Source organism: Prionailurus bengalensis, chromosome B1 (assembly GCF_016509475.1).
Source record: "Prionailurus bengalensis isolate Pbe53 chromosome B1, Fcat_Pben_1.1_paternal_pri, whole genome shotgun sequence".
In the NCBI taxonomy this organism is placed as follows: domain Eukaryota; kingdom Metazoa; phylum Chordata; class Mammalia; order Carnivora; family Felidae; genus Prionailurus; species Prionailurus bengalensis.
The window spans coordinates 54,130,778-54,202,866 of NC_057344.1; the positions used below are offsets into that span (position 1 = coordinate 54,130,778).

Below are 72,089 nucleotides of genomic sequence, written 5' to 3' on the forward strand. Positions count from 1 at the left end.
GGTAGTCACCCCAGTGTAATAAGGGAAGACATGTTTCTTGTCTCATTTGCATGCCCTGGAGAGAACCATGCATAGTCTGAGTTTTAGGGGGCCTCATTCTCTCCTCTCTGACTAGTTAAGACATAGTCTTCACACAGTTTTGGCCGAGAAGACCCAGTCTGGATAAGACTGGAAACTTGCGAAAACATCTTTCTGTCAGCTCTTATTTAATCTGCAGAGCGGACAAAGGCCACCTAGGAACGGCTACAACAGTTTGTGGTCCTATTTTGTGGCCTGGATCTCAGGGGTTTTGTGTGTGTGTGTGTGTGTGTGTGTGTGTGTGTTTATGTTTTAGGTCCAGAGGTTACCTTGGGGAAGGGGAAATTGTTGTGACAAGCTTCAGGACTTTGGGGAAAAAGAAAAATTGGTTCCATTGTACCCAGGGCATGTCACATAATGCCCAGCACTACTGAGGGGAGGCCATTCCCCAAGTACTGCAAAGGAACCGTGTACCCTAATGTCCAGAATTTGATTTGTTGGTGTCACTTGTGATGAGACTACAGGGGCCAGACTGAAACACTGCGTGTGATTAGTAGGGTCTAGAGAAGACTGCACCACTCTAGACAGAATGTGCCTCTTCTGAAAGTTGTTCAAGGGACGACGGCTGTATGAGATGAATGTGTATACCTCAGACCTGGGTTTTTCCTGAAGCTGAGGTCATTGTCAGAGCAAATAAGGGTTTGTTTGCTCCTGTAGCCTCTGGATGGTTCACCTCAAAGCCATAGTTGCACAATCAAGAAAGTGAAAATAGAGAAAAGGGAAAAATCCCATAGTCTGGTGATGTGACTTTTATCACTCAGCTAGAGATTTCGTTGGCTCAGACAGAAACGATCTTTTTTTTAAAAAAAATATTTTTATTGAAAAAAACATTTTTGGAACGTTTATTTCTTTTGGAGAGAGGCAGAGCATGAAACGGGGAGGGGCAGAGAGAGAGGGAGACACAGAATCCGAAGCAGGCTCCAGGCTCCGAGCTGTCAACACAGAGCCCATCAGATAGAAATGACCTTTATTGCTTACCAACAGTGCCTGCCACTTAGAAGAGAGCTGTCCTTCCCAAGGCACACAAAAAAAGAGATGGTCACATATGAAGAGAGCTGCCAGACGTTCTGGTTTCTGAAAAAGAAGAGATCTAAACTTTTATGGAAACATTTTTTCAAGTTTTATTGAAGTATAACTGGCATGCCATAACCTCACAAATTTTAAAGTGTAAAATTGGGTTACCTTTGACATACATAAAGACCCATAAAACCACCTTAATCATGCTAATGAACCTGCCCATTACCCTTGTATTTGCCTTGTACTTCTTTCCAATCTCTCCCTGCCCTCACCAGCCCTCCAGGCAATGACTGATTTACTTTCCTTGACAATAAATTCGTTTGCATTTTCTAGAATTTCAGATGATCAGAACCATGAAGTGTTTGCTTTTTGTTTCATTCTGGTTTCTTTCATGCCACATAATTAAGATTCATACATGTTCCTTAAGTAATTCATTATTTTTATTGCTCAATAGTGTCCTGTTGTATGGATATACATACATGTGCATCCATTAGCCTGTTAACGGATGTTTGGGCTGTTTCCACTTTGGGGCTATTATTACAAATAAAGCTGCTTATTTAAAGTGGACAGTTTGATCTTTTGATACGTGCTAAAACACTACAACCGAAAGTTTCTTCTTGCCATTTTATTTATTTATTTATTTTTCATTTTAGAGAGAGAGACAGCATGAGCTGAGGAGAGAGGCAGAGAGAGAATCCATGCTGAGCACGGAGCCTGACATGGGGCTCATTTTCACGACACTGGGATCATGACCTGAGCTGAAATCAAGAGTCAGGTGCTCAACCCACTGAGGCATCCAGACGCCCCGCTTCTTGCCCTTTTATTTTTTTAATGTTTTTTTTTAATGTTTTTATTTATTTTTGAGACAGAGAGAGGCAGAGCATGAGCAGGGGAGGGGCAGAAAGAGAGAGAGAGAGAGAGAGAGAGAGACAGAATCCAAAGCAGGCTCCAGGCTCTGCGCTGTCAGCACAGAGCCCGACACGGGGCTCGAACTCACGGACTGTGAGATCATGACCGGAGCCGAAGCCGGACGCTTAACCGACTGAGCCACCCAGGTGCCCCCCTTGCCCTTTTAAATCTATCCTTTGTGACATATGAAATTGAAGACATATCGTACCTTTTGGAACGGATATTTTTGTGTGTGTAGACGAATGGAGGCAAATGCCTTATGAAGCTCCCCGAAGTCTTCCCCACTTTTCCAACATTATCTGTCAACTCGTGGCCACTCTCATTGCATCTGTCTCCACCACGTTACTGGATTATTTTACCTATAATCCCAGACATCGTGTTAATTCATGCATAACTTCTTGAGAACGCATTTCTAGAAGGTAACTTCAGAACTTTAGGAACTATCACACAAAATAAAAATATTTCAAATATGACAAAACTTGGATTAGGCAAATGGGTAAACAATACACAGACTAAAAATAATTTTTAAAAAAGCCTAAACATGTTCCAAACATATATGAAAGATATCAAATCTCACCAGCAACAAAGATTTACAAACCCAAATAAACACAACTCTTGAATTTTGTTTGCCCACATCTGGTAAAGATTTGAGAGTATAATAGCATTCGATGGTTCGCAGGGAAATGGTCTCTCTCATACCGGTTGGTGGAAATATACACTGGCATCACAGCTCTCAGATTAATCTGGCATAGCCTTTTAATTTAGAAATTTCACTCTTAGGAACTTAACCGATGGAAATAACTGAAAAAGTAAACACAAAGGAAAATGCGAATAACGTTAATGCCAACTACAAGACAGTAGAAAATTAAAATAAATTTTGCCGTATTTCTTTCACAGAGGAATATTTTATCATTGAAAACAATGCTATGAGGGCTCCTGGGTGGCTCAGTCGGTTGAGCATCTAACTTTGGCTCAGGTCACAATCTCACAGTTTCTGGATTCGGGCCCACGTCAGGCTTTGCACTGATAGCCTGGAGCCTGCTTCAGATTCTGTTTCTCTCTCTCTCTCTCTCTCTCTCTCTCTCTTAAATAAATAAATAAATAAATAAATAAACATTTTAAAAATTAGGGTGCCTGGGTGGCTCAGTCAGTTAAGTATCCAACTTTGGCTCAGGTCATGATCTCACAGATCATGAGTTCAAGCCCCACATCGGGCTCTGTGCTGACAGGTCAGAGCCTGGAGCCTGCTTCGGATTCTGTCTCCCTCTCTCTCTGCCCCTCCCCTGCTCGTGCTCTGTATCTCTCTCTCTCTTTCAAAAAATAAATAAACATTTAAAAAATTAAAATAAAATAATGCTGTTAATAGGATAGCAAATGCCTTCCAATTCATGTGCCAAATTTTACAAATTCTATAAATAACTTTACTTGCTATGGACAAAAATGATAAAATGAGTAATATATGTATATTTTATTATGGATCAGATCATTATGTAAATAAATTAAGATTAATTATTTACATGTTTAAATGTGAACAATTTATTTCATGTTATTAGCAAAGTCATGCACATGTAGGCAATATTTTGTCAATGGCAGCATAATTCAATCAATATTCAGTCATCCTCTTTGTGGACCACATGAACTTAACAGAACAGAAAGACATTGTAAATATATGTTTAGAAAAACATGATCAAAAAATAAATTACAAATGTATATGTACCAAAACATATATAAAACCATATTGATCAGAATTATAGCAACAACAACAATGAAGATCATGTAGTATTTGTGACATAGAGCAACAGGAAAGCATTTTCTGGCATTATTCTGCAACTGATCTATTATACTTTAGCCTTGTTGAATTTTAATTACGATGGTTGTACTGTGCTTATGTAGGAGAATGTCTTTACTTGTTGGCTCCATCCCCAAATATGGGATGACGGGGGCATCACGTTGACGACTCTCAAATGGTTCTAGGGGAAAAAATCCTTGTACTATATCTTGGACATTTCTCTAAGTTTGAAATTATTTCAAAATAAAATGTAATTTTGAAAGCTTACCAAGGGAACTCATTTATAAATCGCATGAGTAACATTCTAGCTCACTAGAACAATTGACAGATTATACCTTTGTACATAGTTTTATTTATAACAGATTGAAATATCTTATTTAACTCCACATATTGTCATTATGTTTTCACTTTCAAAGAATGAACAAACTGGTATTTCATAGGGTCACATACTGTTTTGCCAGATACAAATATAACTGTATATTCATTACAAATAGATTTATTCTATCTTATACTCTCCAAAGGCAAATTTGGAATTTGTTAGTTTATTTTTAAAAAATTTATATTTTATTTACTAAAAACACTTATGTTTGTCATTTATTTTATGCACTTTACTTGGAATGCAAATTTCTAAAAAAAAGGAAAAAAAAAAGATTGGGGGTCTGGGTGGCTCAGTTGGTTAAGCGTCTGACTTTAGCTCAGATCATGATCTCATGGTTCGTGAGTTCGAGCCCCACATCAGGCTCTATGCTGAAGGTCAGAGCCTGGAGCTTGCTTCAGATTCTGTGTCTCCCTCTCTCTTTGCCCCTATTCGTTCTTGCTATGTCTTTCTCTCTTTCTCAAAAATAAATAAATATTTAAAAGAATTTTTAAAAACAAATGGGTTGAGAGAGAATTGCTAATAATGAGAAATGACATTTTACTATTTGCCACATATAAGGTAGTTGTGAATTTTTTGAAACTGAATGGACTTTGTAAAATGTTAACTTGAAAAAGTGAGTTATTAAACCACACTTTTTCCTCATATGCCTTTCTCAAATCTAGAACTATTTTGCTATTTGCCTTTTGGGTCTGGAACATATAGTAGGTTCATTTGGCATAAGAAATTTTTGAGCCGGGCTGGCTCCTAGTAGTAACCATCTTGCCTTACTAAGAGTCCAAAACGAATTGGTTCAATATCCAAGCATCAAATTATGCTGAAGTTGGATGTCAGAGTGATCCCACTACAACTTCTGGAATTTATCTGTGCTAGCCTCTTCCCCAAGCGCAATCCCCCACCCCTCATCTTGACTTGTCTTGAGGAACCATAACCAATGTGCATTTCCGGTCTTCAGGCACCTGTCACATGCTCCTCCATGTTTGTTCACAGTGGCTATTCAATCACAAAAGAAAATGCTCAGACACTGAAGAACATCAGCATTTGGATTACTAATTAACTCACGTTAAAAGTGTTCAGGCTTGGGGCGCCTGGGTGGCGCAGTCGGTTAAGCGTCCGACTTCAGCCAGGTCACGATCTCGCGGTCCCTGAGTTCAAGCCCCGCGTCGGGCTCTGTGCTGATGGCTCGGAGCCTGTTTCAGATTCTGTGTCTCCCTCTCTCTCTGACCCTCCCCCATTCATGCTCTGTCTCTCTCTGTCCCAAAAATAAATAAACGTTGAAAAAAAAAATTAAAAAAAGAAAAAAAAAAGGTTCCAGGCTCTGGGCCGTCAGCTCACAGCCCGATGCAGGGCTTGAACCCACAAACTGTGAGAGCATGACCCAGGCGGAAGTAAGATGCTGAGCGGACTGAGCCACCCAGGCGCCCCCAATGTTGCTTCTTCAGAGGCCTCCTTTCACCACGGGACTCCTCCCCACCCCATGTAACTCTACCCCAGTCCTGTTTTGTTGTGTTTTTGTATCACCCGTCACTACCTGTAATAATTTTTTCTGTGTCCTTCAAGTAAAGGGGAGCTCCGTGAAGGCAGGAATACTGCTGTCACCCTGGGGCTTATTACTGACCCAAGCACACAGTAAATACTAAATAAGCTGTTGAATACAGTGCTAATTTTCGAAGCATTAACTGGCCCAGTACAGACACAACAATCAGAACAGATGCCAGATGTGAACAACTAGAGTCACCCTGCTCCAGTGTGCAGACTGAATGTTAGCCTCAGTGAAATGAGTGAGTGGCTCTAAGCTTAGGTCATCGGTCTACTGGCCAGGAACTTATTACCGTTCTCCCTATTGCCTTCCTTAAAACGCTTTCTGAATTCGTACCCGTTAACAGTGACTATACCTCTCTTAATTGTAAAGCAGAACTTTATTACTGCAAGCCTCACAAATATTTCCAGCAATATTTTATAATGACCGTGGTCATGGGATGGCTCGTATTTTCTCATTTTTTCTATTATCTGGCTTTTGAAAAGACGAATTCTAATTCCAGCCTGTCTTCCTTAGGCCAGTATTAATAGATAGCATACATAAAGTAGAATATAAAGTCTCAGTATACCAATCAGTTCTTCTTTTTGGATTCGAATTCAGCACCACTGTATTTTCCTTTTTTCCATTTCATCTACCTTCAGCAACTCAAAACTGACAATAAAGGAGGTCAAGTATTTTTCACACGCTTTGCTCTTTCCGTTGAAAGTAGAAAAAATACGCGAGGCTCTGTCAGGATTGAGCGAGCCTTCACTCTGTATTGAGTGTTGCCCACCTGCTCTCCTCACATCCACCAGGCAATAAATTGTTTAGGTCAAGACTCATTTCTTCATTTTCTAAAATCTCTTTAAAATCCAACACCCAATATAAGTGGGAGCAGCAACTTTAAGTTAAATTGAGTTGAATTTATCTTCTGATTTATCCAAGCTGGATTTCAGTATGCGCTATATAAAATTAATAATTTCACACTTCTCTTTTTCCTTCTTTCTTGGCCCAAATAATTTCCCTTTTAGAGTCTTGGAGTTGCAATGGTACATATTCTTTCTACTCCCTTGTCCTTGCTCTCAGATCTATTTCTGACATCTCACTGGTTCACAGTAACAATTAAGATCATGTTCACCCATTTATGGTTAAATTTAAATTTCATTTTATTCATTATTCACAATCACTTACATCTCCTAATTCTTTTTCCTGTTGTTCCCATTTAAGAAGTACCAGGGAGCCATTCCAAAGTACCTGGTTTTCAATTGTATCTAATTATTGCCCCCTTCCTCTAAATGTTTTGCAAAAATCCAGTCCCTTGAAATGTATTCCGACTTTGCCAGGAACTCCCCAGGATAAATTAACATCTAATGATGTTCCTAGTACTGTGCTGGATAATTTCACATCCGTCTTATCACTTGACCTGCCTGTTGATATCGTTATACAAACTATCATCCTCATCTCAAATTTTATATAACTGACCTGAAAAAGATTAAGTAACTTGCTTCTGGTTACACAGTTGGTAAAGTATTAAGCAGGGATCGATGTCTACTGCTCTTTGTACTTTGGGTGATTTCCCTTACCACTCTTTCTAAAACTCATCCAGTGGGGCGCCTGGGTGGCTCAGTTGGTTAGGCGGCTGACTTCTGCTCAGGTCATGATCTCGAGGTCCGTGAGTTCGAGCCCCGCGTCGGGCTCTGTGCTGACAGCTCAGAGCCTGGAGCCTGTTTCGGATTCTGTGTCTCCCTCTCTCTGACCCTCCCCCATTCATGCTCTGTCTCTCTCTGTCTCAAAAAAAAAACTCATCCAGAAAGAGCTTGGTACTTAGCACCACCTAACTAGACAGTTACCCAATGTCCAGTGTCTTATTCCTACTATACAGTTCTGAAATTTGCCCAAATGTAACAACAGTGTCTTCTAGAAATATTCATTTCAATGCAAGTCAGAAAAAAATGGTAGTATGTAATGAGCCTCATGAAACTTGGCAGACTTTCAAATGAGCCTGCTTGGGATTCTCTCTCTCTCCCTCTCTCTCTGCCCCTCCCTTTCTCCCTCTCTCTCAAAGTAAACACACATTAAAAAATTAAAATTAGAAAAAAAGAACAATAGAGTGACAAGGCATAGGCTGTGTCACATTGGTCAGTTATGCCATTTCTAATATTTTTAATGGTGTGAAGTCATACAATTTACTAAATATACCGGAATCTCACTTTCCTTTTCTGTAAATCAGAAGAAATAATCATTCCAACCTCACAGCATCATTTCAGGGAAGAAATGAAAGAATGTGTGTAAACCTCTAGGTTTAAGGCCATCACTGAGAAAAGTTAATTTATTAACTTAATGAATGTTAACCACCATCATCATATTCACCGTCATCATCATCATCATCATCATCACTATTTTGGAAACATGCACCAGGAAAAGAATGCACATCTGATCTCACCCAAACTGGTCACTGTAATCCGAAACACAGAAATAAACTCGTCATAGTCTAACGTGAGGTTCTGGGTGATTTTCGGTATCTGTAAATCTTGTTGTTGTTTTCTTTAGGAAGATGGTTATGGAGCACAGAATGTACTCGCTGGATCATTTGATCTAGTTTTCAGATAGGAACCAGTCAATAAGAACCGTGTGACTGAAGAAAAGACACCTTATTGCTTTATTCTGCTCATGCATAACATAAAGGAATTGGGACAAATCATAAACAGCAAAGACTCGATCCGGATCAAGTTTCCGAGATTATCTATTGGCCAGCTCCATCTTATGATAATTAACATCTGGGGTAGCAAAGAATAAATTGCTCTCCAGCTCCAATTCACTAAATTGATTTCTAGCTCTTGGAGAGAATTATTACATCATTTTAACTCCAGAAATAACAAGACACAAAGGCACTTCTCTCTAGTAGAGATTAATAAAGTATTTTATCCACCCACCCTCCAATCAATGCAATGCCAAATAGACATAGTAGTACATTCTTTGGAATAAGTATAGTCACCTGCCATGATCTATTACCTCATTAACTCTTACAAATTCCCTATAAATCACTTAAGCAGTACGTTGCAGAGATATTTTTGTTTTAGGAGAAAAAAATGTATGTAAAATGAGGAATTTGCATATTTTGCCTAAATTGTCCCATAACATTGAGGAGAAATCTGGAAGAAGAAACTGAATTTGGGAGCTTCCATTCCAGTGTCCCTAAGGAAGACGAGACATTGTGAAATAAACAGATGAGAAGTATAGGGAGAGGAGTGATCTTTTTCCTTCCTTTACTCCAGCCTGGACTGCCTCCAAAACCCAGATCAGGCAAATTTCCAAAGTGTCCAATCTTCTAAAAGAAGTTTACTAATAGTGGTATTCTCTCCATACAGTGGAACTGTGCAAAAACTGTATTTTTCTTCACAGTGAGTCACTGGGAAGACAACTGATCTTATCTGACCATGAAGCCAGTCATGTGTATTGCTGCCGTTATTGAGAGCTGCCCTTCCTGAACAGTCACTGTGCTTCACAGGAGACAGACCTTGATTCCCAAGCAAGGGGGTTGAGATGTGCTAATGTTTCCCTCCTTCCCTTTCGTGTACTCCCTCCCTTCTTTCTTCCTTCCCTCCCTCCCTCTCCCCTTCCTTCTTTCCTTCTTTCCTTCTTCCCTCCCACCTTCCTTCCTTCCTCCTTTCTTTCCTTCTTTCCTCTCTTAGTTTTTGTCTCTGTCTCTGTCCTCTCTCTCATACTTTTCTTTCTAAACTAGACTATTCCCCTAATTTCACAGGATACTTAGGCTGCTTGCAATAGTTACGATTAAAACCCAAAGGAGCTATCAGTAGGGACTTTTTCTATAGTTAGCTTGTACTGTTATTTACACAGTGTAATATAAGGTCTCACCTTCTAGCTTCAAAAGGTTGACAGCAATTAGGAAAACTAAATTCCAAAGCAGAGTGAAAGCAAGCTAGCATATTTATACAAAAGTAAAAAATCTTGTAAAGACCTCAGTGTCAGGATTCAGTTAAAAAACTGATAGTTCAAGTTATCTAGATATGTCCAAACATATTTTAAATCAAAATGAAACAAACTGTAACATTTTTTAAAAGGAGTATCTGGGGGCGCCTGGGTGGCTCAGTCAGTTGAGCGTCCGACCTCAGCTCAGGTCATGATCTCATGGTTTGTAGGTTCGAGCCCCGCATCGGGCTCTGCATTGACAGTGTGGATCCTGCTTGGGATTCTCTCTCTCTGACCCTCCCTGACTTGCACTTTCTCTCTCTCAAAATAAATAAATAAACTAAAAAATGTTTAAAAAAAAATAAAAGGAGTATCTGGAAAAATACACTTGTCCTAACTGCCTTGATTATTTGTGCTCTTTTGTGACCCATAGAGAAAACGAAAGGGTGAAGGGCTGCTTTGATCAGGGATAGCTCTAAAAGTTCTAGCATACTCCCTGATCAATGAGAGAATATTCATTAAATGCACTCAATAAGTTATAACACACTTAACTATTGCTACTTGTTATTTTTAGATCTTCTCAAAGAAGTCAGTTCATAAATATAGGACAGTTACAGGTCAATGACAATAACTTAAGTACAATTTTTCTCAATCCAAAAGTTAACCTACTTGTCCCCATTTGAAGTAAATCTGTCTATTCATAGGCTTCCGACATAAAGATGGCCAGTTCAAATTCTATAGTGTAATATATATTATTTGTTGCAGTTTGTGTTATTAAATCCAATATAGCAGAGACCTACACCGTAAATGTCATAGTATTAGCAAATGTTATATCTAGCCTTCATATTGTTTTCTTTCTAAAGATTTTAATTATGTTGTTATACAGCGGCACGGATCTTTCGCAATATTTCAGGGGCAGAGAGCCTGTGATAAATGGAATGAATAGATGTGAACTGTTGCAGCCTGTGGTCTTAGCCCTGTCATCCTCTCTCCTCCTAGCCATGTTGCCTTCTCTCTTTTCCCACATTATCCAGGGTTCAAGAAGCTCTGAGAGTCTGGTCCTGTAAGAATCACCCATAACAATCTCTTCCCTGTCCTATTATCATTCTTTGCTTCCTGTTTGCAAAAATGTCTAAGCCTGACTTAGAAAGAGTATGGGGGGAGAAAGGGAGGAGAAAGACAGAAAAAAGGAGGAAAGAGGCAGGGGATTAGGGAGGCAAGGAGAAGCAGAATCCTTAGAGGAACTCTCCACTTTACCCAAGCTGTGATTTTACAGCTGAGAAACCTGAGCATTTGGTCTGCAAATGCTCACATGTGGCTTATTCACATGGGCCCATACCAGGGCAAATTCTCTTGACTTGCAAGTCACAAATCCTAAAAGTTTCCAAGTCTGGATTTCTATTGTGTATTCTAACTCTTTGTACCAAAAATAGATTCACTGACTGGTTTTTTTGCCCTAATTTATGAAGTTTGTTAAATTTATTACCTTAAAAACCGTAAGGGTTTATGAAACATGGAAAATCACATATTAAAAGAGTCTCTTCAAAGTTTAGGCAATGGGCTTTTGAACATTATCCTTTATTGTGACCAGGACCCGTATTGACATCAGCTCAAAAAATTCCCATCACCAATGGCATATCAGCAACATTCACACATTCTAGACTCTAAATCTTCCCTCTACAGAAGATTTTGGTTGTACATTTGAGTGTATTGAGGCTTAGATCAGTTGTCCTGATACTTTCCGGAAGGCTTCCTGTCTGATAAGGCCTCCTCTCCCCAAAAATGAATGCAGTAGTTCCCGCCCTGATGCCTAGGAGGGTCGGAAAATGATAAAGAATCCCCTTACTTGCAGTAAATTTACATTTCCTTCTACTCACCATACTGGGAAATGCGAAAAGTCTCATCTGATTGCCCTTCTCTGACCAAGACTGTTAAATCGCCAAAGAGACAAACAGGCCCGTCCTAAAAGATTTTCTAGGATGTTACCCAAAACTTCAGCAAGAATAAATAACTTCCCACAGATGAACAGCTCAGCTCAGTACAAAAAAATTGCCTTCCCCAAATTTAAAACCCAAATGTGCAAAGTCCTACTATCCAGAATTATAAATATTTTTTTCACTTTTATAAAGGGTGCTACCAACTCTAAACAGAAAACAAGCCAATGCAAACGTGAATGGGCGATTATCACCAGAGATTTCATTGATGTTTTTCTGTTTGATTCTGTCCTGTGGGGTTGATTCTTGTGGTTGGCATCCTGATGGAGTCTTCAACTCCCTTGCTGTCCTTACCAGTGTTTGAATCCCTTTGTCCTTCCCAAGCCCCTAAATTCTGTAACAGTACAACAGGATAAATACAGTCTTGCCCCTGACTTCAACCCATTCTCCAAGCACAACTAAGCTAATCTTTCAAACGCCCAAATCTGAGAGGTCTCTGGTTTTTAAAACCATCCAGCGACTTCCTATCATCTGAGAGTGAAATCTGAAGCCCGTTTCAGGGCTTAAATGTTCTTTGTGGTCTGGTTCTCGCCTTTTTCTCCAGCTTCACCTTCTGCATTCCTACCCCCCACCTAAGCTCTCGTCTTTCTTCTGACTGTTTGAATACATAGCACTCTCCCTTCCCGTTAGACCCCAGAATCTTCATATCTCCCTGTTTACACCACCCTCTCTCCTGCTCCCTTGAGGAGAGACATCTGTCAGGCTTCAGGAGACCTAGCACCTTCTCAAGGAGACTAGCCTCTCCCCAATCACACCTTACTATGTTACCTCTCTCTGACATGTATGTGCTCCCACACACCTGCCTGTGTCCAAATTATTGTCTGCCTCCCCAGTCAGGTGAGGTTTTAAGCTCCATGGAATAGGGCCCTGTGTTTATTTTAATGCATGTTCTCACATCATGGTGCTGAACATATCTTTGGTGCCTAAGAATAAATCATACAAGTCATATAAACATAACATATTAACTAGACGTTACTTGAGAGCAGTTGTTTACAAATGATGCTGACCAGCATCAGGTACAGCAATTATTCAGATTCTTTTCCCTCAATCCTCAGATCTCCTGCAAGAAAGGAATTTCTTTTTCCTCTCCCTCCTTGTCACAGATTACCAACACATGAGCATTTGGCAGGTATAACCTTGACCATTCTTCTCCCATTATTTTTGCCTCCCAGCCCTTACTATTCACAGGACGTGTCGATTACAAGTCACAAAACTGGCTCAATCCTTAATGCGTGTATAGGGTTCCCCAATGCAGTGTAGTCAATAAGCAGACTTCCAGTTCCAAACTGGAAAACCTATCTACTGTGGGGTGAATTGTGTCCACCACCGACTTCTGCAAATTCATTGGTTGAAGCCCTCGGTACCTCAGAATGTGAGTATATTTGGAAATGAGGTCTTTGAAAAGGTGATTATGTTAAAAAAAAAAAAAAAAAGGAAAAGAAGGCCTTTAGGGTTGTCCCAAATCCAATCTGACTGGTATCCTTCTAAGAAGAGGAAATTTGAGGGGCACCTGGGTGGCTCAGTCGGTTGACTTTGGCTCGGGTCATGATCTCACGGTTCATGGGTTCGAGCCCCGTGTCAGGGTCTGTGCCGACAGCTCAGAGCCTGAGGCCTGCTTCGGATTCTGTGTCTCCCTCTCTCTCTGACCCTCCCATGCTCATGCTCTGTCTGTCTCTGTCTCAAAAATACACAAACATTAAGAAGAGGAAATTTGAATAGGCAGGGAGACACCAGGGGCATGTGCACAGAGGAAAGATCAGGTGAGGCCACAGGGAGAAGGCAGCCATCTGTGAGCCAAGGAGAGAGGTCTCAGGAGAAACCAGACCTTCCAACACCTTGATCTTGGACTTCCAGCTTCCAGAACTGTGAAAAATAAATTTCTGTTGTTTAAGCCACAGTGCCTGTGGTATTTTGTTATGGTGGCCCCAGCAGACGGATACACTGTGAAAGTTTGAAATTAATTACCTGTATTCTGGAGCTGAAAACCTATCCTTCTCATCACGGTTTTTCTATTTTTAACTAAGTCTTTATATCTAAATCCAGGAAGAAATATGAACATTAAGGAAGAACTTAATACTAATAATTCATGGGTCACCAAATATGTGCCAGGCACTGTTCTAGGTGCTCCATGGTATGTCAACCTATTCTCCACTGAACAGCTCAGGAAGCAGGACTACAGAGGTTGAGCGATCAGCTCCAGATGGTACAATTAGCAGAGAGGAAAAGACCGCATTTGAAGGTACACCTGCCTTCGCAGAGTCGTAGAGAGAGCAAAGGCTTTGGAGCTCCATGGCTCGGGTTTGAACCCAGGTTTGCTGCTAAAAGTCAGAGTGCGAACTGTGGGACAGGTCACTTGTCCTCCACGAGCCTCAGTTTCTTCATCTGTAAAACGGCGATAATAACATTTATCTTGTAGGCTTGGCAAAAGGATGAAATGAGAGAACACACAAAAGAACGAGAACATAGTATATATTCAAAGCTCCCTTCTTCTAGCTCGTGCAGGCGGAGCCAAAATGAGAAGCCTTGACCCTAATCTTTGCAGAAACTGCCTTATTTCAGCAGTGCTTTTTGGTTTTAGTAAAGAAAAGAATCTATTTCTATATTGATTTATATGTGAGCATTTAAAAATTAATAAGCTGATACCTATCAGGTGACTGATTTGCCTCTCTCTTTAAGCTGGGCCTGTGACTAGTTGTATCTTGGGATGTCTGTGTTCACCCCAGGCAGGGGATGTAGGAAAATCAAGTTAAGACTGGCTTGTCTTAACAGGTCAGAACTGAACCAACAAAGACTAGTGTGTGTATGAAAAAATATATATATATTTGATTGGGAATTCTGACTTGAATTTAAATCTATTTTTAACTTGTATTTCTTAAATCACGATTTAATCACGGCTAAAACTACTGCTCTGCTGTGATTACCTCGAAATGAAAAGTTTAATTAAAAACCAAAAGGGACGCCTGGGTGGCTCAGTCAGTTAAGCGTCCGACTTTGGCTCAGGTCATGATCTCACAGTTCGTGAGTTCAGGACCTTCGTTGGGCTGTGTGCTGACAGCTCAGCCTGGAGCCTGCTTCAGATTCTGTGCCTCCCTCAATCGTTCTCTGCCCCTCCCCCACTCATGCTCTGTCTCTCTCTCTCTCTCTCTCTCAAGAATAAATAAAACATTAAAAAATGCTTAGAAATAATAAATAAATAAATAGCAAAAAGGAAAAAGAAAAAAGTACCACTCAGTACCACACCTTGACTCAAAAACACTTCCTTCAATTTTCTAGGTAGATGACCTTGGCCAAATTCCCTAATGTCCTTAAACTCATTCTCCTCATCTGTAAAATGGCCACAATGATTCATTATTTGGTCGTAAATGATAAATGCAGTGATACACACACACACACACACACACACACACACACACCGTGTGTGTGTGTGTGTGTGTGTGTGTGTATAGTGCTTCGAGAAAAAGGCATTTTCACAGCATTTGCTATGTGCCAGTCACTGGCCTGACACTTTACCTGAATTTATTTAGCTCAGTTTAGTCTTTACAACAACCTTATGAAGTAGGTATTATTTCATCCTCATTTAACGGATGAAGAAGCTGAGATTCAGAGAGTGAAGAAACTTATTCAAGGTCACAAAGCTAGTACGTAGTACTGAGAAAAGCCACCCCTTTTAATTTGACTGTTATTGAATTTTGCATTTTATCTGTTTTCATTTAAACAGACCTTTGTTCAAAATTACTAAATAAGGGGCACCTGGGTGGCTCAGTCAGTTAAGCATCCGACTTCAGCTCGGGTCATGATCTCGCGGTTCACAAGTTCGAGCCCCACGTCGGGCTCTGCTGCTAGCTCAGAGCCTGGATCCTGCTTCGGATTCTGTGACTCCCTGTCTCTCTCTGCCCCTCCCCTGCTCATGCTCTGTCTCTCTCTGTCTCTCAAAAAATAAATAAATAAACTTAGGGGCTCCTGGGTGGCTCAGTCGGTTAAGCAACCGACTTCGGCTCAGGTCATGATCTCGCGGTCCGTGAGTTCAAGCCCCACGTCGGGCTCTGTGCTGACAGCTCAGAGCCTGGAGCCTGTTTCAGATTCTGTGACTCCCTCTCTCTGACCCTCCCCCGTTCATGCTCTGTCTCTCTCTGTCTCTCAAAAAATAAAACTTAAAAAAGTATTAAATAAAATATAACCTATAAATAAGAATACTTCACAAAATTATGTGATGGTTTGTTTCAGATTTAACTTAGTTTTACCTAGGAATTATTTTTTTAAGTGTACAAACTATATTGATGATAAAATTGTATAGCTAATGCAAATGAAACTAAATACTGCTATCACACAGAAGCTGAGAAATATATATTAGAAACCACAGGGGATGTGCTTCCTGGGTATAGAATATACTATATATAATGTCCTGTAGACATATTTTTTAAAGTTTATTTGTTTATTTTGAAGGGGGGTGGAGAAAGTGAGTGGGGGAAGGGCAGAGAGAAAGGGAGAGAGAGAGAGAGAGAGAGAGAGAGAGAGAGAGAGAGAGAGAACCCCAAGCAGGCTCTGCACTGTCAGCACAGAGTCCGATGCAGGGCTCGAACTCACAAACCATGAGCTCGTGAACCAAGCTGAAATCAAGAGTTGGACACTTAACCAACTGAGCCACCTGGGCACCCCTCCTATAGATAGTTTTAAGTCAAAATGTACATTTAATCTAAAATATCAAAACACTCCGCTTCAAAAATTACCCTACCAATGTACTTTTTTCCATTCTTACGTTTACGTTGTACAAAAAGGTAATCATAATATACAGGAAATCTCACCATCTAGTTCAAATTTTCCATCTTCTCTCAAACACATCTCTCATATTTATCTGTACTTTTCTTCACCCCACATGTGCAAGCACACACTTTGGGTGGCCTTGTGCTGGATGCTGGAGATATCCAGAGAAAAGGACCCTGAGCTGGACACACAGTTGGCAAGCTCATCAGAAGGATATGATTGGTGTTTCCACTGTAGACTTTTCATAGATGAATTGGAAGACAAGAAAAGAAAAGAAAGTGGGTGGGGAAGTATCCTCAGGCAAGCAGACAGAGAATGGCAAAGACCTGGGGCTCGGAAAGTGGAGTAGGTTTGAAATGATTTTGCTTCCTAGACTATAAAGAGGAACTCCAAGAAAGATGTGGGCGTGGAATGCCCCACCTCCTATGCAGTGTCCTAGAGTCTGGATATTTTAAGGACATTAAAAGCGAGAATGTCCAAACGTGACTGGATCGATATTTTAGAACTTTTACTGGGAAGACTGTGGAAACGGAATTGGATTTAAGAAATTTGTGGGCAAAGTAATTCAGGATGTTAACAGCTATTGTGATCACAGGAGAAAGTATAAGAAAAGTATGTGATCACTGAACAAAGACAGTGACAATGGAAACTGAGAAGAAAGGTAGTTAAAGGTGCTAACTTTGCTCTAGATCCCAGTCCTTCCTATGTGCTATAAACAAACAAAAAACTGTTTCTCACATTTTTTTCTATCTCTTGTATATTATTTATTAACAATCCAGAAGTAAATTAGTTAAAGCAGATATTTATTGTATTACTGTGTACCAGGCATTAGGATAGTGCTTTATAAGTAATACCTAATTTAATTTTCACCAAAGTCTTATAGGAACTGCTACTTTACTAAGAAAAAGTCTGAGGCACAGAAGGTAAAGCAACGTGCCCACGGTCACCCTGCTGGTCAGTAGCAGAGGCAAGATCCAAACCCATTTTGCCTGAACCCAAAGCTGACGCTCTTATGTCTCACCCACCCACCTCCAGACTGTTTCCCATTCCTCTTACTCTCATGGACTCCTCGCCTCATAAGCTGAATCAGTCCTCCTGTCCCTCCTTAAAGGACAAACTTATTTTCCCTCTAATCTTTCCAACTACTGTCCAATCTATTTCTTTCCATGTAATGTCTTGAACTCCTGCAATACCTATCTTCTTGCCAGCCATTTTCTCCTTAAATCTCAGCCCTTTGGTTTCTGTGCCTTGTAAATTTACTCACACTAATTATTGTCTTGAAAAATTCAAAGCATTTCTTTATCCTCCTTTTCATTGTGCTCTTTAGGGTACTTTGTATAATTAACTGCTCCTTTCTTCTTGAAGCTCTTTTCCCCCATATGTGCTGGCTCTCCCAACATGGTCCGATGTCACTCTTGCGGTCCCTTCTCTGTTTCTTTTGTCAGTTCTTTTCTGTTGAAGAACTTGTTCTTCTTCTATGCTCTGTGCATGCTACTTGAGGTTTTTATTTCCTTTTTTTTTTTTGTCCTCTGCTGTTCTCTTTCAGTATGATCCCTCAACTTACTCTTCATATTATGACTCTTTTAATTATTGTGATGGAATGTAAGTCTCTCTCTCCCTTAATTTCTCAATATTTTTTGAAGATCTAATTTCAGACTAACTTGGAGGTCTTTCTTCCGTGGCTTACTGATATGTATTTTACACGGCCTCCCCAGCTTCCCTAAACACCTTCACTGCTGACCGGGTCACCTTCCCCCATATCTCCTGTAAGCAGCAAAGTACACAAAGGATTCATTCTGATCTTAGTTTAAAACCTTTTTCCTGACTTTCATCTCCCTGGTGCTTAGATTTCTTTGTTCATAAAGACAAATGCCAACCTGGTATTATGCTTACAGGATTAAAACTGAAGGGGCGCCTGGGTGGCTCAGTCATTAAGTGTCCAACTTCAGCTGAGGTCATGATCTCGCAGTTTGTGGGTTTGAGCCCTGCTTCCGGCTCTGTGCTGACAGCTCAGAGCCTGGAACCTGCTTTGGATTCTGTGTCTCCCTCTCTCTCTGTTCCTCCCTGGCTTGTGCTCTGTCTCTTTTTCTCTCTCTCAAAAATAAATAAACATTACAAAAATAATTTTAAATAAAATTGAAACCTGCAGGTGATAACAAGGGGGGAAAAAGTGACTCGTTCAGAAGAATAGCCATGGCTGAATCCATCTTGGAGACACAGCCGGCACTCAGGCTCCTGAAAGAAAACTTTCTGTCCCATACTTGCAACTCAGAGCCTCCACAGCTAGTATGATTCAACGAGTAAGCATTCCATTGAACCAACAGTTCACCAGGCTAAAAGCGACTCTGGAAGTCCTGGGCAAGTAAATGATTACCATTCTTGTGGAGCCCTCTCAAGATGACACACGGTTGACACTGATCTGAAACAGAAGTGCCAAATCTTAAAGTCCCAGCCTTGAAGTGATATGATTCAGGGGTCTTCGGTCGGAGCGCAGTTCGATTATCTCTAATGTCTGTACAAGACTGTCAACCGCACAACTAAGTAAAAAAAAGAAAGAAAGAAAGAGAGAAAGAGAGAAAGAAAGAAAGAAAGAAAGAAAGAAAGAAAGAAAGAAAACAATGGTGCTACTTACCTCTGCACCCCACCCCCATCCACACCCCAATCGCCATGAGATGGGAATTCAGACATAAACTTGGATTGAGACAAACAGCAACACCCCTAAAATGTCGCTTCGTTTGCTTGTTTTTGCTTCTGATTCGGGGGAGTGGGGGGGGTAGCAGAGAGAGGAGGCCCTGAGGGTTGGAGGGGGACACCAAGCTCCCAAGCCCCTCCCTCCTCCGCTCTCCTTTTATCCGGGGGGGGCGGGGGGGGGGTCTTCGGCGCACTGAATGAAGGTAATCTTTTTTAGAAACAACTTCTCTGTTTTCCCTGTCAGTGCCCTGCCAGCCACTCAGCCACAGGCTGAGGGGAGGCTCTGACCCGGGCAGCGAGTCAGGAAGGCAAAGATCGCGAAGCCTGGCGCCCCGGAGCGCTCAGCGCCAGGTGACACAGCCGTGGGCTCCCCGGCGCGGGCTTGACAGTTTCATCCCCGCCCACTCGCAGGAGAGCGCCCCGCCGGGCTGCACGCGCGCGCGCAGGGGGCCATAAAAGCTGCGGCGGCGCGGAGACGCCGAGCTCGCCCACCGCCCGGAGCAGCGGCCGCGTCATGCATGTGAACGGCAAAGTGGCGCTGGTGACCGGCGCGGCGCAGGGCATTGGCAGGGCCTTTGCGGAGGCGCTCCTGCACAAGGGCGCCAAGGTAAGCGTTGGCGCCCGCCCCCCTCCCCCGGGAAACGTGTGTTCCCACCGGGAGACTCGCCCACCGGTCAGAGGGCTCCCGGCGAGCTCGGGGCGGGAGGGGGGGGGGGCTGCTGCGCCCCAGGTTGCCCACCTTTGCCACTTTCAAAAGCTGCTGAGGCTGACGGTCTGGAGCAGACCTCGAAGGCGGTGGGGAGAGACCCCGAATTTTAATTGCAGAGTTTGAGGTCCAAGAAGGGGCAGCGTCCCGGTGTGTATTTACTGTTCGTCCGGCTGTTTGTTTCACAAGCTGCGCAGAACCTCGATTCCTCTGCTCTTTATAGGTAGCGCTGGTCGACTGGAACCTTGAAGCAGGTGTAAAGTGTAAAGCTGCCCTGGATGAGCAGTTTGAACCGCAGAAGACTCTGTTCATCCAGTGCGATGTGGCTGACCAGGAACAATTGAGAGGTAAGAGAGGGGAATCAGTCCCATCAGCACAGAACATGCCTTGAACAAGCAACAACCTGAAGGCAGCCCGGGCCGGAGCGCCAGCTTGGGTGCAGGCATATGCAAGGCTACCTCCTGGAGAGCAGCTATTTAATAAGCTCCAAGGCTACCTCCTGGAGAGCAGCTATTTAATAAGCTCCGAAAGATAGCTTGGACTGTTATGTTTCCTGCCGACATCCCCATAGCCATGAAAACTAAGAGGGGGAAAACCAAGACTGTTTGAGAAATCTTTTATTTTATTTTTTTTAATTTTGGCAGCGCGTAATGTAATCAAAATTCCTTTGTGTATTCAAAGACCGTGCTGCTACAGGGATTATTAAATGATTGAAATTGCAGATGGAACTTGGAAAGCTGAAGTAGGCTAAGGGACTGTGGCAAACAACTTCTTCCAGAATGCTGGAAGATGCAGAGTTCAATGACAACCAAATGTGGCAATGTTTCCTTTTAAACATACTAGAATGCAAGATCAAGGATCATCATCGCAGACGTGCTAGATGCAATCAACCAAATGTTCTCTCTGGGTTTTCCCCTATGAAATGGTACTTTAAAAATAATAATAGCTCTACTGCAGTGTTAGAATCACAGAAGAAAAGTTTCTATCAGACTTTCCTCAATGCTTTCCTGTTTCCGTCTACTCCCTTAAAATAGACCCATCTACTTGTGAGAGATCAAGGACAGTATTGGCACGGAGACTAAGCAGAATTGGTCATATGGAGGTTTGGTAGATCTGCATGGAAAATATACATTTTTTTTCTGGAAAAAAACCCCAGAAAAATAAAATATACATATTTCACAAAGTTTTATTGGAAGACTGAGTAAATGTGGGGCACATCTTTAATGAAAGGGCCAGAAATTTTCCATAAAAGTCATGCTAGTACTCCTGTTCTTAAAGAACACTGGATATGTGAATTTCTTTGAAAGTGTTGGGCTATTCTGTAGGAGAGTAAAGATGGAGTGGTACATTAGAAGCGGGTTTTCCCCTACTGTTAAAGGAAATTGTTTTATAGGAAATTATGTAATTAAATCTGAAAATGCTAAGACTCACAATATGACTTACAAGCTTGAGTAGAAGAGATCTGTGAACACAGTGCTAGTGGAACATATTTTGCAAGAGGGTAAAGTTTTGTTGATTGTGCATGATATTTTGGATCAAGGATGAAGTCGTGCCAGATCCCAACATCCATGCTGATGAAATAGGAAACAGTATAGATCATCTGAAAGCTATTTCTGCCTGAATTTATGTAGTTTCACATGTGACATTTAACCTTAATTGTTTTGCTTCCCAGTATTTAAAATTAGTATCTTGGCTGTAAACACATTCCTTAAGGATTGTGGAGGAAGAAATTCAGATACAGGAGTGACCAGGAGAAAGCATGTTGATCATGAGAAATCCACACATTGTCTGGACATCAGCATTTATTTGCATTTAAGGAAGACATGGCCTTGACTCTTCCAATTTCAGGATTTAATTCTGTCTACGAGTTTTGAAACTGTTTAGGTGGTGGCCGAGGGAGACTTCATTAAAATCATAAAAATACAGAGGTGAAAACTGTCTTAGAGATGATCTAGACAGAATTCATTTTGCCAATGAAAAAAATAGTGTGGAGAATTTAGGTAAATTACAGAGTGCCTCAGCTTATAAATGTCAGCAAGAGCTTTATCGTAAGCCCCGTGAGCCCCAAATTCAGTGGTAGATCAGAAAGAGAATGATGTATTATATACTGATATGGGCAGAGTGTAAGGTATGCAGTAGAGACCAGGATGAGGGAAGAAAAATTAAAGAAGCAGTTAGACTTACATACTTAACAACCTAAATCCTATAAGATGAATGTGGGGTTTTGAATTTCTTTTCCTAACGTTTATTTATTTTTGAGACAGAGAGAGACAGAGCATGAACGGGGGAGGGTCAGAGAGAGGGAGACACAGAATCTGAAACAGGCTCCAGGCTCTGAGCTGTCAGCACAGAGCCCGACGCGGGGCTCGAACTCACAGACCGCGAGATCATGACCTGAGCCGAAATTGGCCGCCCAACAGACTGAGCCACCCAGGCGCCCCGAATGTGGGATTTTGAACAGTAGAACATGCTTAGGATAGATGCAAAGATAGATAGATAGATAGATAGATAGATAGATAGATAGATAGATAGATAGATATTCCTTAGATGTTTTCTGCTGGAGGACCTTTTCCAGAATCAATTTGACATTTTAAGCAGTTCAAAAATTCCATGAAAAAGTAAACAGCTTTTATTTTGTTCTTTTCTATTCCAGTATGGTAAAGTACTGTAAATAATGGCCTTCGTGATATTTTTGGCAGTTAGCTTGCATGGTGATTTACCCACTTGGGAACTGATGAGCCCGTGTCCCCCTCAGTATGTCTCGCGGTTGTTAGTAATTCTAGATTTCATTTCAATCAAAATAAAGTTTCTGTGACTTTACTTTTTTCAAGGAACTCATATACTGACCTCAAGACCAGAGAAGACATTTCTGTCATGTGGAAGAACAACCCCAATTGTTATCTGTAGTCTCAAGTAATAGAATTAGAACCAATGGTAAAAGGCCCAAGGAAACAGTTTAAATCTATAGAAGTATGTCAAAAACTGCTTTGATGATAAAGCCAAGTGTGAACTGGCTAAGGAGGGTTTGCAAGGACTGGATATGTGGTTTGACAATGCCATGAATGACTTTCATGCCTTAGCATCTATGTGGGCTTTACTCTGGTTGAACATAGCTTTTATACAAACTAGGAATACAAAGCAGCAATAATAGTGAGAAAGAGAAAAGAATGAATGGTACATAATTCAAGTTGCAGTACCCAAATCAACTGAATGAAGTATATACACTTTTACTTCCTGGGCTATTAAAACTCCCTGAAATGGCCATAATGGATCTGAATACACAAGAAGACTTATGTTTAATATTATACTTTATAAAGATAATACGGCTTATTGAGAAAGGATGTTTGTCATAGTCTAAGCCAGAGAGCTTCAATAATGTCTTAAAGACAGACTGATACTGGCTGCCCAGATGGATTTGTAAGAGCTCTTAGTTTAGGATGCTCGGTTGTCTAAAATTTACTTCATTAAATTAAGAACTTCAGTGTACATACAGGTCATCTACAGACCTTATTAAAGTTAAGATTCAGTAGGTCTGTGGTGGTCACAGATTGTGCATTTATAACAAGTTCCCAGGTAATGCTGATTGATGTTCCTGGCTCACAAACCGTACTTCGAGAAGCAAGGCATTAAGTCACTATCTAAGAGTGTAATTTTCATTATAAGAGTGAATACATGAAAATTGATTTCAGGGGACAGGGTAGGACTGAAATGTATACATGGAAAACAAGAACATATCTATATAATGTCTTCTTTTTTGGGGGCGCCTGGGTGGCTCAGTCGGTTGAGCATCTGACTTCAGCTCAGGTCACGATCTCGCGGTCCGTGAGTTCAAGCCCCGCATCGGGCTCTGGGCTGATGGCTCAGAGCCTGGAGCCTGCTTCCGATTCTGTGTCTCCCTCTCTCTCTGCCCCTCCCTCGTTCATGCTCTGTCTCTCTCTGTCTCAAAAATAAATAAATATTAAAAAAATTTATAATGTCTTCTTTTTTTTAATTAGATACTTTCAGAAAAGTTGTAGACCACTTTGGAAGATTGGACATTTTGGTCAATAACGCTGGAGTGAATAATGAGAAAAACTGGGAAAAAACTGTGCAAATTAATTTGGTAAGCTATCTTAGCCATGTTTTTACTGCCTGAACTTATTTTTAAAAAATGATGCTTGGGGGCGCCTGGGTGGCGCAGTCGGTTAAGCATCCGACTTCAGCCAGGTCACGATCTCGCGGTCTGTGAGTTCGAGCCCCGCGTCAGGCTCTGGGCTGATGGCTCGGAGCCTGGAGCCTGTTTCCAATTCTGTGTCTCCCTCTCTCTCTGCCCTTCCCCCGTTCATGCTCTGTCTCTCTCTGTCCCAAAAATAAATAAACGTTGAAAAACAAATTAAAAAAAAAAAAAATGATGCTTTTAAAGGAAAAAAAGGTTCTTACATTCATGAAATCAATACAAAAACCTACAACGTAGAAAAAGGGAAGTTACAGAAAGCTAGGAAAAAAAGCATTTCCTTTTACAAATAGGAAGATATTTGAGATTTCTAATTATGCAGATAAATCTGTCTTAAAATCTTCAAAGGAAATATAAGAAAAAAAACCCCACATAGTTTATTGCGTAACTTAGTAGTTGGCAAACTATGACCCACAGGCTCACCTAGCCTGTCACCCGTTTTTGTATGACCTGCAAGCTAAAAATGAGTCTTATATTTTTTAATGGTTGAAAAAATGTAAAAAGAAGAATATGAAGTACATAAATATACGAAATTCAGATATCAGTATCTATATAGTTTTATTTGAACACAGCTACAGTCATCCATTTGCATATTGTCTGTGGCTACTTTTTGCTACAACAGCAGAGTTGAATAGTGTGACAATGACCTTGTGTTGCACATTGACTAAACTATTTACCATCTGGCCCATTACAGAAAAAAAAATCTGTTAACCATGGCTTAACTTACTTAAAAACTAAATCATTTTTTAAAATGTTTTATGTTTATTTATTTTTTAAAGAGAGAGAGAGAGAGAAAGTGCAAGCGGGGGAGGGGCCCAGAGAGAGGGAGACACAGAATTGGGAGCAGGCTCCAGGCCCTGAGCTGTCAGCACAGAGCTGACGCAGGGCTCGAACCCACAAACTGGGAGACCATGACCTGAGCCGAGGTTGGAGGCCCAACCGACTGAGCCACCAGGGTGCCCCTGAAAACTAAATCTTAATTTAATTCCAGAAATTTAACAGAAAACAAGGCTAAAGGGACTGTGAGACTTTGTAATTATTAAGATTTTTATCTTGAAAGTCAGTATGTGTGTACGTGTGCGTGTAATTTCTACAATGTTTGATGATCGTTTAGGTCTTGCTTAAATTACAAAAATGTCGAATAAAGAAATAAGATTTGTTTTATCCACTGTATTACAAGGCTGTTGGGTATCTCATTTTATAAACACACTTGACATAAGGTATTGGGATTTAGTAAAACTTAAACCTTAGCCAAACAAGTTGTCGGAGCTAAGCTGTAGGGGGGGTCATCCCGCCCTTGGTAAGGCCATTCGAGTAGTTTTGCAAAGCAGGGATGTGTAAAGTACAGAGAGGCCACTAAGTGTGTTTAAACATACAAGGAGTGGCCCCCTCCTTCATGATACCCTCCTGGAAGATGATAAACACCTTAAAAACAGGAACTGAGTTATGTTTTTGCTTTCTCTCTTTCCTTTCCTTCTTTCTTTCTCAGTAATCAACACAATATCTTGAAGATAGTGCTTAGTCAGTAAATGTTTGACTTGAATCTACGTTCCCAGGAGTGATTGCTTAACAGTAGTAACTTGGTGGGAGTAATGAGAATTATACTACCTCACAAAAGAGAGGAATGGGCGAACACTCTGATAAGGATACAGAGTTGCTCCCCAAACTTGACAGATGCCTAAAGTCCTTTAACCAAGAGTGAAAGGTACTGTTTTAAGATACAAACAGGGGTGCCTACGTGGCTCAGTCAGTTGAATGTCAGACTCATGACTTCAGCGTGGGTCATGATCTCATGATCTCAAGATCGAGACCCTCCTCCCCAAGCTGGGTGTGGAGCCTACTTAAGATTCTCTCTCTCTCTCTCTCTCTCTCTCTCTCTCTCTGTCTCTCTCTCTCTCTCTCCCTCTCCCTCCCTGCCCCTCCCCCATACTCTTTCTCTCAATCTCTCTCTCTGCCCCTCCCCCATATACTTTCTCTCAATCTCTGTCTCTCTAAAAAAAGAAAACTAAAGTACAAACACTCTCCTAATTCTTTTTAAAATTTGTTGCAGGTGTTCCTAGATATCATGAGATTTCAAAAGAACTTTAAAATGTTATTTGTCACGTTTCCCCCATATCTTTCTGGGATATATGTGTGTGTTTAGAGAGCTGTCAACTTTTATGTTATATTTGTCTCTTGCTGACAATATACTGTGAGCTCTTATTTTTAAAGCCATATGTGAGCATATCTGCATTGTATATTTGTGAATTTAAGCCACTTTTATTTTTTACCCTTCTTCTGGAACTTATTTCTTACACTTTAGTTCATATTTTAAATTTACTAAGTTTTCTTTTTGTTTTTGATCTTTTTTCATTCCTTTTTTTTTTTTAATTTTTTTTTTCAACATTTGTTTATTTTTGGGACATAGAGAGAGCATGAATGGGGGAGGGACAGAGAGAGAGGGAGACACAGAATCGGAAACAGGCTCCAGGCTCTGAGCCATCAGCCCAGAGCCTGACTCAGGGCTCGAACTCACGGACCGCGAGATCGTGACCTGGCTGAAGTCGGACGCTTAACTGACTGCGCCACCCAGGCGCCCCTCCATTCCTTTCTTAAATTCCACTGGATACCTCTGAATTTTTTTTTTTTTGCTGTTAAGAATATTTTATTAATCTTTGGTGGTTGCCCCTGACTTACTATGAACCATACTTCATTATATACTTTGGTTGCCAGATTTAAAAAAAAAAATGAATGTACAACCATTTGAGAACTGCAGGAATACTTAAGAATACATTTTTATAAACTTGATGGCACTTTCCAAAACCACATAACGTGGCAAGAATTTCTTTGAACTGAGTTCTGCTAGTGAAAAAGCACAAATCCCACAGCCATTTTCTCCCTGAAGCATCACTACTGATATTTTTAATAATTTCATCAGTGCTGTCTACAGATATTTTATAGATAAAGTTCACTAGGGTATAAAATTCCATATTTGTTGTATTCATAACGGACAGCTACTGTGTCTCTCTCTGAGAAATCAGCTGTCAGAAAGCAGTGTGCAATGATTAGAGCCAATATAAAGAACATGAAAATAGTGAAGAGATTATCTTAAATAATAGGATTCAAATTGTCTATCTTCATCTGACTGAGAGGGAATGTTTGCTTTAATGTAGCCTGGGTGAATAAACACTTGCTGCATGCTAGAAAGTTCTTACATTATCTGCAAATAGAAAATTCTGGAAGACCAGGAGAATTTTATTTGGCTCCTTTGTCTACAACTCACTCTCCTGGATCCTTGCTCATTGAAATTATCTGGCGTTTATTTTCCTTTGGCCTCTGCTGACATAGGCCACTCCTTAGTTTAACTCCAGGAACTAATATTTGTTTAATTTTACATGGAGAGAGCAAGATATAACCTTTGTTACCTATATATAACTCGAAAACACGTTACTTCCCTTCCTACCTTCAACACCCATTTCAAGAGTAGATTAGAATCTGACCAATCATTATCCTTCCAACTTGATTATCTCTGTTAGTATAATGCAAATATTTGTGTTTGGTTTACATAACATATATTTTCTTTTAGACTCTGAATGTAATTTGCCTCCTTTTGCAAGATCCTGTGTGTGCTTTTGCATTTTTCTGTGCTCCTGTCCCTGTCAAGAGAAGGACCCCTTAGTTAAAGAACCTTACCACATATCGCTCCCTCTTCTGGAATCTTGTACAACATTATTATACCATTCTTAGAAAGCCTTACAAATTTAAAATTTTCATTAGAATTATTTTTTATACCCATGCACTATATGCCAGTATACTCTGAGCTCTTTCAGGGCACAAAATTTGTGTTTTGTGTACCGAGTAGGTGTTCAGTGAATGCTTATTGGATAAATAAACTGTCATTCAATGATATTTTGCATACAGGGGTATTCATTTTTGTGTTTTAATACACTGTTGGGATTATTTCCTGATATATCAGCGTTGCCAGGCTGTATCATCTGTCCTTCCACTTTTCACTCCTTACCAGACTTACCCCTTCCTTATCCTTAACGCCACAGATCTCACCACTCTCCCCACACAAGAGGTACATTAAACCTCTTCCCAGTCTTTTGTTCCCACAAGGCTAGTCTGTGCCTCCTCCTTCGTCTGGAGCCAACTGTGCTATCTTTATTTCGAACTGCTCAGAGCTAAGAATGTTCAGGAAAGAATGAATCTTTTCATAACTATCAAAGATTACTCTGGCAATTGGGTGGAGGTAGACTTGACTTTGAGAACTGGTAAGGCCATTCTGTGAGGTAATCGTTTTACTCTTTGACCCTTTAATATGCCTGACTAACTTCTTCCCGTTCAGGTGGGATTTCATAACCTCATTTGGACACGTGACTAATGTATGTTGAATCCCTTAGTGTACTCAAATAAAAACTAAACAAAATAGATAGCTTCTTGCTATTGATTATTTTTGTCAGACGTACACGGGTTGACTAAAGATTTGCCCTGGAAAGGTCAGTCAAGCCTGGATTCAGTCAAAACTAGATTCCAGCCCTGAATTTAGAATGTGTGAGCTTTTATTTCATTTCTGTGGTCTTGGGTTTCACGGTTGTAAGAGGATGGGGATAATTTCCTTGCCACGAAGGATGGTTACACTTAAATAAACCAGAACTTGCACGAAGTATCCAGCACAGTGCCTGAACATAGTATTCACTCACTAAATTATATTTCTCTTCCAGATTTGTAAAAACTTACATTGTTTTCATTGGCACAGTCTGATTTCTATATGAGGTTGATTTCTCTGCCCTTCTCTACCTCTAAGGAAAAGTTGAGGAGGTAGATAGAAATGTTGTCGAATGTACTCCCTTTTCTTGGTTCCCAAGGATGTTAATTACGAATTAAATTAGTAACTTCTTTCTGTTATTGCTACTCAATGATATCTAAAGGTCTAGTTGAGCACTAATGGTTAGGCAAAACTTGCTAAATTTTAAGTAGTTCTACAAGGGGAAATATAATATTTACTGCACAAATGAGTAAAAATGGGAAAAGACTGGACACAGAGAAACAAAAGATGAAAAAAGGATTTCAGGAAAAAAAATGGTCATCTGGTTTAGTATTTCTTGAGGATTGGGCTGGTGAAAAGACAAGAAACCTGAAAGGCAATGTTTCATGATTTAGATGACAGAATTTTTTAAATTGGAGGTAGAATGTAGCACAAGAACCATAAACTAAAAGGAACCCCAGATCGGAGGAAGAGAAGGGAAATGATAGATTAGGAAATTTCAGTAGCGAATACACAGGCACACGTGTATTATATGCATGTTATAGAAATATGTAGGTAATACATAATGTTGTATGTTATATATAATACATTATGTATCTATAAACTAAGAAGACATAATGTCTGATAAGAAGAGTTGAACAAGTAAGCTACTACCATTTATCCATTTATCTTTGTTACAGAGGAAATTACGAGTGTTTTTAACTTATAGAGTGCTTTAATCTGTGGAAAAAACTAATTTAAGATCTGGAATACAGTGCAATTATAATTTTGGTTTTACATATAAAAATTGCTTGTGACCAAAAGTATGGAGTCAGCATGTGTTAATTAGGTCATTTGGTCACTAATTGAATTTTTATTCATATTATGTGAAATTAGACACAGGATATACTTTCTTTCTTTCCTTTTTTTTTTTTTTTGAGAGTCAAGTACAAAATGTTTTGAAGGTCAAGTACAAAATTGAGGGTACCTTGGGGCGCCTGGGTGGCTCAGTTGGTTAAGCGTCCAACTTCGGCTCAGGTCACGATATCACATTTTGTGGGTTTGAGCCCCCATCGGGCTCTGTGCTGACAGCTCAGAGCCTGGAACTCACTTCAGATTCTGTGTCTCCCTCTCTCTGCCCCTCCCCTGCTTGTGCTGTCTTTCTCTGTCTCTCAAAAATGAATAAACGTTAAAAAAAAATTTTTTTAAATTGTACCTTTATATAATGGACTGAAATCATACTATAGACTCCAGCTACTTTGTGTTTGTAGCTAGAGCATGTCTGTAGTTTTCATTTTCTTATTTTCCCCTAGATGCTTGGTATTATAATGACCAGATCTATGTGGTATATAAACATTGCCAAGGGACAAGAAAGATACTTAGAATTTAACAAAAACAAAACAAAACAAAACATTTTATTCTGTGGTTTCCTAATATTTCATTTAATATATTGTCTGTATAAGGCAGAGATTGTTATAGGAAAAGAGGTAAAATATCCTATATGCCCCAGCCAGAGCATATCAGACCCTGTTTTGTAGATTTATTCTGAGAACACTTTCATTTGAAAAGTTACTCAGTTTTTAACCTGATACTGGATGGGAAAATAATCCTTTGTCCTCCACCACCAAAGACCTGGAAATAAATCTTCCTTCTTTAAAAAATCAAAGCTTAAATATTCCCAAACTGTCTAACTGGCTGCATCTTGTAGATGTTGAAAACACAAAAGCAGGGTGTCAGCAAAGCTGTAAATACCTGAGAATAAAAGCATAGCGCCAATATGCATAAATAGAAATTCTGTCCAGACATGCTAGAGACTTAGGCAGAAACTACCAGAATCTGACTGACTTCAGTAATTTCAGCCATATACATTTTTTCCTTCTTATATAAACCATCAATGTTTTGGGGTGTTTTTTTTCCTTTTTAAAGGGAATCATGGGGAGATTTTTACTCATTCTCCCTAAGCCTACTTAATATCAAACTGACATGTGGCTTAAGTGAATAGAATCTTCAATTTACTTTTTTGTTCTAGGACTACTGTTAGGTAGAGAGGCAAGAAAGCTTGTTAAGAAAACTCTAAAAGGACTTTAAAGAAAAAAAAAAGGGTAAACACCAATGTATGCCCTCAGTTTCAGGCTCATTACCTATTTCATCATTACCTTTACAGTCTCGTAAAGAATGAAAAAAGTAGGAATAAAGATGTCAAAAGAAAATATCCACCTTCTAAAAGTCTAAGTTGGAAAGGAGAGCAGTTCTGACATCTAAAAGGGAAAATAAGGTTTCAAATATAAGTTTTGTATCACAAGTTACTCTGGGTCGTGGTGAATTCTTAAATGTCAGACTCCTGCAACAGACGAGTTGCCTACGCGTGGAGATAGGTAACAAATCAGAGTGAACTCTCAGAAAGACGGAGCGAGAGTGAGGAGCGAACTTAAGTGACAGACATGACAGAAGATCATCTATGTCCAGCTAACGGAAAAGTTGGGGTGCTGAAATTGGGTAAAAGAGTTATATGATCTCACACTACACAGGCTTCAGGATTGCTTAATACTGCAACACAGTGTTATCAGAACCTAGTTTCTTTTCATCTCTCTGGTCTGTCTTCCTTCGTGGAGGTTTCATCTTCAAGACACTGGTAATATAATGATTTAACCCAGCCATCACACCTTTATGAAATGATGAGAAAGGAAAAATGGAATCATTTCTTTCTGGTTTTCTTAAAAGCAAAAATTTTTTCGGTGACCTCCTCTCCCACCACCCCATCACCTACCTGGACCCCCGCCCCCTTTTAGCTGACTGCTCTTCAGATCTCACCACCTAGAAGTGGGTCACCTACAGGCTCCTAAGCCAGTCACTGGCATAGAGAATGGGCTTTCTGTGACTGAATTAATCAGTATCTACCCTAAACCTGGGGAGATCACCTTCCTCTGCATTACATGGGGGAAGAAGTGGATACAAATGCAAAATAGGCTTTTCATTAGGAAAAAAAAGATGAAAACTGGGTAGGAAATCAAGGGTTTCCACTATTATAGATTCCCAAATCCAAAAGAATTAAACACAGCTGCTGAATATAAACTACCTGTATCTGAAAACCTTACGCTAAGAAGGGTAAATACATTTTGTGTCCAATATTTAGAAAAGAAAAAGAATACTATACACAGTACGGTATACACGAAAGAATGCTGTAAACTGTGTACTGGAAGGTGCTGCAAACTGAGGTCAAGTGACAAAACACCACGGGTATACAACTTTATTCATAAAACATCAGCCGGGGCAGTAAGTGAAGATTTGCAGAGATGTGACGGGCTCCACAACAGTAGGCAAACAAAGGAGAATGCAGTCAACGACTAGCTTTTAAAAAAGGCAAGCAGTCACTTGAAAAAGCTTTCAGGGGTAGTATTTGCGGAAATCTCCCTGGGTATCTGCAATAGCAATAAAAACTTTGCTCTGTGACTGTGCAATGAAGTATAATGAATAGCTTTTCCCATTTATGCCTCTGGATTAGGTTTCTGTTATCAGTGGAACATATCTTGGCTTGGATTACATGAGTAAGCAAAATGGAGGTGAAGGCGGCATCATTATCAATATGTCATCTTTAGCAGGTAAGGACAGTTACTACATTAATAATAATTTCCTATTGGTAATTTGGACCACAAAAGTGAATCTTCAGAGGATATTCATTATCAGTTCAGGTTTGGAATTGAAAATGTGCTTAATAGTTTTGTTGTTACTGGCTCTGTGGGATTTTCTATTGCATAATGTCAGAAGTTTGAAGTAAATGTTTATTTCTTTTAATTAATTAATTAATTAGAGGGTGCAAGTGAGTGAGGAAGGGAGAGATAAAGAGAGGGAAAGAAAATCCCACTAGAGGGAGGGGGAGAGAGAGAGAGAGAGAGTGAGTGAGAAGCGGGACTCACCTGACTCGAGGCTCATGTTATACCCAACATGGGACTCGAACTCACGAACTGTGAGATCATGACCTGAGCCAAAGTCAGATGCTTAACAACTGAGCCACCCAGGCCCCTTATGTCTATGACTTTAAACTGTGACTTTTCAAGTTCCCTTACTGTGGCACTAAGCAGTAAGGCACATGAAAGCATCTTTGACAGAGTCAAAAGTGCTAAAACACCATTAAGGTATCTCTACTCCCCTGTGACTTTAGAAAGAGAATAGAACTTAAAAACACGGCACATACAGTTGTTGGGATCTGTTGTGGGGGAAGCCAGATTTTACTTGTAGTTTCTCAGGGTCTCTGGCTGGGCCTCAGAATTAAATTGACCTAAGACAGATTTGCAGGAAAAAAGCTTGTAGATTTTTATATGTCCATGAGAACCCCTATGGGAAAACCGAGACCAAGGATAGCTAGGCCTAAGCGTTTATAAACAAGGTTGAAGGTTGAACGAAGAAAGGTAATTGTGGGAAAGTGACTAAAATATATGGGGGGCCTAAAGGAAGATAAGAGTTATTTTAACAAGCTCTGTACAGATTTCCGTTGGCCTCAACTCCCCATCTCTAGTGATAAGCATGTTTCTTTGCCACATGCTCTTGCCTAGGAAGGCCCTATTTTCCATGGGAGTTGTAGCACCTGCTTTCAGGAGGAGGAGGAGAGGTCAGAGTACCCTTCTTGTACCTGCTGTTTTTTCAAGTGCCCTTAGGTCAAAATAACCCTTATGCCAAAGTGCCCCATTTGGGGTGAACTATTCCGCCACCCATCAATGCTAAACTGCTATAGTAAATAGACCCAAACATGTAATGGCTTAAATATGGTATAATCTTATTCCTCACTTATATATCAGCCCGGGGCAAGATCGTTGTTGCCAGGAACCTCTTCTATATGCAATCACTTGGAAAGTCAGGCTGGCAGAAACCCTTTGGCATGGAGCTTCCACAGTTAGGCTGGCAGTGGGGGGGGGGGGGGGGGACTCCTTTCTCTGCAGCAGAAAAAAAGAGAACACCAAGGAGGCAAAGCTTCTTTTCTAAAACCCCAGCCCAGTAACGGCACACCTCACCTCTGTTCATGGCCCGGTACAGGATTTGATCTCCTGGCTCACCTAACTCCAGGGGAGTCTGAGCATGTGGTCTAGTTATGTGCCTAAGAATGGATTTCAGTAGACTGCTAATCATCTTTGCCACAACGTGCAATCCCAAGCTACGTTTTATTCAGAGCAGGAGGCTCTAATACCATCTGATACCATATTACTCAACAGTAGCTAGAATATTTGGCAGCAGCTTTTTGAGCCACTTAACCAGATGACTTTACTTTTAAAATTCTAGGGGGAAAAAATCATCAATGGTTCTTGAGTAGTTCAAATGAGATGACGAAGTCTTAGAAGTCTGGCCGGTATTGAGAGCAAGTCTCAATTATTCGGGTCCGGGAGTAGTGAGACTGTCTTAAATTATCTGGTTGGTTTCAGTGAGTGTGGTAATTGTAGGGGTTCCCCATCTCTCCCCCTTCTGCCCCACCTGCCAGTTCCGGTTGTGTTTCAGGAATCCGTTTTGGTGATGCCTGTGATCACACCGGAGTCTGATTCTCTCCGTCTTTACCTTCTCCTTCCTCTGAGAATCATTGTCAGATGGCCCTTAAGCTGCAGCAACCGTGCCCCCAGTGGAGACCTAGAAACCTCCTTCCTTACAACTTCTCCAAAGCAGACTAGCATCTCATTTTCTGGGTTGCCGAAAGACAAGATGACATCCCTAAAGTTATTGTAGAAATGATGCTATAAATTTTTCAGGGTAACCGGGTTATTTTTCCTAACGCAACATCTCCTTATAAATGATAACACTGTAATTCTGAGGATACAGTAAAAGGTGACAGCACGGACCACACTTACAAGAGATATTTGGCCTTAAGGGAAGGCCACGTTTTAGATTCTGGGAGGCCGAAACCCTGGAGTCAAATTGTCAAGGCCACATACGCACTATTTTAAAATGAAATTATAAGAAAAAAACACACAGATGACTGGAGAAGTAACAAGAAGTATTTAATATTTTATTAAAAACAGAAACTTAGAGGGGGGCACCTGGGTGGCTCCGTTGAGCGACTTCGGATCAGGTCATGATCTCACAGTTTGTGGGTTCGAGCCCCGTGTCAGTCTCCGTGCTGACCGCTTGCTCAGAGCCTGGAGCCTGCTTCAGATGCTGTGTCTCCTTCTCTCTCTGCCCCTCCCCCGCTCACGCTTTGTCTCAAAAATAAAATAATGTAAAATAAATAATAAATAAATAAAATGTAAATAAATGTGAAATTCTCAAAAATAAATGTAAAAAAATTTTTTTTTTAGTTAAAAAAGAATTGAAACTTAGGGGCCCCAGGGTGGCTCAGTCAGTTAAGCGCCTGACTTCTGCTCAGGTCATGATCTCACAGTTCATGAGATCAAGCCCCACGTAGGGCTCTGTGCTGACAGCCTGGTGCCTGCTTTGGATTCTGTGTCTCCCTCTCTCTGTGCCCCCTCCCCCACTTGCACGCGTGCTGTCGCTCTCCGTCTCTCTCTCTCTCTCTCAAAAATAAATAAACATTAAAAAATTTTTTTAAATAAAAATAGAAATGTAAAAACAACAACAACAACAACAAAAAAAAACGTGGGCTTTTTTTTCACCACCCGGGGTGGTGATCAAGAGATAATTCCATGGATTGTGTCTTAAAGCCAACAGGCTAGAAAAGCTTGTTGAGCCACAAGCACTTTACAGGGAGCCCCTCGCCCTTCTGCCACTAGAGGTACTTATGTCATTCCCGGGAAGCCTGCAAGGCTCCAGGGCTGGATCAATTTAGGACTCTGTGGGAGACATTCTATACCATAAGGGGAGGCTTGCTTGCATCAAAGTAAGTATGAATAGCAAAATGCAATGTAGCACTGTCTTTTATCCAATAAAGACATTTAAATGTGTTAACACTTCACATTCATTGAGCACTTGCTGTGTATGTGATACTGTTTTAAACACTGCGTGAGCATTACCTCATTGAATACAACAGACGTGAAGTAGATTCCGTAATCCCCATTTAGTAGATGAGGAAATCAAGGTAGGAGAATTTAAGGATCTTGCACAAGTGTATATGGCAAGGAAGCAGGGAAGCTGGAATTCACACGCAAGCAACCTGCTACAAGACCTCTTCTTTTTTAACCACTAGATTATCTATCTCTTCTCTCTGGGAGTTTGTTAATTTGTCTCTCCATCCACCGCCATTTTGGCCTCACTGTGAAGTAAAAGCCTGTAACTTGATTAAGCCAGGGAAACTTCTTGAGGCCTGGGCACTGCTCTAATCTAAAGACGACAAGACTAAACCCCAGTGATATCTTAAGCATTTGCCCATTTGACACACATAGTAAAGCCCTGAAAACGTTTGAGGAGCTTACCAAAGTCGCAAGTCAAAACACGTCACTGAGAAGAACAATTTAAGGATTATAATTAGACGTCCACTTGGCTCTCTTGTCTAAGAGCTTGCTCTATCACACTACCCACCCCAGGGTATTCTTTCTCTCCTTCCCTATTTCAGGGTCAACATTTGGAACCGTGTGTGGGTCTTTCTCTAATTATGCAGATAAGACAGTGATTAGATACCAAAATCAGTGATAAGATCATTTGGGTTTTAAATTGCCTTTCTGGCACTCTTATAATTTAAAGACTATCCTAACCTTCCTAACTGCATCTCTGCCTAATATTCCTCCCAGCCAGCAGGGTAACTCTATTTATAATGGTTAAGTAGTTTATCTTTGTCCATTCTGTATGACTCGGTGTCTCCATCCTTGTGAAGAAAGGTTCATGATGCCTGACCACCATACCTGTTGCCTTTCTACTATTTGTCGCTGGCCAGTCTGGACAGTCCCTGCCACCTCTCCTTCCACCCGAGCTTTGTCACTAAGGTACTTACATCTGACAAACAGTATTAAGATGTACGATCTTGTATTTTGTCCACTCACCAAGCGCTTCTATTCTTCCCATAATAAGATGAGTTCGATAAACATTCAGGATTTTGTAATGGTAGAAAAACAGAACCTCTCAGGTGTCACACTTTCCTCAGAAATGTGGTAAAAAATCATCTACCCTTGAAGTCACAGCATGATGGGAGAGGCCAGATGACCAAAAGAGTCTTTGAGGAGTTACCAGAGTCAAAGTAATTTTTTTTCCAGTTTTATTGAGGTATAGTACACAAAATGTAGAAAAAAGCATTTCTAACGCTTGCTTCCTCTGTGTTTTCCAAAAGTGCTTTCCAAACTTTCTCTCCTCACAGATTTTTCCTCTTTTCCCCCTTACTGCTCACTCTATGAAGGGAATAGCTTTGGGTCCTGTTGAACTCAACCAGTCTTTCCTCACGGTCTCTTACGTAGATTCGGTGGAGTCCTTCACTGTCAGTAAAACCTTAAGTTGAAACACTGGTTTGGGCAGAGAAGTTAATGAGTAATGACCACTGACGCAGCCCAAGTATCAAATGCAATTAATTAGTTTAACAAACAGGAGTAAAGCGGAGAGTGATCCCTCAGCGTACTGAGGGAAGGGTGTGCTCCATCTGGAAGCTCCAGAAGCTGTTCTGATCACTATTAACCACATAGACTCTTCCGTAGGAGTTTTTGTCTATAAACGTAATATATAGAGCTGAGCTCATTTTGCCACATTCATCATTAACTATTAAAAAAATTTTTTGAGAAGAACAGGGTGACGTCTGGTGTCATGCAGGTAATTAACCAGCTGTGCTCTGAGCCTAGGACATCCTGTAAGAGTCAAGTTTGCTTCTTACATAGTTAGTTGCTTCGAACAGAGGGAAGGACAAAGCAGTTGTCAGAGGAAAAGCAGTCCCCTTGCTAATCCTGCTTCCACCCGCCTGCATACTCAGCTGCTGAGGTCTTTCACTGGGGGCATTCTCAGTGCCTCTCACAGTCACTCAGTAGCATTTTGTGAGAGATCCTATTAGGGTCTTTTTTTTTGTGTGTGAAGATTGAAAACAATAAATAAGAAAACTTATTTTCTGAAAACATTTAGAGTCTCAAGGAAATATGTGAGCATGTCTTAAATACCAGCCCAGTAACATACTTATTTGAGGCATACGTTTCATCTAAAGGAGTGTAATTAGCTTGCCATTTGCGTTAAGGTGGATGTGCCAAAGTTACCACTTTAAGTAACAAATTCAACTTAATCATACATACCTTGGGCATGTACAGAGAGGCAAATAGGGATGTGAAAGTAACGAGGCAAAATTTCTGCCTGAAGAGCCGCATCTCGGTATCTCTAATCAACATGGCAGAAGTCAATAGAATGGCATAGACTTTTTAAGCAGAAACGTGATATCGAATTGCAAGGCGCTGGGATTCCCATGGCCTGAAGAGTGGTAGTTGGACTGGAATGTCGCAACAGACCAGAAATATTGGGTGACTTAGACTACTGATCGCCTTCTTTCATCTCCAAGCCAACAGTAAAAAGAATCAGGTGGTACCACCCTCTGCAGTATTCTTTTTTGTCTTTTTTTGAATAAGTGTTTATTTATTTTGAGAGACAGGCATATATAGAATGAGCAGGGGAGGGGCAGAGAGAGGCAGAGAGAGAGAATCCCAGGCAGGCTCCCTGCTGCCAGTGCAGAGCTTGACGCAGCCTTGAACTCACAAACCAGAAGATCATGACCAGAGCTGAAACCAGGAATCGGACACTTAGCCAACGGGGCCATCCAGGCACCCCAGAACTAATAAAATTGATTCTTAACAAACAAAATTACCTTTCCGGAAAGATTTTCATTACAGAAGGTGCAGTAGTTTTATGAATGCTTACAGCACTTTTGGTGTCCTGTCACACTTGCAAACGTGACTTGTTAATGGCGCACATGACACTGATGGAAAAAAGCAGCACCAGATAAGGTGTTCTGTTATGTGGAAGATTGCATATGATGAGGAGGTGCACCGACTACTTGGGTCAGCTGTCTCCACCAACATAGATAAACAGATTCTCATCACTTCTTCCTTCTCCCTCCTCTTAGAAGAGCGATGGTTGAAAACAGAAAGATGGGTAGATGTTTTCTTTTTTGATCGTAAAGAAAACGTGAGGGGTTCAGACTCCTGCTTTTTTGGCTGAGCTGCTGAGCTACAGTTTCGCATGCGAGGATTGGTGTCCTTGGAGTCTCAGTTTGTTTTCCTAAGTGGAATTTCTTCAGCAGTTCTGTGTAATCTATTTGACATGGCTTCTGTCCCTTTGAAAGGAAGTATGTTTGGTGATTCGGTACAATTGCCTTGTCTGAGCAGATTTGCAGTTTTTTACCTTCTATGAGATGTAAAGGTTACAGCTATCTGTTGTAAATATGGGCAGAAAGAATATTAAAGATAGAAGAACTGATGTGGAAATGGAAAATGTATTTTTCTAAGTGACTTCCTTCTATGTTCTGTAATTGCATATGTAATTTTCAGGTATTTAAAAATTTTTTTGTAATTATCTCATCCAGTCATTTGCTATTTGGTGTTATTATCCTGAGTGTTTATAGAAAGCATTTATTTTGTGGGTAGAATTTCTCCTTCCATTGATTTTTTTTTTAACTTTTTTAATGTTTATTTATTTCTGAGAGAGAGAGAGAGAGAGCGAGCAGGGGAGGGGCAGAGACAGAGGGAGACACAGAATCTGAGGCAGGCTCCAGGTTCTGAGCTGTCAGCACAGAGCCAGATTCGGAGCTGAAACTTACGAACTGTGAGATCATGACCTGAGCCGAAGTCGGACGCTTAACCGACTAAGCCACCGAGGCGTCCCTATTGAATCTTTTTCCCAAATGAATCTATACTTAGGGTAGACATAAACCTGTAAGTAATTAGACCTATTATGTTTTGGAGAGACTCATTTTGCAATTCTATAAGTCAACTTGCATCATGCTGGGTCTAGACTAAGGATTAAAAAAACTATTCTTTTTAAATAAAGTTTATTCTGAGAGAGAGAGAGAGAAAGAGAGAGTGAGAGAGGGAGGGGCAAAGAGAGAGGGAGAGAGAGAATCCCAAGCAGGTTCCACACTGTCAGTGCAGAGCCCAGTGTAGGGCTCGAACTCATGAACTGTGAGATCATGACTTGAGCCGAAATCACAAGTTGGACGTTTAACCGACTGAGCCACCTAGGTGCCCCAGTATAAGGTATCCATTTTTAAGCACAAATAATAGCTTTCTCTGTCACAACATTAAACAAAACGTCATTTCTTTAGAGACTGCTATCTCATTGTCACAATCCTTTGTTTTGTTGTTGTTCTTAAATCCTTTAACATGAATACCCTGTGCATATCGGTATTAATTTGCAAGATGTTAAAAACCCACATTAATTCCAGCCGCTGGCCAGCTAGTTACATACGGGCAATATTTCCTTGAAGTTGGATGACTGGCAGTGATCTGGCCTTTCAGCACTGGAGGGACTCATTTCAATAGAGTATATTTTAAATATGCTTCCCTGTGCCTTGTACTTGAAACAGACTAAACACATAGATCTCAAATGAATGTACTTCTGTAAATCCTCTTGAATTAGGATTAGCAGCAGCCCACGGTTCACCAGGGTTCAGAAACCCAACCAAGTTAGGACATTGTACCAGATTTGTGGCGTTGTAGTTCAAAAATGTACATTTTCAGAAAAATGTGGAAAAATAAGTCTGTAAAATGAGATTTGGGGATACAGATCTCTAACCCACCCTTCCTGTTCGAAACATAAAAAGTAACAGTTAAGATCTATATATGCTGGGAAGATTAAAAAAAAAAAAGTCTCCAAATTAACTGTGGCTTGCCTAAGTAACTGAAAAATAGAATTCTCTTAACTTGTAATACCCCCAAACTGGAAACGATCCAGGTATCTATCAACAGGTGAAAGTATATGCAATTGATGGGTATATTCTTACAGTGGCATAGTATTCAGAAAAAAAAGAAAAGAAATTAGCTATTGATACACACTATGACGTAGGTAAAGCTCATGATTATCCTGGGTGAAAGAAGTCAGACTGAAAGAGTTTACAATATGTGATTACGTTTATATAAACTTCTAGAAAAGGAGGACTGTAGTGACACAAAGCAGATCAGTGGTTGCCTAGAGCAGGGAAAGGGGGGCAGGAAGCAGAAGGAAGGGGTGACAAAGGCACAAGAGGAGACTTTTAATTGATGGATGTGTTCATTATCTTGATTGTGGTCATGGTTTCATGGGTGTTTACATATGTTGGAACTTATTGAACTGTGCACTTTATGTAGTTTATTGTGTGCCATTTATGCCTTCATAAAGTTATAAAAAAAAGGACACAATTTCTGAGTGTCTGCTATTGATTTATATGGCCTTTGATCTGATATCAAAAAGTGAAAGCAAAGCACAAGTCAACATTTTGCAGGATCGCAGTGAAAATGTCATTATAATGGTACAAGATTCATAAAACCAAGTGCCGCTTTAAAAATGGAAGCAAATTTTTCCCATTCTGGTTGCATTTACAGTTGTGCCTTTAAAGAGAAGTATATGTTTTGTGCTTGCCTGTTTAAATGGAACCCACCTAACAGTACTTGATTTATTTCACTTCTGTGATACTTTGAACCAGCTTGGGTTCAGAAGTTCAGTACCTTCACAGAAGTTACAAAAGTCCATTTCAAGTTCATCTTTGACAACATTTATGAACAGCGCCCTTGTGCTTTTTGTCTCTGTGGCTGCGCCAGCTTTTCTCCGCCTACGGCTCCTTCTGCACTTCCTACAGTCTGTGGACATGGTCCTACCACCAACTGCCTTTATCTCTTAGACCTTTAAGGAGGGGCAAAGCCACGACTAACTCAGAAGAACAAGACGCAGCAATGCCTGGCTGCACCTGCTTACTCCCTTTATCCCAGAGTCCTGATACACCGTGATACACAGTCCTGTGTACACGGTGGAGGCATCATGAATTCTTGGTGGCTGACCTTAATGAACTTAATTAACTGACACATTTTACTAAGCCTGAAAACAAAAAACAAGAAGAGAACCACATGTTATAATACTTTGAGGTCACTGGGTGGACGCACTACGTGTGATCTACCATCCTCAGGGATTTAAAGTGCTCTTGAGCAAACATACTTTATAAATTGAGACCTGGCAGGCACCCAGGGAGTGGTTAAGGTCTGCATTTAGTGCTGAACTTTGGCACAACACACTCGACTGATTGGCGGTGCTCTGGGACTAGTTAGCTGGGTGGAGATGAACATGTCTCAGCAGAATAATTTAGTATTATTAGCATGACATTTGATATTAATAACATTATAATAATCAGAGATCGCTGTCCCTTGACTCAGAGAAGTCACAGTATTAAAAATGTTAAAATGAGTTAATGGAAGAAATTTGTTAAAAACTGAAATAGACAAATGGCTCTAGTTGAAAGTTTCACTATTGATTAGAAAATTGACAATTCTGAGAAATAAAGTTGGTAGTAGTAGGACTAGAAATAGAATTTGATTGTTCAGGTAAAGGTTTTTCCTGTTGTTTTGTTTCTTTTGGGGGGGTTGTGCCAAGAGGTAGGGGGACAAAAGATGCTGTGCATGCTACAATACTATTTCTGCAGGCCATGAATTTAATCATGCATTCGAATAGTTACTACTGTGCATATGTGGAAAATTAAGCCAATTCTAAAATTGCTTGAATTCTATTAGAGTGCGTAATTATGAAATGAAATAAAATGGAATCATACATTTTTAGTTGTGGCTTGCTTTCTTTTTCTCTTTCTTTCTTTCTTTCTTTCTTTCTTTCTTTCTTTCTTTCTTTCTTTCTTTCTTCTGGTTTTCTTTCTTTTCTTTTCTTTCTTCTGGTTTTCTTGTCCTAAGTCATGGGCAAGAAGATCTAGGCATCTACTACAGATATAAATCAAATGAAGTTACTTTGAATTTTCTTAAACAATTAAAGGCATCATTCAGTACAAGTGGTGATGGGGAAATACATACTAATTTATAGCAAGGACAGCTAATCTCCATATCTCGCTTAAGAAATTTAAACTTCCTCAGCCATTTGCAAGTCTTACAAATACAGAATATATACTTTTTAAGATCCAGCCTTAAAAACTGAAAATTGATGGTAACTTAGTGGAATTTAAAGATGATTCCGTTTGTGATTTGTTTGTTTATTTACTTATTCTTGAGAGACAGAAATAGAGAGAGAGAGAGAGAGGGAACGTGAGCAGGGGAGGGGCAGAAAGAGAGGGAGGTACACAATCCGAAGCAGGCTCCAGGCTCTAAGCTGTCAGCACAGAGCCTGGCGTGGGGCTCAAACTCAAACCATGAGATCATGACCTGAGCTAAAGTCTGACGCTTAACTGACTGAGCCACCCAGGCGCTCCTGTTTGTGTTTTAGATAACACTGACTTCTCTTGACAGAAGGTCAGGGAGACAGAAGGGCTTACATATCACTCTTGACTTCATTCCTAGGCTGTCACTTATATACCATAAATTCTGGACAGTGTAATAGAGATCGTGGAAGGAAGGAAAGTTGTCCAATAATGATTTTAGTGTATTTTGTAGAATAAGCTTAAAATAGAACAGACACAAATTATCCATTTGCATAGCAACTATTTCTTGGTTTTCCTCTGCTTATTTTTTAGTTAAGTTGTTGAAATTTTTTGTTTGTTTCAGGACTCATGCCTGTTGCACAACAGCCTGTTTATTGTGCTTCAAAGCATGGCATAATTGGATTCACACGCTCAGCAGCGGTGAGGATGTAACAACTACAATGTCTCCTTTTCTCTTTCTGTACCTGCATGAAACATGAGTTCTAGAAAGTAGAGGGGAATAAAATCAGAATTCAATACATCTGGATTAAAAATAGAAAAATAAACTATCCTTTAATCTTTATTATAAAAAAGAAAATGGTTCTCAAGTCACATCAAGGGGCAAATGAAGACTAGATCCTTTTCAAATGAAGCCGGTCCTAAACACAGATGTGGCATTGAAAAATCTCCTAAGGGCAAAAAATGAGAAGATACTCTTTATTTTTAAAATTGGCTCCAAATTTAAAAATTATTAACTTTAGCCCTCCTTGAGTAGAATATGCAGTGTGCCCCAGATATTACTTATCACTGGAAATATGACAAAAAGGAGAGCCCGGGGTGGGGGGGGTGGCGGGGGGAATAGGCATTTACCAGAGAGAGTAGTCAAGGGGGATGTCTCCATGGGGGCCTAGGGTAAGAGGTGCACAGAGCTTAGAAGAATATTTTAGGCCTAACTGACCACATGCATTGATGGCATGAAGTGAGAATGCTTGCCTTTTTATAATAACTGAAAAAAGGCCATTTGAATGGAACCTGAGGAGGAAGGGGACAGTCGGAAGTAGGAGCCAGATGAAAAGCAGCTTGTGCGCCCCAGTAATGAGCTTAGATTTATTCTAAATGCAGCTACCAGGGGGTCTTTTATGCAGAGGAGGGACAAGATCAGGTTTCCATTTTCTGAAGACCATTCTGGCTACTGTTTAGAGAATGTATTAGGACAAGTATAGAAGAGAATAGGACAGTTGGGAAAGTCTCTGCACTGGGCAGAGGAGGTGAGACAAAGAGAGGAGGCAGACAGAGATAGAGAAGAGACGGCGAGAGAGGAAATAGATGCATGAACAGTAGATGTGCAATCAAAAGGGAAGACAAGCAGCTCTCCTCCTCTTAATTCAAATTGATTGGAAATTTTTATTTACTTTGCAAAGACTTACTCTGTAATTCAACTTTCAGTGAACGCATAAAGCTATTACAAAACAAAGCAAATCTGAAATACCAGAAACTCCCTCTTTACAATGACAAGAATGGACAAGAATGGACACCTGTACAGTCAGTTCACTCGCAAACACTGAATTAGAGAATACTGAACTGTTGCTCCTAGGAGAAATACAGGGTTACATTCTTTCGAGCCTCTGGTCGCAGCATTTTTGATCAACCATCCATAGCCTAGTTTAAATATATTTGTATTTAAACACATCTTATTTAATGTGTATTGTGTTCAATATGTATTATAGTAACATGACCAACAGCATTTATGCCTCATGCCTGCATCAGGCTTATCTAACACATGTAGTTTCTCTATAAGGCACATCGCAGCCTTCCCACACTTAGGACCACCAAACGGCACTTCACCACTAGGCTTGGGAGTCATTTTAAAGAGCCAAGTCACCAACAAAAGGCACAAAAGTGAGAAAAACATGGACTAAATATATCACAAAAGGACCTTTGTTTACAAGAGCTGAAAAAGAACGAAGTGCATCTTTTTTGATCTTAGCCGAAACATTTGTGTATAGCAACTCAAATTTCCCACTGCTCTGTGCCTGTCCATAAATGACCCCAAAAGGTCTATGACTTGATTTTGGAGGTTAACAAGAAAGCAAACAGAATGGAAAAATAATCCACTGCATTTTGTTCTACAGATACTTTAAATAAAATCAGTAGGTGCAAAATTAAGCCAAAGAATGCTAGTCTGAAAATACTTAAATTACTTTCCAGATAGTACATATTATCAAGAGTAGCTTTAGAATCCATCAAAGTTGCAAACTTTCCACTAACAGTATTTTTTAAGGAAATGTTCTCTGTTCTACAACCCTGATCTTTGAAAGCAAACCTGAGATATTAATTCTGAGCATTAGCTTTTTACATTTGGGTTCCTGGAGAATTCAGTAGATAAGATCAGCTTAAATAATCAAGTATTTTCAGGAGTTTCCCAGTAAAACTAATTTTTGAAGAATTAATTAACTGAGGCTTTCAGGAATTCATTCAGCATTTTAGGTATGTATTCTTTTGCTTTCTGCTACCAGTCAACCTTACCACTGTCATTGTCCTGTAGCTAGAAGGATATCTGACTAACATTTTTCACTTCAGACTCTTTGAAATGGTTTTAATTATCAGTGTGCCCCATGGTATACATTTACAAAGCTTGAAACCTGCAACCTTCTACTTCTCATCAACAGATGGCAGCTAATCTCATGAACAGCGGTGTTAGACTGAATGCCATTTGCCCAGGCTTTGTTAATACACCCATCCTCGAATCCATTGAAAAAGAAGAAAACATGGGACAATATATAGAATATAAAGATCACATCAAGGATATGATGAAATTCTATGGAATTTTGGAGTAAGTACTTATTTTCCTTTGTACTGTGGCTAAAGTACTATCTAGTCTTAAGTGATAAAGAGGGGAAAAATAACCTTTTAGATTTGAGAAGCTAACGCCAGCTTTGACATGTTGGTTCAGCAAACTCTCAAAAGAGAATTTTTTTTTTCTGGGCTCCTGAACAGAATACGTTTACACATTATGAATTTTGAGATACAGTCAGTGCATCGTAATTGCCTTCAGCCATGATGAGATTTTTTTTTTTTTAATGTGAGGCTTTTGGAAGTAATGATACCTTTATCTGACTAAATACCAAGAAATATTCACATTTGCCTCCTGTGACATCTCACATGGCCCCTTAACTCCAACCATTTTCATAAGAATCAACACACATGGTTGGTGAATAGTGTCTGTGTTTGAGCAGTTGGGTTTCACAGAGTGGAGTCGTAACTATCAGGTTGAAGGAATCCCGCCCCCCCCCCCCCCCCCCCCCCCGATATCAAATCCTGGTTCTATCTCTGACCAGAAACGTTATCTCTGAACCTCTGGCTACCTCAATTTTCTCACCTATAAAATCGAGACAACACGAAAACAAACAGGGGACTTTTGAAAGGCCATGAATACATTGATACATGGAAGGCACTTAAAATAGCACCAGATAAATAAGAGATGTTCAAGAAGCGTTATCTCTAATTCTTCGTGATTCGATTTTAAGACCCTTTTCATCTGATTAAGTCTAAGATCTGTAAGCTCGAGGGGAGAAAATAATCATTGTCTCAATGTAAACAATAAGCCCCTAAGTTCCTCCTGTCAAAATGACAGGGTAGGCAAGGAAATGTATGACTAAGGTTGTCATATAATTTAATTAATATCAAATTGAATAAAATAATGGAGGTAGCAATAGCTTCATGACGTGCATTTCCCTAATACTTGTTAAAGCTAGTAGATTCTCCAAAAACAATTCAAAATGTAGTGATAGTTATGCCTCATACTGAAATTTAAAAAAAACAATGTTTCCTTTCTTTTTAGCCCATCAATGATTGCGAATGGATTAATAACGCTCATTGAAGATGATGCTTTAAATGGAGCTATTATGAAGATCACAACTTCTAAGGGAATCCATTTTCAAGACTATGAAACAACTCCATTTCATGCAAAAACTCAGTGAACATCTTCTAGATCAGCCATAGCTGAAAATAAGAGCTAATGACTTCTGTTAGAACATATCTTCATTTGAATATAGCTTTTTAAAGGAAATGTCATTGTCTGAAGCTTTCCTTCATGTATTTGATACTAATTTTATTTCTAAATGATTAGTGGAGTATTTGAATAAAAAAATTCAGGAACTGGGGCGCCTGGGTGGCTCAGTCGGTTGAGCAACCGACTTCGGCTCAGGTCATGCGGTTTGTGAGTTCGAGCCCCGCGTCAGGCTCTGTGCTGACAGCTCAGAGCCTGGAGCCTGCTTCTGATTCTGTGTTTCCTTCTCTCTCTGTCCCTCCCCCACTCATGCTCTGTCTGTCTCTCTCTGTCTCAGAAATAAATAAACATTAAAAGAAATTTAAAAAAAAAATCAGGAACTATCAGAAATATGACGTGAACCAAAGCTAACTTTTGATCTTCATAGTCTGAGTAATGATTAAAACAAAGGATATTCAGGGAATATTCTACGTTTCAGAAAATGTATTTGAATTTGTGGTACATAAATATTAATGTTTTTCAGAATATCAGTTCAAAGGAGATACTTGAATTGTTATTTAAATCAAACCAGATGTAAAAATCTCATTTTGTTTTTATGTTCTCACTTCAAAAGAGAGAAGCTATCTACAATGGCAAATTTTTAGGAACAATAACTTACATACCACATTTCGGCTGAACATTTCAGCTCTTTAAAGACGTGGCATATTTGGGGGCCAGATAAGGAATAAATTACTGTGTGAATATATCCCAAATGAAAAATCTGATGTATGGGAAAGTGACAGAAAGTAACTGGCTGAGATGTTGACCCACAGTTCGGCCTCCCATCTAGGAAAACCATTTCTTTACTATTTGCTAGTTTTAAGAAATTTAATTTGGGGGGCATGTGGGTGGCTCAGTTAAGCAGCTGACTCTTGATTTCAACTCAGGTTATGACCTCACGGTTCGGTTCGTGAGTTTGAGTCCCACGTCAGGCTCTGCACTTCATGGAGCCTGCTTCGATTCTGTCTGTCTGTCCGTCTGTCTCTCTCTCTCTCTCCCTGCCCCCCCCCAAAATAAATAAGCTTTAAAAAAATTAAACAATGTAAAAACAAATAAAAAAATATAATTTTCTCCAGAAATCTCAGGAATAAACTTGTACAGTTACAGCAAAAAGGATAGTTAATGCTCTTTAAATATTTTACTTAAGATAGCCTCATTAAGAAAAAAAATACAAATACAATATTTTTCAGATAACTTCTCTATCTGTACCAATCTCAAAAGTGCCTACTTTTCAAAATGACTTTTTTTCTAATCTCCAGAAGTTACTTCGTGTTCTATGCATAGCTGTTGAAGAAACTGATTCTGTCACAGCTTCAATTGTAAATGTTTTCGTGTGCTCAAAGTCCTATTAACAAGAGGTAAAGATAGCTGGTGATATTTTGCTATTTTCCCTGTCAGGTGGTTTAAGATCAGATCAGTAAGTGCAGCTGCGTTGGGTAACATTATTTGCAAGTAATAATTAATGCTAATAATAGAGCACAAGATTTCCAAATCAATCTTTTTTTTTTTTTTTTTCCCATAGAGTATTGTATGAGTGATTCACTCTGCCTGTGAAGTCCAAAGCTCCCTGCTTGGAGCAAATTCCATCCATTTGAGATTGATGAATATTTTCTAGAGACACTGGAGTGTTTTCCTATCTGTTCTGTTTTAATTCTACCATAGAGAACTATTGCCTTCGTTTTTAAGGAGTAATTTGAATATGAATAACTTATCTAGAGGTTCATATAATGTATTTGAAAAACAGCAAGAAATAAACATCAGTGAATGTCTGATAGAGAAAAGTTGTAATAACGCAAAAACTTGTTCATACATTGTGGCAGGAAGCCGTCATTGAATAATAATATAGGCATGTGGAACGTCACTTATCTTAACAGATTTTCCTACTGTAATGTTCAATGCTATAGCTAAAACTTTTCATTTATGGATAATTTTCTGTACTGGCAGCCCTCAATATCCTTTGTGCTTTGAATTGGAAATTTTTTCTCAAATGAATGAACTCTGCAGACATTGGAAATCAAATACTGAGTAGAACTGAAAAAAATGAGTTATCTGTTTTAAAAGTTTATTTTACATTAAAATGTATCTGCTATAAATAGCTTTAAATAAACCTGTAATGTTATATGATATCTCTGTATACTAATTGGGAAAAAAATATTAAATTTGGGGGAGGGGAAGCGTTAATTTCTTTAATTATATTTTTTTCAATGAAAATCCTAATGTAAATAATATGCATTTTTTTCGAAATGTATTTGCCTTAATAAATACGGCAGGGCTCCCAGAACAACAAAACTGAAAGTATGTGGACGCTGGAAAAAGATTAAGACTTGAAAACGGCATTGAAATGTCCAACAAACTTAATTTTCCCATATCAAAATAATTTGATACTTGTACCACTTACAATACAAGTGATTATGTGATGATTTCTGTCTTTTTTCCCCCCTATCTTCATAAATTTAGGATATTGAAGAGGTCTGAAAGTGTAAATTTTTAATAAAATTCAAGTCGTTTTGCATACTAAATATCATTTGAAGGGTAGCTTCTTTTTTATATTTGAATTTCAGTAGGCAAATTTACTAGTGCCCGGTGCATGGGACGAGGTAACTGGCCCCAGGGTCACAAATGGTGGCATCAATCAGTCTTCATCTCTTTTCCTTTTTTTTTCTTTACTGAGAGAGAGAGAGAGAGAGAGGGAGGGGGGACAGGCAGAAGGAGAGAGAGACTCTTAAGCAGGCTCCACACAGGGCTCAATCTCATGATTGCAAGATCATGTGAAGGGAACAAAAGTCAGATACTTAACCGACTGAGCCACCCAGGTGCCCCTCTTTCCTCTTGTTAGCTTCCCTTCTAGGCAGCAATGTCCATAGGATGGCTTCACGATCTGTAGCCTGATTCTTACCAGCTTCCAGTCTGGCAAAAGAATCGACAACAGAGCTCATTGGCCTTGCTTAGGTTATGTACCGAGTACTGAGACAGCCCTCGTGGGCAGAGAGATGATCATTCTGCTTGGCCAGAACCAGATGACATGCCTCTCCCAAAGGTGGTAGAGAAAGAGTGGTGGGGGGACAGGAGAGGTGGGCAGGAAGTTGACCTGAACCTGACCTGGATGAAGACAAGGAGAGGAATCATTTCCAATTTGCTGACATTACCAGAAAGGGGGTGATCATGCTGAGCTAACAAAAGCAATCGTCACTACAGAGGAAGAGAATGAACAAGGATTAGTTACATCTTAATCGCTTGGATAAATTTGCAAAGACTATTATGGTTCCTATAACATATGTAGAACCGTGTTTTCACAACTCTGAGTATCACATTGGAGAGGATATGATGAAAGAGAAGAAAATGAATAGAAAATACAGCAGTTTCCTCATGCATATGTAATTGTACTTAACATATGATCTCACTGTGAAGCACAGTAAGGTTCAAAAAGTTTCAATAACTACTTGCTTTAATATTGACTGTCATCATTACCTCTAGACTTTGTTTTTGAATTTCTAACTATACTACCATTTTAATCCGATGGGTCCATTCAAATGTTTTAGCACCACTTCTAATTCTTGGTACTAAAATGTCATCATCAATGTATAGTTACACTAAATTTCAGTAGGTTTTTTAAATGCTTTTTTAAAGTTGATTTATTTTTGAGGGGGGGGGTGGGGACAGAGAATATCCCAAGCAGGCTCCATGCTGTCAGCACTGAGCTGGACATAGGGCTCGAGCTCGTGAACCATGAGACATGACCTGTGCCAAATCAAGAGTCAAACGCTCAACTGACTGATCCACACAGACGCCCCTTAACAGAGTTTTTAAGTTTAACTTTGAGCCATTAAAATATCTTTTTTCTTCCAGTTTTTTTTTTTTTTTGGTTTTTAGATACATGTACTTTTTTTTTTTTTTTTAATGTTTACTTTTGAGAGAGAGACAGAGTGTGAGCAGGGAGACGGGCAGAGAGAGAGGGAGACACAGAAGCCGAGGCAGGCTCCAGGCTCTGAGCTGTCAGCACAGAGCCTGACATGGGGCTCAAACTCACGAACTATGATATCATGACCTGAGCTGAAGTCGGACGCTCAACCAACTGAGCCACCCAGGCGCCGCTCTCCCAGTTTTTAAGTAACACTTTCACCCATAAATTCACTCATTCAACAAATAATTCTTGAACGGTTATTTTGTTGGTAAATTTATATATCCAGGTTTCAATATATTATGTTCTATACAAACATTACTGCATACGTACATTGATTAAGGTGTGGTCTGGGAAACAGCATTCAAGTCTAAAGGAATTGAATATGGGGAGCTAGTTACAAAGGTATTAGAAGAACTGAAGAGCCAAAGAAGAAGGATGGGATGATAAAGCAACCAGCAACAGCAGGAAAGCACTACCTGAGTTGGAATGCTGGGGGAAGGCAGCCACTGCCAGAAATGTCACTAAGAGAGGGTACAAGGAGGAAATAACTCTGAAGGCCAATCTCCTATTGGCCTTCCCTTCAGTATTCTGTCAGTGTCTCCCAGTTCAGGAGGAAGTTGGGAAAAGGTAGCTCGCAGGGTCTGCCCCTTGTGATACAGGGCTGAGCAGTAAGATGGAAGGGAATGGATTTGAAAATAAATAGTCAAGTGACAGTCACAACATACATTTGAGATTTTCCTACTGTAATCATAGATTTGAGCTTGCTACTTAGCACACACTAAAGCTTATTTTTAAGATTCATGAGTAAAGATAACTCTAACTCCATAAAGATAAAATGGTGCAACCGTCTGGGGTCTAGTTGCACAATAGCTAATGACCCTGCAGACACCTTGCATATATGTAACAGCCTATGCACTTGAGCCTAGAGATGAATGGATTTTTACCAATTCCTATCACTAATCATTAAGATCGTTAGTCTTTTTTTTTTTTAACGTTTATTTATTTTGAGACAGAGAGAGATAGAGCATGAACGGGGGAGGGGCAGAGAGAGAGGGAGACACAGAATCTGCAACAGGCTCCAGGCTTTGAGCTGTCAGCACAGGCCCGACGCGGGGCTCGAACCCACGAACTGCGAGATCATGACCTGAGCTGAAGTCGGACGCTTAGCTGACTGAGCCACCCAGGCGCCCCAAGATCATTAGTCTTATTTGTCTTATGCTGGTACTTAACATTGTTTTTTCTTAATGTTTATTCATTTTCGAGAGAGAGATAGAGAGAGAGACAGAGCTCAAGCAGGGGTGGGTAGAGAAAGAGGGAGACAGAATCCAAAGCAGCCTCCAGGCTCTAAGCAAGCTGTCAGCACAGAGTCTGACACGGGGCTCAAACCCACTAATCGCGAGATCATGACCTGAAGCCAAGGCAGACACGTAAGCGACTGAGCCACCCAGGCGCCCCATTATGCTGTGACTTTAGACATGTACTTAAGAAATACTGTCTCACCATCACTGTATACATGCTAAAAAGGATTCATTGATACTAAAACATGTTTCCTGTCTTACTAAATCCTATCAGATTTTTGGATTCAACCTGCTGAGTTTAAATTGTAATGAACTGGTAAATTCCTGGATTTAGGTTGCCCTAAAGTAGTCGCATGTTAATCAGACACTATTATCTACAATCTAAATGTATAAATATAATTTTTTTATTTATCTGCACTTAAATTCATGTATATATATGTGTGTGTGTATAAATTACACATATATATGAAGTGAAGATGATAGATAGATAGATAGATAGATAGATAAGATGGATGGATGGACAGATGGATAGATGATAAAGAAAGAAAGAAAGAAAGAAAGAAAGAAAGAAAGAAAGAAGAAAAGGAAGGAAGGAAGGAAGGAAGGAAGGAAGGAAGGAAGGAAGGAAGAAGGAAAGGGAAGGGAAGGGAAGGGAAGGGAAGTAACTGGAATAGATCAGTGGCTTTCAAATGTTTTGCTCCTGTGCTCATAAGGGAATTTTTAGAACTATGTATACTTGTAATCATTGAATAAGAGTAATAGAGGATTCAGATAAACCTCGAAATTCATGACTTAAAGTAATAGAACTTTTTTCTTTGCTCACACAGGAATCCAATCCTTGTATTCAGCGAGCAGCTTTCTATGAGGTGATTCAGGATCCTTCTGCCTTGTAGCTCCACTGTCTAGGTCTTTGGGATCATTCACTTTCAGCCAGTAGACTGGAGAAGAAAAGTGGATAAGGTATACCTGCTTCTTAAACATGTCAGCCTACAAATAACATAAATTATTTTTACACATAGCCCATTGGGAAAAACTAGTCCCATGACCCTATTCAAATGCAGACAATGCTGGGAAACATAGAACCTGTAGACACAAGCCTCCCCAAACCAACTCTATACAGTAGAAAGGGAGCATGCATTTTTGATGGGCAAACACATCTTTTATGTTTTTGCCACACCAAATATCTCTATAAATACTGAATATACACACTGTCCCTCACACTGAATACACACACCCCCACTCAAGGGAAACATCCCAAATTCCCATACAGTTACTACATGGAACTCAAATCTAGATCCCAGTGGATGCACAGTCCTCTCCACTAGTACATGTGGCTTTTCATGATCTAGTGACCTATCAACTCAGAAGATAATTTGACCTGTGCACACACACACTGCATAATGACGACCAAAGGAAGAAAACCTACAATAAATTCTTTCACTTGGAAAAGGAAAGAACAGGATCACTGGTCAATAGCAGCGATAACAATCCTACAAGTAGGCACTGTGAAATCTCTGCTTTGGAAGTGAGGATCTCCTTGTCCACTATCCACGTAGACTCTGAGACTCTGAATGGTTGCGGGGGAGGGGACTGTAGGATGGAAGGAGCCTGAATCCTTAAATCACCCTCTTGGAATGCTGCCCACTCTACATCTGCATTGAATTCTTGTGTCTGAGAGGGGTAAATTCTATTTTGTTAAGCTCCTGCTATTTTGGGGTTTCTTTCCTGCAGCACTGGATATTACCTTAGCTAATACAGGTGACACAGAAGTATAATGTTGCCAAACAACAACCAAATCCAACATAAGTGCATTGGCTTACTAGGTGGGGAGCAGGTGGTGAGGCTAGAAAAATGAAGGACCACCTTAAGCAAACATTTGATCACTATATTGTCTTCTATGCCTACTGAGGCTGATTTCTAGGTGAAGAGGTTGGAAGACAGAATGATGGTGGTGTGATTTTGTACTTTTTGTTACATTTAGCAAGGTATAGAACCCAGAGGTAAGCTCAGGCTGGAATTGGCTGGTTGCCATTTGTAACCATGTGGATGGAGCTAGGAGACTATGCTAAGCGAAATACATCCGTCAGAGAAAGTCGAATACCATATGATTGACTCATATGTGGAATTTAAGAAACAAAACAAATGTGCAAGGAGACCAAAAAAGGGAGAGAGAGACAAACCAAGAAACAGATTCTTAACTATGGAGAATAAACTGGTGGTTACCACAGGGGAGGTGGGCGGGGGGATGGATTAAACAGATGATGGGGACGAAGGAGGGTACTTGTGATGAGCACCTGGTGACATGGAACTGTTGCATCACTAGATTGTACACCTGAAACCAATATTACACTGTATGTTAACTAACTGGAATTTGAATAAAAATGTAAAAAATAATAATAATAAAGTATAGGTCTGTCACAAATCGCAAGTGTAGAGTTCCATCCAAGCCTGCCTATCTCAACATACCTGCCATCATGTTGGAGGAAGAGAAGAATGGAGGGGTGGAGGTGCAAAGAAACATCAAAGCTTGATCATTGTGACTATTATGACAAAGATTGTTTTCAGGCAAACAAAACTGACCGGAGCAAATTAGTAGTCTACTAATTTTTTTTTTTAATTTTTTTTTTTAACGTTTCTATTTATTTTTGGGACAGAGAGAGACAGAGCATGAACGGGGTTAGGGGCACAGAGACAGAGAGGGAGACACAGAATCGGAAACAGGCTCCAGGCTCCGAGCCATCAGCCCAGAGCCTGACACGGGGCTCGAACTCACAGACCACGAGATCGTGACCTGGCTGAAGTCGGACGCTTAACCGACTGCGCCACCCAGGCGCCCCTCTACTAATTTTTTTAAAGGAATTGTCCACCTAAAAAAAAATTACAAACCAGACTGAAAAAGCCTTTAACTGTTTAGACTTAAACCTTGGGTTTTGAAACTTGCATTGACAGTGTAGAACATGTGAAAATGACATAACTTCCCCAAAGATTTGGTACCTTGATCCCCCCCAAAGATGGAGTACAACAGACCAAGAAGAAACTTTTTTTTGCCCAGATGGCTTCACACTGGTTAATTCTCCCAAAGATTTAAGGAAGAAACAATTCAAACTTTACATCAACTATCCCAGAGTACAGAAAAAGAAGCCAATTCCCAACTTACAACCTTGATTTGAAAACCTGCTAAAGACATTATAAAAAAAAGAAAAAAATTATAGGCCAATCGCACTTTTCCTATAGTGAACATATGTCTAAAAATCCTAAAAGTTAACACACAAAAAAATTCTTCCATGTCAAAAAATAACAGAAAACAAGGTGGGTTATTACGGTAATTGAATCTGGTCCAACATCCAAATTTATTCAGTGAGAATTATCATATTAACCAAATTAAAAGAAAATCCTATAATTGTCTTAATATATGCAAATATTTGATGAAATTTAACCTCTTAATTGTAACAAAATGTATAAAAATGATAATAAAAGTGTGATTTCTTAGCCTTACAAAAAGTATCCACCAAAAAAGTACAGCATATTAACAGTGAAATGTTTAATCTAGGGCACCTGGGTGGCTCAGTTGGTTGAGTGTCTGACTCTCAGTTTTAGCTCACATCATGATCTCATTCGTGGGTTTGAGCCCCACATGGGGCTCTGCAATGACAGTTGCAGAGCCTGCTTCAGATTCTGTGTCTCCCTCTCTCTGCCCCTCTCCCACTCGCTCTGTCTCTGTCTCTCTCTCTCTAAATAAAGTTAAAAAAAATTTCCCTCTGTAATTGGGAACAAATCAAGAATGTCCACTGTCTCAGCTTTTATTTGAAATCAAATGATCTATCCAGTGCAATCAGACAATGAAAAGGCAATATAAAAATTGAAAAGAACAAAAAAAACTATCATTATTTGCTTTGGATGTGACTATCAATCTACAAAAGTCCAAGGAACTTAAATTATTAGAATTAATGATGTATCAAGCATGTGGACTGTAAAAAAAAAAAAAAAAAAAAAGAAATGGCTGCAATTGTTTCAGCTTCCTTCAACAACAAATGGGGTCTGTTTCTGCATCCCTTGAGTATGGGCTGGCCTCGTGACTTCCATCGTCAAAACAATGCAGGAAAATCAATACGGTATGATGTCCAACATGAGGTTTTTGCTTGCTTCTACTTTCACGCGTGGAATCCTGCCTCTTCACGAACAAGGCTGATGCTAACCTGCTGGTGGATGAGAGACCATGTGGAAGAACACCAAAACATGCTAATTGGCCGATTCCCAGCCACTCCAGGAGGCAGCAGCAGCTACACAAGTGAGCCCCATTCGAGATTAGACAAGCCTAACTCATGCAGCAGAACCATTCAGCTGAGCCCAGACCAAATTGCCAACCCACAGAATTTAAGAGATAAATAGTTTTAATCCACTAATATAGGCTTTCTTTGTTATGTGGCAAATGCTACCTGATGTAAGAAGGCTTTGAAAACAAAGATGTTATAAAAAAAAAAAAAAAGTGAAAATCTTAAAAAAAAAAAAAAAAGACTATTTAAAATACAGAATGCTCCACAATGTAAAAATTACAAGTAGCCTCCGGCCTTGATGGGCTGCAAGGAAGAAAGGAAGAGAGGGAGGGAGAGAGAGACAAAGAAAGAGAAGGAAAAAGGGGGAGGAAGGGAGAAGAGAAGAAAGAAGGAAGAAAGGAAAGATAAAGAAAAAGAAAACTGAAAAAGCTTGATTGAATAATAATAATAATAATAATAAAACACATCTGATTGATGGCAAAGGAAATCTACCCAGGCAATCAGAATTTTGAGGGATCAAGATGCTGGAGAGAAGAAAAACTCAGTGAAATGAGCTTGGTGTTTTTACTACTAATCCTTGGAGACACTGGCTGAGTTTTAAATGCTCAGAGATGCTGACAACAGTAGAACATGGCTAATGGCTACCAAGTTGCAGAGAAGCAGAATAGACCAGAATTAAAATGTCAGACGGCACAGCGTGCCTGGGTGGCTCACTCTGTTACGCATCAGACATTGGCTCAGGTCATGATCTCACAGTCTGTGAGTTCGAGCCCCACACTGGGCTCCACACTGTCAGTTTGGGACTGGGATTCCGTCTCCCTCTCGTTCTCTGTCCCTTCCCCACTTGTGCGCGTGCCTGTGTGTGTGCGCATGCTCTCTCTCTCTCTTTCTCTCTCTCTCTCTCAAAATAAACAAGTAAACTTTAACATGTTACATGGTTGGAAGAAAACTACTGGACTTTAGGGTGACCAAGGAGCCAGAGGGAAAGATTATAGAGAAAGAAGTACAGAGAAGAAAGCCTAAAGCTCTGGAAGCCAGGTTCAACACAAGCCAGTCAACAACTCACAAACAGCTGGGTTTGAGAGGCAGACAGCTCATATAAAGTGGCTGCTAAGAGACTGAAAAACTAAGCATAGTTCTCATCAGCATCACATGTGGGAGAGAAAACAGTAAGAGTCCCAATTTTGGTGGGGAGGTCATAGAAAGTAGCCTCATGTGGGGACCCTAAGGCCATACTCTACAAATAAGGGCAAACCAGAAATAGAGACCAGGCTCAACACAGACGAAAATCCAGACTCGAGCCATCTGAGTCCCTTTCACATTTAACTGATACACTACTATTCTACTCATCTACCTTTAGCTAATGAAAACCTTCTCTGGCAAAAAGTAATCAGCCACAGCTTCTATAATTGTTCATATACGATTCCTAGCAATTAAAAAGTAGCAGAGATACAGAGAAACAGTAGAAAAGTATTTTGTTTGAAAAAAGACAGCCTCAAGGGACTAGATATTGGCGTTATCAGGAGTAGACTTTAAAATCTAATTTGGGGCACCTGGGTAGCTCAGTTGGTTAAGCGTCTGACTTTAGCTCTGGTCATGATCTCCCAGTCCGTGAGTTTGAGCCCCAGATCGGGCTCTGTGCTGACGGCTCAGAGCCCGGAGCCTGCTTCGGATTCTGTGTCTCCCGCTCTCTCTGCCCCTCCCCAACTCATGCTCTGTCTCTGTCTCTCAAAAATGAATAAACATTAAAAAAATTAAAAAAAATAATCATTCTAATTTATACGTTCAAAAACTAGATGACCAAGATTGGGAATTTTGCTGAAAAACCAGAAACAAATAAAAGAAGACTTTTAGAACTGAAAATACAATTACTGAAATTAAGAAAACAATAGATGAAATAAAAGATTAGACAAAACTGAAGAGATTTGTGAATTTGATCTGTGAATCAGAAATTAGGCCAGCAGAAAATCTCTAGGCTGAAACCAAAGATAAAGAGGGATGGCAAATCCAGACATAGGGGTGAAAGAAGTGTGGACTTGTGATGCCTGGGTGGTTGAGTCGGTTAAGTATCTGACTTTCGGCTCAGGTCATGATCTCTCAGTTTGTGAGTTCAATCCCTGTGTGGAGCTCTGTGCTGACAGCTTGGAGCCTGGAGACTGTTTCAGATTCTGTGTCTCCCTCTCTCTGTTCCTCCCCTGCTCATGCTCTGTCTCTCTCTCTCTCTCTGAAAAATAAATAAAAATTAAAAAAAAAAGAAAGAAAGAAATGTGGACTTAAAGTTATCTAACATAAGGGGGAGCCTGGGTGGCTCGGTGGGTTAAGCACCCAACAGCTGATTTTGTGGGTTCAAGCCACGCATACCAGATGTCCTAGAAAAGAGGGCTAGAAAAGAGAAACTGAGGCAGGAGCAATATTTGAAACTAATTTTCAAGAATTTTTCCAAAGTAATTCAAGCTGCTGATTCGAGAAACAATACAAATGACAAGACAAAAGCACACTTTGCTAAATGATAGTAAAAAACCACTGAAAACCAATGACCAGAGGAAATCTTAAAACCAGCCAGAGGGGTGAAAAAGTCACATTATTTTCAAAGGAGAAAAAAAAAATTGGCAACTGACTTCTTACAGAAACTATGTAAGTCAGAAAACAATGAAATGATATTTCAAAGTCCTAAAGCAAACAAAAATCCTAGAGTTCTATATGCAATAAAAAAATCTTTGGGTCACCTGGGTGGCTCAGTTGGTTGAGTGTCAGACTTCGGCTCAGGTCATGACTTCACCGTTGGTGAGTTCAAGCCCTGTGTCAGGCTCTGTGCTTACAGCTCAGAGCCTAGAGCCTGCTCTGGATTCTGTGTCTCCCTCTCTCTCTCTGCCCCTCCCCTGCTCTCTCTGTCTCTCTCTCTCTCTCAAAAATAAATACACATTAAACACATTTAAAAAAAAAAATATTTCAAAATTGGGGGCACCTTGGGTGGCTTAGTTGGTTAAGCGGCCAACTCTTGATTTCACCCCAAGTCATGATCTCACGGTTTGTGAATCTGAGCCCTGCATTGGGCTCTGTGCTGACAGAGTGGAGCCTGCTTGGGATTCTCTCTGTCCCTCTCTCTCTGCCCCTCCCCTACTAGCATGCATGCACACTCTTTCTCTGTCAAAAATAAATAAAACATTTAAAAAATCTTTCAAAATTGAAGGCACAATAATATTCCGGGGGGGGGGGGGGGAGGGGGCGAACCTGAGAGAATTTTTCACAGCATATCCCCATTCAAAGAAATAAAAGCAAGGAGGCTTTAAGCCACCATAAAGGATCCCCAGATAGAGGAAGAAAAATTCAGGAAAGTATGAAAAGTAATAGGAAAAAAAAAGTTGTGATAGATAAAAAAATATTTATTTCACTGAGCAACAAAAATAATGACTTACAGAATTTAAAATATATGAAAGCATAGACATCAAGAGGGAGTAAATAGAGTTAGGGTTTTCGGGTACTTATATTTTCTAGGATTTGGTAAAAACCACAAATTAATATTAGGTATTAATAAATTCATCATGATAAATAATGTTCACTAAATTCTACACATGAAACTAATATTGCACTGTATGTTAATCAACTGGAATTTAAATAAAATATGGGGAAAAGATAAATAATATATAACTAATAAGCTAATTGAGAATTTCTTCTATAGATAAAAAAGGAGAATTTCTATATTTTTATTATTTTTTATTTATTTCTTTATTTTAGAGAGAGAGGGCACATGAGTGGGGGAGAGAGAGAGAGAGAGAGAGAGAGAGAATCTCAAGCAGACTCTGCCCTCAGCATGGAGCCTGTTGTGGGGCTCAATCCCAAGACCCTGGGGTCGTGACCTGAGCCAAAATCAAGAGTCAGATGCTCAAATGACTGAGTCACCCAGGCACCCCGAGAAGAAATTGTAATAATAATTAGCTGAGGAGTCCAAAGAGAGAAAGAACAGTGCATATAATGGTAGACCCAACAGAAAACAAATAAGTGCATGACTGATGAAACTGTAAACTAAATCATCCCACACTTCTCTTTACAAACCCCAGGACTTCCCCTTGCCGTTAAGATAAAATCCTCTTTCTGGGATCTCACCTGTTCTCACTTCCTTTGTTTCTGACTTCCCTCTAGACTTATGGCTTCTCTGACCTTTGTGTCAAACTTTCCCCTTGGGGCCTTACACTCACTCTGCAGCCTTAAGGGCCCTCTTCCCATAGATTTCCAAGACTGGCTGGGCTCTAATGTTCCCTCCTCAGTACAGTCCCCCATGACTACCATTCTAATCCAACCATATAGTCATCCTACCCAAGGCTATCACATCATAGTTGTTTTAGTTTTTGCCTTCATAGCATTGATTCTCTGTGAATTTATCTTGGTCATTTATTTTTTCACTGCATGATGGTTTTTCTACTCTAATACAACCTCTATAGAAACAAGGACTTTATCTGTGTCTGGTCTCCATCTAATCCCAGCATATAAAACCGTGCAGGGAACATGATGTGCATCGAGTAAAGATTGTTGATTCGATGAGTGAAATGTCTGGTAAGTGGCTAAAGCATCCCAGACTGTCTTTAAAAATATACGTTCCCCAAACCCCAGAAGTTACTATTCCACTGTTCTTTGTATTCATCATATGACTTCTAGGATATTGGGTCGGAGCCAAAGTAGCACATTTTAAGAAGACTTTGGAAATCTGGAGTTTGGATTTTTATCTTAAGCACAATGGGAGAAATATACAAAACTTCAAATACTTGGAGTTGTTTTCAGGAAGAATAGACATAGTTTTCTCCAGGGAACAGAACTGTGAATAAGTAGAGGCACAAGGGATGTGGTATAAGCTGCCATCAGAATGAGGACACTCCTGGGGCGCCTGGGTGGCTCAGTCGGTTAAGCGTCCGACTTCGGCTCAGGTCATGATCTCGCGGCTCGTGAGTTTTAGCCCCACATCAGGCTCTGTGCTGACAGCCTGGATCCTGCTTCAGATGCTGTGTCTCCCTCTCTCTCAGCTCCTCCTCTGCTCACGCTGTCTCTCTCTGCTCTCAAAAATAAATAAATGTAAAAAAAAATAAAAAATAAAAAAAGAACGAGGATACTCTAAATGAAATATGCTGGTCCTGGAGGCACAAATTTTGTTGATCGTTGAGATGATTGAAGCTAAGACTAGCACCTATTAGGGATGCTGTACCCAGCATTTCTGCACAAGTGAGAAGTTGGCCAAAAGAGCTTTAAATCTCTTTTAACTCCGTTTCCATTCTACAGTACTACATAGTGGTCTTCGCCATTAAGTTTATACAAAGTAAAAACCATTTGTGGCAACACTTTCCTTAATTGTAAAGGGTCACTATGGTATTTGTGCATTATTCTGCTTCCTTTCAAACTTCCCTTGGTGTCTGATTCTATGCATCGTGGTAGGAGGCTTTCCAGAACTGTGGGGTCCTACTTTGCTGCTTCTAGGCTCTGGCGAGGACCTTTTTAAATGAGTCACAGTGACCACCTAATTTTGTATAATTCCAATGCTTATTTTATTCAATTTTGTGGTAAAAGACTTACAAAATGTTAGTTAACGCCCGGCTCCATTCTTTCTGCCCATGGAGGCGGGGGTGAGGAAGTTTTCTTGGGCCAGGAGGATGATTTCAGCATCACTTTTCTTAGATAAATTCATCATCCTTATCTGATGGCTGCTAAAGTGATATGATAAAATTTATCTTTTTGTTGTTGTTTCCTCTTCCCATATCTTAGAAGGGAAGAGATGTTATAAATTTATGGGATTCCACAAGTGGACACCTAGGATTTCATGGTGGTGAACATGCTACCTCTTATAAAACTGAGACAGAAAGTTGGATCTTTCTAGCCTGGGGCCTCTTGTTTTTCCTATCTCTTTGCTTTTTCTCTGACCCGCATCCACTGCCTAAGATCAGATTCACATAATACCTTACAGGTGCTAATATAGTTTGATTTTCCTCATAATTACTCTCAAGCCTCCTGTGTCTGTCCTGGTCAATTAACCCTAACTATTGTGTTGGTGGAATCTAATCAGGTCACTCCCCTGCTCAAAACTTCCTGCCTCCTGTTTCCAGAGGCATGAAGTCCAGGAGCTCCGGCCAGACATGACAGGTCTTTCACAATCAGACCACAATTTGCCAGGCCTGCCTTATCTGGGGCTAATCCTTATCAAGTTACAGGCTTTCCCAAATCCCACCTCTGGCTTTTGCTTATTGGATTTCCCTTTTATCCTCATCTCTAAGTCTTTCTCATGTTGAAGGGAACAGGAGAATGTGCAAAGGGGGATGGTTAGAATTCCCACAAATGGCAGAAAATTAAAACTGAGGGGGTGGGTGTTGGGGGTGAAGGGAGTGTTAGGCTTAAGATACTAGGAAGAGATTTCGATAAACTTCAGAGGAATATGTTTTTCAGATTTAGCCTGGCATAAAAGCATAAGGAATAGATTTCTGAATTTAATTGTCTGCATACAGATGTTTGTAATCAGCGTTGATTCAGATTCAAGTGAGCAATGAATACGTTTTTCATATTATAATCATAGCACCTAAGACAGAAAAGCAGGCCTTTCACAGTTCCCAAAACCTCACTGGTCCGAGGAAGTGCCTGTTACTTGCTAGTTGATTTGAACCCTTTAATGGCCGGAGTTATCAGTTGTAATCCAAAATGGACCCACCCATCACAGGACTGTATCCCAAACATTCTTTTTTGTCCTGAAAGATCACCAGTCAGTCCCCAGGCTTGCTGGGTTGCTGCCTGTCAGTATCTCTTCATGCACAATACAACAGAGCAGTGACTGATCTCTGCTTCCCACTCTCTTTTTTCATCTTATTACAAGTTACGGTGAGTGAGTAATGAGGAATGCTGCACTCCAAACAATCCTGCTTCCTGTCATTGCTATAAAACATTCAAAATTAAAAAAAATAAATAAATAACTAAGCGGAATAACACTTTTTGGAGAGCTCTTTACACACACACACACACACGCACACACACACGGAACTTGATGAGTAGAAAGCCAGAAAGGATAGAAATGGCAACCTCCAATAAGACTTTCTCTTTCATAAAAAATTTTTTAATGTTTATTTTTGAGAGAGAGGGAGAGGGAGAGGGAGAGACAGAGTGCAAGCAGGGGAAGGGCAGAGAGAGAGGGAGACACAGAATCCAAAGCAGGCTCCAGGCTCTGGGCTGTCAGCACAGAGCCCCATGTGGGGCTCGAACTCACGAATCTTGAGATCACAACCTGAGCCAAAGTTGGAGGCTTAACCGACTGAGCCACCCAGACACCCCTAAAACTTTCTCTTTTAAAAGGCTGCTTATTTGGGGGGGTGATTGGGTGGTTCAGTCGGTTGGGCATCTGACTCTTGATTTCAGCTCAGGTCATGATCTCATGGCTCTGCACCGACAGCAGACCCTGCTTGGGATTCTCTCTCCCTCTTTCTGACCTTCCCCTGCTTGTGCTCTCTCTCTCTCTCTCTCAAAATAAACAAATAAACTAAAAAAAAAGTCTGCTTATTTTTAAAGGTTTCTAAGGCAAATGCTTGTTTCTTTTTTCATTTACCTCGTCTTGGCTGCGTAAGCATTTTATAGTAGAGAGAAAAGACTGAGTATCCCCGTATTATTTCTCAACCACAAGCTTCTCTGATTCATCGGTTTTGGTGTTCTCACCCTTAACATGGACACAAAAAGTAAATAAATAGCTAGTTGTTCTTAAAACTCCCAATACAACAACTCTGTTGTATTGCAGTTTATCTGTGACAAATCCTACTTTATGTTTTAACCTACATGCAGAAAGCAAGTAATGGGAAAAGTTTTTCTGTTCTTCCCCATCTCACTATCTAGAGACAAACTTGCTTTACTTTAATTTAGTGTCCCATAGTCTAAAGTAGTCCTTTTCCCCAAGAGAAGAGAAATTTGTGAGGCAAGTTAAATTTATTGAGTTTTTTAATTTAATTTACTTTAATTTTAAATTACATTTAATACTGTCCATTTCAAAAATAGCAATAGATCAACCTTTCAGTTTTACATACGTTTATTGAATCACCACCTTGCTTCAAGAACAGTACTAGACATCAAGGAGCCAACGATGAGTAAGTCAGTCACATGCCTGCCTTCAATTGTGTTTGGGAAACAAACGTATAAAGGACAAAGTCCATGTTTTAAAGATTTTAGTGGCTTTATGGTTGATGGGAAGATTGTAATGGAAACTTTGCTTGAGTGAGTCAGGGAAGAAGCTTCACAAAAAGGGAGATATTGAGGGGAGCCTGAAAGATTTTTTTTTTTAATTTTTTTTCAACGTTTTTTATTTATTTTTGGGACAGAGAGAGACAGAGCATGAACGGGGGAAGGGCAGAGAGAGGGAGACACAGAATCCGAAACAGGCTCCAGGCTCTGAGCCATCAGCCCAGAGCCCGACCCGGGGCTCGAACTCCCGGACCGCGAGATCGTGACCTGGCTGAAGTCGGACACTTAACCGACTGCACCACCCAGGCGCCCCTGAAAGATTTTTTTTTTAAGTACAAATGTCATGTGAAATTTATTTCTTTTTAAGTTTATTCATTTTGAGGGGGGTGGAGGGGCAGAGAGAGCGGGAGAGAGAGAATCCCAAGCAGGCTCTGCACTGTCATCATGAAGCCTGATGTGGGGCTAGAACTCATGAACCGTGATCTCATGATCTGAGCCGAAGTCAGAAGCTTAACCCCCTGAGCCACCCAGTTGCCCCCAGCCTGAAAGATTTTTAAGACTTTGGGAGAAAGATGTTCCAGGTAGAGGCAAACTGCATAATTAGTTTAGCAAACGAGAATCAGGTTTCTATAAGTTTAGCATAAAATTTAGACTTGGAAGCTCGTGTAAAGCATCCTGTGTGTCATCCTAAGAGGTTTGCACTTTGTGTTGGCGGTAGGAAACCTTTTGTGGGTGTTATGAAAAGGGTTGTGTTTGAGAAGATAATCTTGGGGTGTGTTCAGAATGGAACCGATAAAAGCTGTCCTGAAAGCCCAGATAACTAAGTGGGAAAATATTGCAAAATCCCATAAGAGAGATGAGAGAGGCCTTAATACGTGCAATTAACAGAGGCAGGTAAAGAGGTAAGCACAGACAGAAGCACGATAGGATCAGAATCAGCAGTGCTACTTGGGAAATGATCAGTGAAAAAGACGGAGAGCCCTGGACAACTGTCAGGTTTTCTCTGTGCCACATGCAAAGATTAAAAACAGATCAGCATCCTCAATGACATTTATCTAGGGCTTACTCTGTGCCAAATGCCTTGTCAAGCACTTTGCTTCAAATCTTGTTAACAATCTTCTAAGACAGATAACCATTATTATCCCAATGCTACAAAATAAATGCAGTTTAAACTACCCTTGGCGGGGGGGCATTGAAATGTAAACTGGGATATCAGTAACCTTGAATATTCTTTTCAATACATGTTGAAGGTTATTATTTATTTTCTCCATATCCTCAGGAGGCAGGGGTCAGATATTAAATTCACTTTGTTTTCATAAATGGGAGGGGTGCCTGGGTGACACAGTGGGTTAAGTGTCGGACTTCGGCTCAGGTCAGGATCTCACGGTTGGTGAGTTCAAGTCTCACATTGGGCTCTGTGCTGTCAGCGCAGAGCCTGCTTCAGATCCTCTGTCCCCCTCTCACTCTGACCCTCCCCGACTCAGGCTCGCTCTCTCTCTCAAAATAAACATTGCTCTCTCTCAAAGATAAACATTGAGAAAAATAAATGGGAAATTGGTCTGAAAAAAACAATGGCAGCTCAAGAGTGAAACTCTGGATCTCGTCGTACCCATGCTGGAGGGCTTTTCTGGACCTCATAGAGTTACTATGATTAGAGAAGGTACTATCTCTAGTTTGTATTTCACAAATTACATTTCTGCAGAAGAGATTCTAGGAAACAACATCTTTGAGTTCAGGCTCTTGGTTTCAAGTGAAAAAAATTCTAAGCACACCAGGGAGTCTTTCAGAACTCAAGGACAGGGATTCAGCTAGTGGCAGAAACAGCTAGAAGGGAAGATCTCCAAGGTATCAGTACTGTCCTTTTCTTCCCGCTATTTGAATTTTCTCTTTCTCTTCCCACAGACTGGCTTTTGCCAATGTAAGATTTTATTTTTGGATGAGGATCTTTTTTTGTTTTGTTTTGTTTGTTTCATTGTGTTTTGTTTTGTTTTCATTTTGCCTACAAAGGACAAATCTCAGCTACTGGGACTTTTAAAAATTAATATTCAGTTTATTAAAGTAAAGGAATTCTAAAATTTAGTTTCCCTTAAACTTTTAATTTTCTTTTGTATATATCACAGAATTCTAGTTACAGATTTAGTAAAACTTAACAATCACTTTCAGGTTGGTCTTTGCTATCTGAGTAACTCATGATGCACAAATCACTAAACAACCAGGCCTCTTACAAATTAGTTAATCTAATTGCCTTTAAAATTTTAGACAACATTTAAAATTAACACATTTGTTGCCTGATCTGACCTGACCCAACAAGTGAAATTTTCTCAGGTACTTCCTTAGATATTTAAACAGCTCTAGTAAACCTAATAAATTCATAAACATGGTCAATCTGAAGTTCTCTCGAACATCTCAGCAGTGTTTACGATCTTAGAAAAAAATTGTCTCCTGATCTTCAGCTAAATTACAGGTCAATCAGTTATTCAACTATACTTTTAAATTGAAATAAAAATTCTCAACTGTCAGATTTTCCAATAAGCTGAATAGAGTAGACAACCTCCAAGAAAGCCCCAGTGATTCTTAACCTCTTCATAGTCACTCTCTTATATAACACCTTCCCCTTGGAGGGTTGGTGTGTATGTAGTGACTTATGGTGAATTTCCAAAGAAATGACACTATTTTATTTCCAAGATCTGGTTATAAATAGCAACAACAACAACAACAACAACAGCAAATGACTTTCGTCTTTGGTGACCTCTCTTCCTCCCTTGATTGTTTGCTCTAATGTAGCCAGCTTCCATGTCGTGAGCTGCCCCTATGGAGGACCCATGTAGCAAGGAACCGAGGGAGGCCCTCAGGTAACAGCCAGTGAAGAAATGGGGCATTCAGTTCAACAAACCTTGTGGAACTGGATCTTGCCAATAATCAGGTGAATGAATTTAGAAGCAGGTTGGGCCTTGAGAGGAGACTACAGTTCCAACAAATACCTTGATTACAGCCTTGAAGAGACATTAAGGCACAAGCATTCAGCAAAGCAAAATATTTTTGTTGCCTTAAGTCACTAAATTTTGGAGTCAATTGTCAGAAATATGTATTAGACAGGATTCTCCAGAAAAATAAACCAATGTCTGTATGTGTGTGTGTTGGGGGGGGGGGGGCAGGGTGTGTACAGAAGGAGAGAGCGTGGGAACTGGCGAGTCCAAAATCTGCTGAGCAAGCTGGAAGGCTGTCAATTTCAACAAGAGTTGATGCTACAACCCTGAGTCCAAAGGCATTCTGGGCCAGTGGTGGTATGGTGGCAGAACTCGTTTGTCTTTGAGGGACCTCTATCTTTTTTCTTAAGGTCTTCACCTGCTTGGATAAGGCCCATGAACTTTACAGAAGGTAAATCTACTGGTAAATACCAATCACATCTAAAAATTACCTTCACAGCAACATCTGGACTGTATTTGACCAAACAACTGGTCACCATAGCCTAGCCAAGTTGACACAAATCAACCGCCATAGTGTCAATAGATCATAAAAAATATATATAACATTATAAATATTTCATACCAAATATGAATATATCATTCTTATCCTAAACCTAAGTGTTAACTTGACGTACTGAACATTCTCTATTTTTCATTTTAAACTTGCACAAGAGGACGATTTTATTATTCAAAGAAGAATTGGTATTGCCATTTCCGTGTGTTAAAATTGCTAATGACCTTGGGGCTTGCCTTGGGGCTAGAATGAAAGACCTGGGACAGGTAGACATACAGACTGACATCAATCCTGCCGCTGACAATAGGGTTCAAGACATTCTTTTATTGAATATTTCCACCTGAGTTGAATAAATGGAATTCTGCCACCTGAGACTCTAGCTAACTTGTTTTTTAACCACTTAATTAGATTTTGCACTCTTTTTTTACGTTTCCTTTTAGACTTACATAACATCTATTGGAGCGTGCATATTTTTCATAACTTTGTTTGACTCACATATCACACTAGTGAGTGCACCCTGACTTCACCTACCCACAGAATAGGAAACATGGCTACTAATTGCTTCCACACTTCCACCTTTATACCTACATTCCTTGAGTACTAAAAGATATTGATTTCCATTTCTTAGTTTCCATGTCTAAAATCCCTGTAAGGATTCCAGTTGATCCAGTTCAGATACGGTGTCTGTCTCTAGACAGAGCAGTGATACAAGGGAGGGATTATAGAGAAGGTCCTATAGCACTCATGAGAATAAGGGATGCTGGACAGACAATCCCCCAGATTTTGTAATGCATAGGCATGAAAACTCACGGTATTAAGTTTATATTGCCTTAATTTAAGTTGGTGAACAAAAAATATTTGCATGCTCAGCTCTAAACATGAAAGATTTCATAGTAACACCCTTCCCAGTTCCTTACCTGCTGGACTTCTACTCAAGGGCCAGTCTTAGATCTTCACATCCCCATTTCACCCACAATGTCTCAGCCATGCCTGTCCTTTGGAGGCAGCATGAAGAGCTTCACATCTATCCTCCTCTTTCAAAACTGGACTTCTGCAGCGTGTAGGTGAAAAAAAGCCCACACAGCCAGGGCCAGAAAGGCAAGGGCCAACTATCTCACATTTCAACTTCACACAAAGTTTCGATCTGCATATTAGCAGCGCGTTCTTATACGCAAGCCATTTTAAGCATTCCAAAAAGCAACCTTCTGGGACAACGTTTAAAAGCAAATAAGGCATGATTCTATAGAGAAGAATTCTAGGCATCAGACGCAGGTAAAGAGATATTTTTGCATATAGAGACTCTGAGAGCAGCGGAGGTTGGAGCAGGCCTGCTACAGTCCCGTATGTCAATACCAAGCAAAAAACTAGTTATTCTCTGCTTTCTGCCACTTGGGTTGTCCCTAAATATTTAAACATAATGACCTGAAAGTGAAAACATTGAAAACGCCTAAAGAAAACCACTGTACTGAAGCAGGAGCTATAAGAGAACATCAGATTAAAATTCTTAATTACTGCTTATTAGAAAACATGGTAGCAATAGAACCAAGAATAGAGATGAAAACAAAGGAAACTGAACCCTGGATAACTCTTCAAGCAGCAAGTTGGTTCTTTCCTCAGAATTCTGTGTTTTCTTTTTTTTTTTTTTTTTAATTTGGATATTTAGGGGCGCCTGGGTGGCTCGGTCGGTTGGGCGTCCGACTTCAGTTCAGGTCACGATCTCACGGTTCGTGAGTTCGAGCCCCGCGTCGGGCTCTGGGCTGATGGCTCGGAGCCTGGAGCCTGCTTCCGATTCTGTGTCTCCCTCTCTCTCTGCCCCTCCCCCGTTCATGCTCTGTCTCTCTCTGTCTCAAAAATAAATAAACGTTAAAAAAAATTAATTTGGATATTTATACACACCTCTCTTCAGTCTCAAGTTAAGCCCTATAACCCTTACACCAAACCACATGGAATGTGTAACTTTGGCTAGGTATCGTCTTGGTCCTTTTCCTCTTAAATCAGTTGTCTGTGGTATCTCAGAACTTCCTTACACGGCTGGGGGCTGGACGTGCTATTTAATTATTTGGTACTTAGAATCTCTCACATGGTTAACTGTGTATATCCAGTTCTAAGAAACGAGTATAGTTTTGCTTACTATAGAGTAAAAAGAAACTGCCAAACTAGGTACGAGTCATATACAATTTTTCTGTTTGGCAATGAGGTCTCTGCCTCTGTTTTTCTGTACATTTTTCAAAGGTTGAAAGAATATACTTCACTTAAAAGGAACTTGGTGAATAACATTTAGTTACATACTTAGAATTTATTCCACCTTATTAACTGCACTCAGATTTTTCTTTCGAAATGGCCTGCCCCCATTTTGCTATAGCCACGAACTTTGGATGGATTAACACCATCCCAGCTCCAAGCTATATTAGTTTGTCCGAATTAAAACAAAGATTGTTTCAGCAGGGAAGCCCCGATTGACCAGCATTTGATTTCTTCCTGGGCACAGTGATTGGCTCAATCAGAGTAAATCTCCAGACTTTTGTTAAATGATTATAGTGATAGTCTCTCTCACCTTGGATATGAATCAAATAACATGTTGCCCTGGTTGCTATTGGCAGCCATTTTGTGGCTATGATGGAAGCCAATCTGAGTATGTAGCCAGAATACAGAGAAGGACACAGCCAAGAGAGTCGCAGAAAACTGAGAGACTGCCCTAATCAAAACATGTCTGGACTTTTCAGATATGAGAGCCAATAAATCTGGTTTATCATTTATGCTAATTTGAGTTGGAGTTCTGTTACAACCAAAAACATCTCAACTAATGTATAAAGCATCTAGGAAAGTAGACTTATCTAGAAAATGAATGCTAGGATATAGTAAAATTTAAATGAATGACTATGTATTCCTGTTCACTGAAGCATTTCGTGGATTCATGAATATCAGACAGAAAAAATTAAAAGTTGATCAGGACCAAACACTCTTTTAATAATGTATATATGTAGTAGTTGATTCAGTCTTGTTAGAAGAATATGCCCCAAAAGGTGAGTTAGCCATTTGAAGTTTGCTTTGTATAAAATTTTTCTCTACCAAACAAATTTTTCTCTACTAATTATAAAAAATACCCCCAATTGGTCATTCTTACAAGAGAGGCTTTGAAAGATCTTAATATGCAAAATTATAATTTTAGTTGGGCCAGATAGGAGCAATCATTTATTATTAAACAACTCACCAGGCATTAGTTTATCAGATTAGCTCCAGCAGAAATAAGAACCCTCAGGAAATGGAATACAGATTTTATTAGATGGAGCAAAGACATGAATGAAAAGAGTTGCAGGGGCACCTAGGTGGCTCAGTCAGTTAAGCATCTGACTCTTGATTTCGGCTCAGGTCATAATCTCACAGTTAGTGAGTTCGAGCCCTGCATTGGACTCTGTGCTGACAGCATAGAGACTGCTTGGGATTCTCTCTCCCTCTCTCTCTGCCCCTTCACAGCTCATGTTCTCTCTCTCTCTCTCTCTCTCTCTCTCTCTCTCTCTCTGTGTGTGTGTGTCTCTCTCTCTCTGTCTCTCTTTCTCCCTCTCAAAAATAAATAGATAAACTTAAAAGAAAGGGAAGGAAGAAAGAAAAGAGTTCTGTCTACAGAAGAAGGACAGGTGCAGGTGAAGAAAGAGTAGTAAAGTGACAAAAATTATTCTAAAAACTAACCTCACTTCAATTTCCTCCAGAGCCAGTCTATGTAAAGAACGCTGATAAATTATATCTTAATGTTTGGACTACTTATTTATATGAGTATGAACCCTGACACCAACAATTGGCAAAGTTTTAAGAACACGTCCGAGAACTAGAAGTGGGTTCAAGCCAGAAACCTACAATAAACAAACTGAATGGACGCCACATTTCAAACTTGACAATTTGCCCTTCTACTCCGTTCCCTAGCCCCTCCACTCTCCCTGATCCTACCAGTCAATGACTTTCTTGGCAATCTGTGCTTAGAAGATATTTGCATGGCTTCTCCACTC

The 72,089-nt window shown here is 40.1% G+C and overlaps 1 protein-coding gene across 1 annotated transcript; it reads left to right on the top strand.

The window, feature by feature from the left end:
• Window positions 1-19,301: 19,301 nt before the first annotated feature.
• On the top strand, window positions 19,302-46,966 carry HPGD (15-hydroxyprostaglandin dehydrogenase). The gene is made up of 7 exons (XM_043565378.1): window positions 19,302-19,671; window positions 19,994-20,117; window positions 23,766-23,872; window positions 32,212-32,308; window positions 43,262-43,338; window positions 45,567-45,730; window positions 46,739-46,966. Exons 1-7 carry the CDS (start codon window positions 19,579-19,581, stop codon window positions 46,875-46,877), a joined length of 801 nt encoding a protein of 266 aa, XP_043421313.1. The 5' UTR covers window positions 19,302-19,578; the 3' UTR covers window positions 46,878-46,966.
• Window positions 46,967-72,089: the final 25,123 nt, after the last annotated feature.

Coding starts and splice junctions, on each gene's coding strand:
- HPGD (XM_043565378.1), top strand. CDS start 19,579: ATGCATGTGAACGGCAAAGTGGCGCTGGTGACCGGCGCGGCGCAGGGC. Junction 19,672..19,993: donor TCCTGCACAAGGGCGCCAAG/GTAAGCGTTGGC, acceptor TGCTCTTTATAG/GTAGCGCTGGTCGACTGGAA. Junction 45,731..46,738: donor AAATTCTATGGAATTTTGGA/GTAAGTACTTAT, acceptor CTTTCTTTTTAG/CCCATCAATGATTGCGAATG.